General features: G+C 42.9%; 4 protein-coding genes and 1 pseudogene across 4 annotated transcripts; 4 read left to right on the top strand and 1 right to left on the bottom strand.

Moving 5' to 3' along the window:
- Window positions 1-473: 473 nt before the first annotated feature.
- Window positions 474-1,412, top strand: LOC142451452 (olfactory receptor 6C4-like). Its single transcript, XM_075553245.1, has one exon. It carries the CDS (start codon window positions 474-476, stop codon window positions 1,410-1,412), a length of 939 nt encoding a protein of 312 aa, XP_075409360.1.
- Window positions 1,413-36,207: 34,795 nt separating this feature from the next.
- Window positions 36,208-36,588, top strand: LOC142450889 (adenosine 5'-monophosphoramidase HINT1 pseudogene; annotated as a pseudogene).
- A 7,394-nt stretch (window positions 36,589-43,982) lies between these two features.
- On the top strand, window positions 43,983-44,927 carry OR10P1 (olfactory receptor family 10 subfamily P member 1). The gene has a single exon (XM_075553244.1). It carries the CDS (start codon window positions 43,983-43,985, stop codon window positions 44,925-44,927), a length of 945 nt encoding a protein of 314 aa, XP_075409359.1.
- Window positions 44,928-53,257: 8,330 nt separating this feature from the next.
- LOC142451450 (ubiquitin-conjugating enzyme E2 variant 2-like) lies at window positions 53,258-56,109 on the bottom strand. The gene is made up of 2 exons (XM_075553243.1): window positions 56,077-56,109; window positions 53,258-53,681 (listed from the first exon to the last, which is right to left on the bottom strand). Exons 1-2 carry the CDS (start codon window positions 56,107-56,109, stop codon window positions 53,409-53,411), a joined length of 306 nt encoding a protein of 101 aa, XP_075409358.1. The 3' UTR covers window positions 53,258-53,408.
- Window positions 56,110-58,937: 2,828 nt separating this feature from the next.
- Window positions 58,938-59,876, top strand: LOC142451449 (olfactory receptor 10P22-like). Its single transcript, XM_075553242.1, has one exon. The coding sequence runs from the start codon at window positions 58,938-58,940 to the stop codon at window positions 59,874-59,876; it is 939 nt and encodes a 312-aa protein (XP_075409357.1).
- The last annotated feature ends 12,213 nt before the right edge of the window (window positions 59,877-72,089 follow it).

Below are 72,089 nucleotides of genomic sequence, written 5' to 3'. Positions count from 1 at the left end.
AACAGTTATACTTACCATTCCAACGCAGGGAAATTGTCAGCTGGGACGTTTATGATCTTACCTAGAAAGTGACCTCAAAAAGGTCTCCCAATACCTCAGCATGCACACCCCTAACCCAGGGGGAGCTCACTTGACTGTGGAAAGCAGTGAGCTGGTACAAGAAAGTAAGCAGCACCCAAAAGCCATTATTGCCTGAATCGCTTTATGTTTTTTCCTGGATGGACTATAAATACTCCTTGCATGGAAGGATCTGTGAAAACTGTATGAAGCTGTGAAACACAGAGCCTCTGTACCAAAGAATTGCTGTCTCCAAAAACTGAACTTGAGTGCAATATGTCAGAGATAGGAACAGGAGCTGATTTCATGTACCAACCCCACCTCTGGCGTCCTGATTTCTTATTCCATGGTCATCTTTTTTCCTTTCTTTTTTTTTTTTTTTTGGTTCCTTCACAAGATTCCAACAAGTGCTAATTATGAGAAATCAAACTTCTTTGACTGAGTTTATCCTGTTGGGATTTACAGACAACCCAGAGATTCAGGTCGTGATGTTCATCTTCCTGTTTCTCGCCTACATATGCAGTGTCATGGGTAACCTGATCATCATCACCCTCACCCTGCTGGACTCTCGTCTCCAGACACCTATGTATTTTTTCCTCCGGAATTTCTCCTTCTTGGAAATTTCATTCACTACTATTTTCATTCCAAGATTCTTAAGCAGCGTGCTAACGGGGAATAATACCATCAGCTTTGCTGGCTGCTTCACTCAGTATTTCTTTGCCATATTTCTTGGGTCCGCGGAGTTTTACTTGCTGGCCGCCATGTCCTATGACCGCTACGTGGCCATCTGCAAACCCCTGCATTACATGACCATCATGAACAGCAGAGTCTGCACCCAGCTGGTTCTCTGCTCTTGGCTAAGTGGTTTCCTAATCATCTTAACCCCAATCATCCTGACTAGCCGGCTGGATTTCTGTGCCTCCAACGTGCTGGATCATTTTTTCTGTGACTACGGGCCCCTCCTGGAGCTCTCCTGCTCAGACACCAGCCTCTTAGACCTGATTGACTTTATGTTAGCCTTTGTGACCTTGGTGGTGACACTGGCACTGGTGATGCTTTCATACACTTACATCATCAAAACTATTCTCAAGATCCCATCAGCACAGCAAAGAAAAAAGGCCTTTTCCACGTGCTCTTCCCACATGATTGTCATCTCCATCTCTTATGGCAGCTGCATCTTCATTTACATTAAGCCTTCAGCAAAAGAGGGCGTGGCCTTCAACAAGGGAGTAATGGTGCTCATCACTTCCGTGGCTCCCATGTTGAATCCTTTCATTTATACCCTAAGGAACCAGCAAGTCAAACAAGCCTTCAAAGAGATGGTCAGGAAAGCTGGGGGTTTGAACGCCACATAGAGTTCTTTCCATGAGAGAAAATTTGTTGATAAGTTAAGAAGTATTTGTCACTGCTTTTACATACCATTCATTATTTTAATATCTGGGCAAATAATGATGCATTAGAGTTATCTTTTCTCTAAGCACTAACTTTCAATGGTGAGATGAAAACTTGGCGGGGAGGAATATTACTACAGGCTGTTAAGGGAAAATTCAAGACAAAAATAAAGAGATTCACTGAGCTACTGGAGAAGGTTACAGCAAGTCCAATAAAAAGTTTTAAAAACCCTGTATGGTTGAGTAACACTGAGAAGTTCAATGCTTCATGTGAATAATACCTATATTTGAATGATAGGAAAAGGCTAGAAAAATAAGGCCAAATTATCCAATGCTTTCTATATTAATCCAATGTAAAGAAATACTTTAAAGTATTTCTTTAATAAACTTAAGTTGACTCAGGCTGAACAGGTAAACTAATGATAAATTAGGCACATTGTGAAGCAGGCTTTTAAAACAGCTCTAATAAAACCATCCTAGTAAAGATCAGAAGAAAAACCGGGTTATATGTACTTTACAAAAGTGATATCAAATTTTTGGGTGAACAAAAATCATGATTTCAAATTGAGAGTACTTATTACTGAGAGAGGAGGGGGGAAAGGAAGCTGAAACAAAAAAGAGAAACTATTGACTACAGGAAACCCTATTATCCTCAGGACTGGAGAAATAAAAGGGAGAGCGATATTTCAGGAACCCAGCAGCACACTAAATATCGACCCTCTTGGAAATCACTCACAGAAGAATGACTGAGCTTTCTACTCCCATAAACATTACAGTCTCAGAAACCCACAGGGGGTGGCTCTGAGTCAGCACTGACTCACTGGCAATGAATTTGGTTTTAGAAATCAATGCTGGTGTTCAAGTCCCTAAATTAATTATGCATACTGCCAAAATATCTTGGAATTCATAGCTGCCTCCTCTTGATGCTATCAAAACTGCCAATACCAAGGCTATGGGAGCCTTCACAGATAATCCCGTATTGTGTTACCCTTGAGGATTATTGCTGATGTCAATGGAGCCCCTACCTGCCTCTTGCTGCAGAGACTTCACAAAGCAGAGAGAAGAGAGACAATGTCTTTTACCCCTCTCTGTGCCTACCAATATTCTGCCAGTACAATTCATTAGCCAATAGAATATGAACAATATACTTCAGACCATCCACCCTTTCTTATATACAACAGAACAAACACAAATAGTAGAGCTGGAAATGGTGGCAAGAGGAGGGGCTGTATTTCAGAGGCACAGAGACTGATAAACTGATGGGATTTAGTAGACCGGAGAGAAGGGATATTTCACAAACTGAGCAGTGTCTAGCTTTGTAGATGGGTAGATGGGTGTATAACATTGGCTCAGATAAATAATACAGAAGTGGGTGGCAAATGTGATAAAGTAAGTCATCAAGGTATGACCCAGAAATATTCAGTTGAAAGTAAGAATGCAAGAGTAGAGTGTGGATGATATACCTAAACTGTAATATAAAATACAAAATCTACATTACAGAGATGACTAATAAAATTGATGAGGGGGAAAGGAACCCTTAAGGTAATCTCTGCATATGTCCACCAAGGTTAGAGTGTCTAAAAAGGGAAATGAGTGGACTAGCCTTAGACTGCAAATAGATTTCTCTTGTAGGAATAAGGCTAAGTTATGCTATTATATCCAAACACCCAGCGTGATTTGTGTTAACGTACATTTTTAATTAAAGATGACATTTTTTATCAGCACAATCCAGAATAAGTAAATTTTGGACAACTATCTTCCTGAGATGAAGATATTGATTAGGCATGCCATAACCTTTTCCTCAGCTACACTCTCAGAACTCCCTGTTCCTCCCTCAGCTTTCAATTTGTTTGCATGTGTCTGCATTGTGGAGTAAGACCAGAAAGAAACTTGCCATGATCTACAATACAGAATTTTCTATCCAAATAATAGCCCTCTGAGATAAAGATCTTGAGTAGGTATGCTCTAACCTTTCCTTGAGTCATAAAAGAAATAAGCTTGATGCCTCCATGCCTCAGAACTTCCTATGTCCCCACCTCCAGCTCCAGCTTCTTCTTTGCATGGGTCAACATTGTAAAGTAAGGACCAAGAGAAAATGTACTCTGCTCTGATGGTCAGAAGCTGGTTGAAGGAGAAAGATCTCAAGAATTCTCATCATCAGATATGAATTACAGAACTTATTGCTGTTCTTATTTTCCTACATTAGGATGCATTCTAAGGCCTTTCCCATGACAGGTAAGATGAAGGCCTGCACACCTCAGCCATAATCCAGGAAAGGCCATTGGCACAAGATAGCTTATTGAGGAAGCTTTCCTCCGACAGGGAGCAATTTCTTTACTAAAATGAGAAGTGAGGAAACGAAGGGCTTGTTAATGGAGTCATTAATGTGTGTTGCTTTATCTGTGGTACATGATAAATAGAGTAGCTATTGCAAATTCAATTGTTTTTCAATTCTTTTAACAAATCTATGTCAACAAGTGTAAATACTTAATGGGATAGTCAATTCCTAGAAAACTGACTTTTTCTACTGGGATGAATATTTATTTTCCACTCCTCATGTTTTATTCACAAGGTTTTATAATCGCACTTGGCTTTTCCCTAGGAGGTGGATTAACTAACTGTGCTTCAGATTTGGGAGCACAAAGTCTACATGTCTGGCTCATCCCTTCTTTCCTTTTTTTACACTGAAATCACGCACCTACATGTATGCTGCTGTGCTGTCTCTGACCTATATGGGTGCAGCCTGTGACTACCAGAATAGCTGATAACTACATGGACACATTTGGCTCATTCAGGGTTATAATATCAGGAATCCTTTGTTTCTACTGACAATCTATCAGTAATAAAACTGCTAATGTTATCTCTATCTGCCTGATTTCTATTTTAGATGGGGTATTATTTATTGGGCTTATAAGACCCCAACATTGCCAAAATTGACTGAAAACAACACTATAGATAGCCACTTCAGGTACTGTATCATTAGTAGTTTAGTAGTTTAAAATCTCCCCCAAAGAAAGAAAGAAGGTAAGAGGAAAGATCTAAGAAGCAAAGTTATGGATAGGGGTATAAACATAGGTGTGCTTTTATGTAAATATATTGATTCATAAAAATAGAGGTATTGGCATAGGCACATATAATTATATTGCAAAACATTGAGGAAGTAGACAGACTTTGGGTCTCTGCTCAAGCCCTACCCCAATACAAAAATAAATTGTTCTAACAACCTGGCATTCTGTGATGCTCACTCTCCCTGGCAAATCACTGAAGACAAAATGGGTGCACAAGCAAATGTGGTGAAGAAAGCTGATGGCTCCTGGCTATCAAAAGCTATAGCGTCTGGGATCTTAAAGGCTTGAAGTTAAACAAGAAGCCATCTAGCAGAAAATAAACAAAAGACACAGCCTTCACATGGAAGAAGCACACCAGCCTGTTTGATCAAGAGGTGTCAATGGGATCATGTAACAGGCATCAGAATACTCAAAACAAATGAAAAAAACATATTTTTGAGAATGAGGGGTGTCTGAGCAGAGACCCAAAACCCATCTGTGGACAGTGGGACAACCCCTCACAGAAGGGTCACAAGGAAGGGATGAGTCAAACAGGATACAGTATAGCACTGGTGAAACACACAATAATCCTTTGGTTCCTTGAGGCATCCTCACCCCCCACTATCATAAACCCAGTACTGCCTTTCACTGCTGACTATACCAGGGCATGTGCACAGGTACAGTTAAGAGATAAGAGCATACAACACATGGAATCCAGAAGCAGGAATGGGAGTAGCAGGAATTGGATACCAGGAGGGTAGGAGGAAGGTGGGGAGAAGAGGGACGGAAGAAAGAACCAATCATAATGATGGATACATAACCACCCCCCAACCCCAACTGAACAATAGAAACCATGGAGGAAGAGAGACAGTGGTCAGTTTAAGATATGAAAATAATTATAAATTATACAGGGGCTACAGGGGAAGAGGGAAGAGGAGCTGATACTAAGGGCTCAATAGAAAGTAAATGTTTAAAAAATAATGATGACAACATATGTACAAATATGCTTGATACAATTGATGTATCATCTGTAAACAATGTGACATCCCTCACAGACAGGTCGCAAGGAAGAGACAGGTCAACCAGGTCGAAGTATAGCACCAATGAAACACGCAATATTTATCTGGTTTCTTGAAGCTTCCTTAACCCCCACTATCATGACCCAAATCCTACCTTTCACTGCAGGCTAGGCCAGAACATGTACACAAGTACAGATAAGAGCTCAGGACACACAGAATCCAAGTCAAATAAACCCCTCAGGAGTAGAAATGGGAGTACCAATGGAAGAAGGGCAAGGGGAAGGTGGGGAAAGAGGGGTGAAGAAACCAGTGGGGGAGGGAGACAGCGATCAGTGTAAGATATGAAAATAACAATAATTTATAATTTATCAAGAAGACACGAGGGAAGGAGGGGGTCAGGGGAAGGAAGGGTAAAAAAAGAAGCTGAGAGCCTGGAGAGTGAGGGAGACAATTTAATTTGATTCTATTCTAGCTGGCCAGGGGGATAAAAAATAAAAATAAAATCAACCAGTAGTCTAGATAGGACAATAAGCTCAGCTTCCCTCTCAGTGATTCTACGCACAGCTAGGAAGGTCCTGACTGTCCTGGGGTCCTTGACGGGGATGTGGGAACACCACACACAAACACACCCTTACTGCAGTGCTACATACAGCACAAGGCAGGTATACCAGTGAACTCCAGCACACAGTACAGTGTTGGCAAATGATGCCTGTTACTGCTGTGATCTTGCCTTTGAGAGTTATCCCACCCTGCATCTGTGTAACCCTACATCAAGTGGGTACACCACCCCAATACCATAAGGAAGAATTGGAACTCCTCCAGCCTCAAGGACAGGTGATCAAGTCTCAGTTATCTCCTTATTTAACACTATATTTCTTCTTTTGTTATTCGCTCACCCTTCTATCTTTCCCACCACAGTCAGTCTCAAAGAGCTCAGGTTTATTTGGGGGTTTTTTTCTCACTTTCTTCTTTTTCCCTCTTTTTTTCTTTCTTTTTCCATCTTTCTTCTCTTCTCTCCCACTCTTTCTTTCATATGCCACTACTGGCTTCCAGATCACTACCTTCCACCTAGGGCAAATCAACCCAAATAGCAGGAGGAACTCCAGTCTGCCCTCCGTGGGAATGCTATACACCACACAAGGTGGTTGTGAAGGCCATCTACACCGTGCTGTGCTGCTGAGAAAACCTCTGTCAGACCTCTAAGGTGATCTCGTCAACTAGGGCAATTCTGCCCAGCACCACTGGGGCCCTTCATTAAAAGGGTACACCAACCTGCCATTGTGGGGCAGGGTCTAAACCCTTGTGGCCCCACTTTCAAGCAATCAGGGACCAGCTATCACTTTATTCGTTATTTCCTCCTTCTCTCTCTCTTCCCTCTTTAACATCAGTCAATCTTAGTGAACATAGTGGAGTTTTTTCCCTCTCTCTTTCTTTATTCTCTTTTCTCTCTGCTTGCATGATTCTCTCTTCTCCCTCTCTTTCCTTTCACATGCCACTGCTGGTTCCCAGATCCCTACCCTCTGCCTAGGGCAACTCTGCCCACCTAGTGGGCAGCCTCCCCCCTAAGAAAGCCCTGCACACAGCACGAGTCAGTGCTACACACAGCACAGGATCAGCTATCTCTTTATCTGTTTTTTATACTTTTCTCCTTCGCTTTCTTTTTTCTTCTATTTCTTTCTTTGTGTTCTTCTTTCACTTTTTCTTCTTTTATCCTCTTCTCCTAGCTCTTCTCTGTTTTCTGCCACAGCCTCGGCAAATTCAGTTCTCCTTTTCTGTTGTTTTCTTTCTCTTTTTTATTACTGTTCTCACTTTTGTTCACTGTATGCATTTTAGTTGCGTGTGTGTGAGTAGGTGTTAGTTTGCTTGGCACTGATGCTCCAGTCTTTGTTTTCTTCTTTCTCTCTTTTTCCTCTCCTTTAACTCTCTTTCCTGTATCAAGCCACTAGTGACCTCCAGGCCACTCCCCTCCGCCAAGGGCAACTCTGAAGGCCCAACTGGGGGAGGTCGCACCCGCATTTATTGGCTTTGCAAGCAGCTGAGGAAATCATGCTGGTCGTCTTCCATACACCAAGCAACAAGACGTTCTCCCCTGCAAACAGTGGGGGCATCTCCAGCCTAAAACCTGAGGCCCTACAAGTGATTGGGGGAAAGGTCTGACCACCACTGGTGGGGCTCCATGGTACTGCGGGAGCATCCACCCAATCTCCAAGGTGATTTCTCTGTCAATGGCAATTCCCCTGCCAGTTACAGAGCCATCTCGTAACTCCAGTTTCAGAGTAAACCACCACAGGCCATCTGAGGTGATCTAAGAACTGTGAAACCTACTTAGAGATTGGCCAGGGAAACGACACCCTCGTGGGCCCACAACAACCCATCCAGCGGCACATGAGAGGAATATCCAACTCACATTCCAAATAACGGAATACTGGATGACTAGGATAAGAATGAAACCACAGGAAGATGTAGTGATAGCCTGACCTCTCAGTACAGCTACCGGCAGGTAGTTCGTAGAAGCACTCATATGAATTCTCCAAGAGCGAGCCCAGCGCTCTTCAACTCAGGAAGATGGCTCCAGGCTCCTCGAAAACAACATGTAAACAGCACCAGTTCTAATAGCTTCAACTAAAAAAGGGAGAAACAGAAGACAATGCCAGAAAAAGTCATAAACATAACGATGGACATAGAAGAAGATATTAGCCTGCCAGAGAAAGTTTCAGAATGCAGCTTAGAGTCATAAAGGATATGAGGAAAGCAATGCATAAAAAAAATGATGAAATGATAGAAGAGCTAAAGGCAAATACAAGAGTTAAGGGATGAGATAACAAAATCAAGTGACAATTTGACAGACCTTGACAACAGACTTGAGGAGGCAGTGAATCGCACGAATGTCCTAGAAGATAACCAAGCAGACCAGGGCAAACGGGAAAAGCACTGAACTAAGACAATCAAATTAACTAAAGAAAATTTGAAAGCCATGTCTGGTGCTATGAAAAGAAACAATATTAGAATAATTTGACTAATGTAACAAGACACAACAAAAAAGTCAAAAGCAAAAATAGCAAGAGAAGACTTAGAGGAAAACTTTCCAAGCTTAATAAATAAAAATCAGGCAACCATTCATGAGGCTGAAAGGACACCAGCCAGACATAATCCCTAGAAGAAGTCACCAAGATACATAATTGTCAAATGATCCAATTATGAGGAAAAGGAGAAAATCATAAAAGCAGCTAAGGAAAAGCAAACAGTCACATATAAAGGTACCCCAATAAGAGTATGTTCAGACCTACCAACGGAAACAATGAAGAAGAAGAGGGAATAGAGGAACATATCCCAAAAATTGAAGGAAAACAATGCAAACCCAAGAATATCCCAAATTATTTAATAAGATAGATGGAGAAGTAAGAGTCTTCACAGACAAGGGCAATCTCAAAGAATACACAAAAAGAAACCCAGCCCTACAAAAAGATCCTGACGAATCCAGTATGGGCAGAAGATCAACACTCACTAAGGTCAAATAAAAGACCATCACATAGAACAACTCCACCAATAGGGTGACAAAGAGGAAACAGACCCCAGGATAGCATCAGCTCAATAGTGAAAAGAAGGGAAACATAAACCACACACAATAAAATCAGATAAGATAGGTAGATAGGAAAATATCCAACACAAAAGGTACAAGATGACATCACAAACTCCACAGATGGCTGTAATAACACTGAATATCAATGGCCTGATCTCAGGCATTAAAAGGCAGAGGCTAACAGAATGGCTCCGAATACATAACCCATTGATCTGCTTCCTCCAGGAGATTCATCTCAAGCCTTCAGACAAAAACAGGTTGAGAACTAAAGGGTGGAGAAAAATATACCAAGCAAATGGCAATGCAAAATAAATCAGAGTTAGAGATCTTACTCTGACCAAATTGACCTCAAGATACAGGCCATAACCAGAGACAAGGAGGACCACTATATAATGCTCAAGGGAACAGTAGACCAAGAACTAGTGAGCATAATAAACATACATGCACCTAACAAGAGACCTGCAAAATTTGTAAATCAAACACTCCTAAAGATGAAAAAACAGATCACAGGCTCAACAATTATAGCTGGTGACTTTAATACACCACTCTCTGAAAAAGACAGATCAAGGAGGCTACATATCTAAATAGCACAATTGGATGACTTAACTTGATAGATAACTTCAGAGCATTCCACCCACCGGCAAACAAATTCACATTCTTTTCAAGCCCTTATGGAACATATTTGAAAATAGACCAGATGCTGGAACATAAGTTGAACTTGAATAAATTCCAGCACATAGAGGTTATACAGAAATCTCTCTCTGATCACGGTGTCATAAAGCTGGAAATTAACAGAAGTACAGTTAAGAAAACAAGGGTAAACAATTGGAGGATGAAATTTTTCCTATTGCAAAAGGAGTGGTTATTGACCCAGATCAAAGATGAAATCAGGAAGTTTTTAGAAACCAATGAGAATGAAAACATGACATACCAAGACCTGTGGGATACAGCAAAGGCATTTATCAGAGGAAGGCTGATAGCAGTAAAGGCACACATTAAAAAATAAGAGAGACTAGTGGAAGATATGCTGGCACAAAATTTACACCAATTAGAGCACAGTCAACAAAACAACCCTACCAATAGCAAGAGGATAGATATAATAAAATCAGACTTGAGATACAGGAGAGGAAGAACATGAAAACTATGGGGAAAATTAAGCCTGCTAAAAGTTGTTTTTTTGAAATAATTAACTGAACTGATAGACTGCTGGCAAACCTATCCAAAGAAAGGAAAGAACAAAGGATATTTGCAAGGATGAAGGATGGAACAGGGGACATTACAACAGACTGTAATGAAATCAAAAGAATAATTACACAGTACTATGAAGGTCTATACTCTAAAGAATTCAACAATTTGGAAGACATGGACAAATATCTGGAAACACAATTCTCCCCCTAGACTATCCCAGACGGATGTCAAGAACCTCAACAGATCCATAGCAATGGAAGAAATAGACAAGGTAATCAAAGGATTGCCAAAAAAAATATATCCCCCAGGCCAGATGGCTTTACAGGAGAATTCTACCAAGCATTCAGGGAAGAACTGACACCAATCCTATACAAACTCTTTCAGAACAGAGAAAAAGACGGAATACTCCCAAACTCTTTCTATGAAGCTAGTATAACTCTGATACCTAAGGCGGGCAAACATACCACAAGAATTAAGAACTACAGATCAATATCTCTAATGAACATTGATGCAAAAATCCTTAACAAAATACAGGTCAATAGAATACAAAAGCATATTAAAAACTAATTCACCATAGCCAAGTGGGAGTCATACCAGGGTGCAGGGATGGTTGAACATACGAAAGACCATCAGCACTATTTGCCACATTAGCAGGAAAATTTATAAGAACCACATGATATTATTGATAGATGTGGAAAAAGCATGCAACAACATCCAACACACATTCCTGTTTAAGACACTTAAGAAGATAGGACTACAAGGAAAATTCCTCAATATCATACAAGCCATATATGAAAAACCAACAACCAATGTGGTAGTTAATGGAGAAAAGATGAAAAAATTTCACTGAAAAGGGGAACCAGACAAGGATGCCCCTTCCCCCATGGCTATTTAACATCGTACTGGAGGTCCTAGCTAACAACATAAGACAAAGTAAAGATATTAAAGGTACTCATCTGGGGAAGGAAGAGGCAAAAATATCATTATTCACAGACAATATGATTCTATATATCGAAGATCCCTTAAACTCCACAAGCGGAATGTTGGAAGCAATAGAGGAATATGGCTGAGTGGCAGGATACAAAATCAACAAACAGAAGTCTATCAGCCTACTATATGCATCAGACAAGATCACAGAAGAGATTATTAAAAAGATAGTACCCCAGATGGGAACTGGAAACACAGGGGATCTAGTTCAGATGAACCCCTCAGGAGCACCAGTGAGAGTGGCGATACTGGGAGGGAAAGGTGAGTAGAAAGGGGGACCCGATCACAAGGATCTACATATAACCTCCTCTCTGGGAGATGGGCAACATAAAAGTGGGTGAAAGGAGATGTCAGACAATGTAAGATATGGAAAAATAATAATAATTTATAAATTATCAAGGGATCATGAGGAAGGGGAGCATGGGGAGGGAGGGGGGAAATGAGGAGCTGATACCAAGAGCTCAAGTAGAAAGCAAATATTTTGAGAATGATGAGGGCAACAAATGTACAAATGTGCTTGACACATGGATGGATGGATGGATGGATGGTGATATTCAGACCAATGGAAAAGAGCGAGGACCCAGAAACAAAAACATCTGCATACAGCCAAATGATATTTGATAAGGGCCAAAAAATATTTAAAGGGAAGCAGATGCCATCTTCAATAAATGTTGCTGGAAAAAAAATGGATATCTACCTGCAGAAAAATGAAGCAAGAATCTTACCTCACTCCATGCACAAGAATAAACTCAAGGTGGATCGCAGACCTTGAGATAAAACCTCAAACAAGTAGGGCCATTAATGAGGTAATTGGGACAAACCTGAGAACCTAGGCACAGGGAATACATAGGCCATCAGAAATAGGGAAGTATACAAATTCAGAGTAGTCACAAATAAGCAAGTGGGATATAATTAAGATAAGACACCTGTGTACATCAAAAGAATTCACCAAGAGAGTAATAAGAGAGCCCACCAACTGGGAAAACATCTTTAGCAATAACACATCAGACAAAGGCCTTATTACTAACATCTATAATACCTTGCAAGCTTGCAATAAGAGATAAACCAATTGGCCACTGTGGAGGTGGACAAAGGACCTGAACAAACGTTTCACAGAGTCTGAAATCGAATGGCCAATAAACATATGAGAATATGTTCCCAATCATTAGCCATAAGAGAAATGCAAATCAAAACAACTATGAGATACCACCTAACACCCGCAGAGATAGCCCAATTCAAAAAATCAGAAATCAACAAGTGTTGGAAGGGCTGTGGTGAGATAGGAACTCTCTTCCACTGCTGGTGGACCTGTAGGTATGTACAGCCACTATGGAAATCAATTTGGCGATTTCTAAAACAGATGGAAATTGAGCTACCATATGACCCAGCAATCCCCCTACTGGGCATATACCCAGAAGAGGCAAGAAACAAACCACAGCCAGACATCTATGCTCCACTCTTCATTGCAGCACAGTTCACAATTGCAAGGAGTTGGAAGCAATCCAAATTTCCATCAACAAATGAATGGATTAAAAAACTGTGGTACATACAGACAATGGAGTACTATGCATCTCTAAAAAGCAGTGATGAACGCGTGAAGCATATCACCACATGGGAAGAACTGGAGGAAATCATGCTAAGTGAAGTAAGCCAAGCACAAAAGGATAAGTATAACATGAGTCTGCTGATGTAAGTTTATTTTTTTTATAAGTAAGAACAGAAAGGTAAATGCAAAAGGGACACAAGGAAAAAGCTACTGATTACAAACACTCCAGGGGTGAGGTTTGGGTAGTATGGCAGGGTCCGGACCAAATCCAGGGACACATACCCAACTAAAAAGGGTCAGGGGAAGGAGAAAAGGGGGCGGGGAATGTGTGGCGAGATAATACGGCACTAACAAACCAAAGGGGGAGATATTGTTTGTGTCTCCACAGGGAAAGAGGGCCCAGACTTAAAGCCAAAGTTCAGGGAAGTGAATGCAGCATGCCGGCAAGGAGTGGGGAGCCAGTGGAGGGCCCTCAGGGCTCGGCCCCCATACCAGCTATGTGGACAATTACCCCTCACCCCAGAAGAGTTTACTTTAGAGGATGGCACTGAAGCTTCAGCTAGGGGAGAGGGGCATGTCTGATAAGAGCACATGGGAGCAAATGAAGGGGGAGGAAGAGAGAGTGGAGCACATCCTGGCCCACCAGGCCTGGAGGACGATGTCCCCGCTCAGAACAGCCAATGGACACAGAGGACCATAGAGCTGGTCCCACTATGAGACACACAGTCTCTTGCTATCCCAGGGCCATAAGAGGAACAACACTGGAGATTCAGTGCCAGGACTGACCCAGACTGACCCTGCAATACCGAGGCAAACCACTAAAGGCATGTGGCAGAGCAACCATGGGAGCAGAGAAGGGAGTTCCCGAGGGAATACAAAGGATAGACTCTGGGACCAGAGCATGGCACCTCATCAGACCTGACTGAAGAACACGCCTAGAGATCAAAAATCAGACCTTCGCCTATTTACAGGTTTTTCTTTCTTTTTAAAAAATTTTCTTTTAATGCGTTTATTCTTTTATGGGTCATTGGTTTTCTTTTTTGTTGTCATCGTTGTGTTCTCATTCATCACCAATCTTGCTATGCCTTGGTTTTTGGTGCATATTATTATCTCTACAGCTCTATCTAGATAAGATAGTCTGGATGAATAGTCTGGAGAAGAAAACAACAGGACCAATAGTTCTGTAGGGACATGGGAGAAGAGGAGGCGGAGGTAAGAAGGTGGTGCTGACCAACCAAGGGACAGAGGAGCAACAAGTGATCCAAAATTAGTGGCAAGGAAAGTGTGAGAGGCCTGGTAGTGATTCAGCAAGGGCAATGTAACCAAAAGAAATTACTGAAACCTAAACGAAAACTGAGAATGATAGTGGGACAAGCGGAAAATAGAGGAAAGAACTAGGTGAAAAAGGGTACTTATAGAAGTCTAAATACTGACATGTACATATGTAAATATTTACATAAGAGGGTGGGTGAATAGATCTATGTGCATATATTTATATGTTTAGTATTAAGGCAGCAAATGGACTTTGGGCCTCCACTCAAGCACTTATTCAATGCAAGAATACGTTGTTCTATAAAATTGGCATTCCAGGATACATACCTTCACAACATGATTGCTGAAGAAAAATATGTGCTTATGCAAATGTGGTAAAGAAAGCTGATGGTGCCCGGCTATCAAAAGAGATAGTGTCTGGGGTCTTAAAGGCTTGAAGGTAAACAAGCAGCCATCTAGTTCAGAAGCAACAAAGCCCACATGGAAGAAGCACACCAGCCTGTGCAACCAAGAGATATCGAAGGGATCAGGTATCAAGCATCAAAGAATAAAAAATCATATCATTGTAAATGAGGGTGCGTGCAGAGTGGAGACTCAAAGCCCAGCGGTAGGCAACTGGACACGCGCTTACTGAAGGGTTTTGGGGAGATGAGCCAGTCAGGGTACAGGGTAGCAACGATGAAACATATAACTTTCCTCTAGTTATTAAATGCTTCCTCCCCACACGCCCCACCCCCCCACACCCCCACTATCATGATCCCAATTCTACCTTACATCATTGGCTAGGCCAGAGGATGTGCATTAGTACAGATAGCAACCAGTAAAATAGGGAATCTAGGACAGATAACCCCTTCAGGACCAGTGGTGAGAGTGGCAATGCCTGGAGGGTGGAGGGAATGTGGGGTGAAAAGGGGGAACTTATTACAAGAATCTACGCATGGCCTCTTCCCTGGGAGATGGACAGCAGAGAAGAGGGGAGGGAGAGATGTCAGACAGTGTAACGTACTACAAAATAATCATTTATGAATTATGAAGTGTTCATGAGGGAGGGAGGAAAGGAAGGGAGTGGGAAAAATGAGGACCCGATATTAAGGGCTCAAGTACAAGGTAAATATTTTGAGAATGATGATGGCAACAAATATACATATGTGCTTAACACAATGGATGAATGGATGGATTGTGATAAGAATTGTACGAGCCCCCAATAAAATGATCAAAATAAAAGAGAGAGAAGCTGATACCAAGGGTTCAAATAGAATGTAAAGATTTAGAAAATAATGAAGGGCTCAAATAAACATGATATAATTGATGAATGGGTTGTTATAAGAGCCGTAAGAGGCCCCAATAAAATGATCTTTTCATAACAACAGCAAAGAAGGCAATGGGGTGAAACACTGAGGGCATTCAGCAGAGCAGCAGGGGGCACAAAGCAATGAAGATCCCGAGGAATACCACAAATAAACTTTGGGGTCAGGGCATGGCACCCCATCAGACTCAGTGGGAATACACTCCTCAAGGTCAACAAACAGAAATGGAAGTATTTATAGGCCTCTCTTTTTTGTTGCTTTGTTGTGTTGTTTTGCTTTGTTTTGTTTTGTGCTTATTGTTGTTTTGTATATCTATCTAGATAAGCTAGGCAGGATAAACAATTCAGAGGAGAAAGAACTCCCTCAATGCAACAATACTTTGTTCTATTAAATTGTCATTCTATGATGCAAATGTGGTGAAGAAACCTGATGGTGCCCAGCTATCAAAAGATATAGTGTCTGGGGTCTTAAAAGCTAGAAAGTAAACAAGCGGCCATCTAGCTCAGAAGCAACAAAGCCCACATGGAAGAAACACACCAGCCTGAGTGATCACAAGGTGCCAAAGGGATCAATTATCAGGCATCAAAGAACAAAAAATCTTATCATTGTATACCCACTTCCCTGATAGGATCGCTGAAGACAAATGGGTGCATAAGCAAAAGCGGCAAAGAAAACTGATGGTGCCGGGCTATCAAAAGATATAGCATCTGCAGTCTTAAAGACTTGCAGATAAACGAGCAGCCATGTAGCTCAGAAACAACAAAGCCCACGTGGAAGAAGGACACCAGTCTGTGAGGTCACGAGGTGTCAAAGGGATCAGGCAGCGGGCATCATCAGAACAAAAAATAATATCATTGTGAATGAGGTGGGAAGTGTGGAGTGGGGACACAAAGCCCATTTGTAGGTCACTGGACATCCCTTACAGAAGGGTGTTGGGGAAGAGACAAGCTAGTCAGGGTGTGATGTAGTAACGATGAAACATACAACTTTCCTCTAGTTCCTACATGTTTCTTCCCCTCCCCCTCCCACCAACCCCACCCCCCACTAACATGATCCCAATTCTACCTTACAAATCTGGCTAGAGCAGAGGATTTACACAGGTACAGATAGGAACTGGAAACACAGGGAATCCAGGACAGATGATCCCTTCAAGACCAGTGGTGTGAGTGGGAATACTGGGAGGGTGGAGAGAGGGTGGTTTAGAAAGAGGGAACTGATTACGAGAATACACATATAACCGCCTCACTGGGGGATAGACAACAGAAAAGTGGGTGAAGGGAGATGGACAGTGCAAGATAATACAAGATTTGTAAATTATCAAGAGTTCATGAGGGAAGTGGGAGTGGGCAGGGAGGAGAAAAATGAGGAGGTGATGCCAGGGGCTTGGGTGGAAAGCAAATATTTTGATAATGATGTTGACAATGAATGTACAAATGTGCTTTACACAATTGATGTGTGTATGGATTGTAATAAGAGTTGTATGAGGCCCTAATAAAACAATAAAAAAATTCAGAGGAGAAAACAATGGGACTGATGGTTCTGGGGGGACACAGGACAGGAGGAGGTTGGGGAAAAGAACGGGGGTGCCAAAAAAACAGAAATAAGTGATCTAAAATCAATGGTGAGGAGGGCATAGAACGCCTAGTGGGATTAGATCAAGTGTAATGTGACCATGAAGAATTACTAAAACCCAAATGTAGGCTGAACATGATAGTGGGACAAGAGGAAAGTAAAAGGAAATAGAGGAGAGAACTAGGAGGCAAAGGGCATTTATAAAGGTCTAAATACAGGCCTGTACATATGTAAATATATTTTTATATAATGATAGGGAAATAGATCTATGTACTTATATTTATAGGTTTAGTACTAAGGTAGAAGATGGACATTGGGCCTCAACTCAATTACCCCCTCAATGCAAGAACACTTTGTTCTAATACTCTGACATTTCCTGATGTTCACCTTCCTGACACAATCACTAAGCACAAAATGGGTGCATAAGCAAATAGGGTGAAGAAAGCTGATGGTGGGGAATTCCAGCAAGATGGCGACGGAGTAACACATGCCAGAAGGACTCTGCAGAATTCAGCCCAGGAGAGTTGTTTAGAGGGAAATTCAACAGTGCTGGAACTCAGGAAGAGCATCATAAAGGTATGTAGGCACTGACCCACGGGGTTTTGAGGGGCTATGGACTTTTGGTTTACCTCAGTGGAGGCTGGCTGGGGCTAGACCTTGGCCCTGCCACTGTCTCTGCTGGCGCCAGGACCATTTGGAGCCTGTAGGGCAGCTTGGTCTCAACACAGCCAGTTTGCCACCACCCGCCTCGGGGCAGGGTCCTAATAACATGCATAGAAGAAGCAGACATTGAGCTGCCACAGAAAGAAATTTTCAGTATGCTACTAGGAGTCACATAGGGTATGAGGGAAACACTACAGAAAAAGGATGAAATGATAGAAGAGGTAAATGCCATAAACCAAAGGGAAATACAGGAGCTTAGGGAGGAGATAACAAAAACCAGTAGCAGACTCACGGAACTCGAGAATTGACTGGAGGAATCAGAGAACCGCATCAGCGACTTGGAGGACAGCTAAGCAGACTTTAACAAATGTGAACAAAAATCTAAAAAGATCATCAGGGACGCTGAAGAAAACTTAAGAGTTATGTCTGATCTATGAAGCAAAACTATATTAAAAATATTGGCTCACTGGAGGAAGACATGACAAAGAAGTCATCTGCAACAATAGTGAGAGAATTCTTGAAGGAAAACTTCCCCAGCTTAATGAATGAAAACCAGGCAACCATTCAGGAGGCTGAAAGAACACTAGCTAGACTGAATCCCAAGAAGAAATGACCAAGGCACATTAATGGTTAAATTATCCAACTTTGAGGAAAAGGAGAAAATCATGAGAGCAGCTAGGGAAAAGCAATCACATATAAAGATTCCCAAACAAGAATATGCTCAGACCCATCAGCAGAAACTATGAAGAAGAGGAGAAAGTGGAGTAACATATCACAAAAAATTGAAGGAAAACAATGCAAACCCAAGAATCCTCTACCCAGCCAAATTATCGATCAAGATAGATGGAGAAGTAAGAGTCTTCCCAGAAAAGGAAAACCTTAAAGAAGAAGTTAGAAGAAACTCAGCCCTACAAAAGATCTTGCCAACCCAGTATGGGCTGAAGAACAACACTCACCAAGCATAAATAAGAGACCACCACATAGAACAACCTCACCCAGAGGGCAAAAAAGAGAAAACAGACCTCAGGATAGCATTGACTTAACGATGGAAAGACTTCAAAGGCTGCTGAGTTAAGCTTTTTTTAAAAAGGCAAAAGGGACACAGGGGAAAAGCTACTGTATACAAACATTCCTGGGGTGAGGACCAGGTAATATGGCAGAAATCAGACCAAATACAGGGATACACATGGTAAACCACTAAAAAGGAGGTAGGGAAAGGAAAAAATCATAATAAAGAAAAGGGTAGCAGGGGCACAGGGCAATAACCCACCCAAGGGGAGGGTATTGTTTGTGTCTCCATAGGGAAAAAGGGACCAGACTTCAACCGGTGCTACAAGATGTGAATGCAACAAGCCGGTGTGGAGTAGGGAACCAGTGGAGAGGTCTGGGGGGCCGGGCCCAACACCAACTACTAAGTGGACACCTGCCCTTTCCCCAAGAAGAATTTATTTCAAAGGATGACATTGAATCTGCAGCTTTGGAAGAGGGACATAACTCATCAGAGCACATGAGAGCAGATGAAAGGGGAGAAGGAGAGAGAGGAGCATATCCTGGCCCACTAGGCCTTGAGGACAATGTTTCCAATTAGAGCAGCCAGTCCATAGAGAGGACCACATGGCCAGCCCCACTATGAGACATGACTCCCCTCACTGACCCATAGCCCTACAGGTGACATCACCAGAGACAGTGTGGGAATTGAGCCCGATCTGATCCCATGACACCAAGGCAAAACATTAAGGGGGTGCAACAGAACAGCAAGGGAATGGAGCAGTGAGGTCCCCAGGGAATGCTGAAGGTGTACTTTGGGGTCAGGGCAAGGTGCCCCAACAGACTGAACTGGAAAACACTCCTAAAGGCCAACAAACAATCCTTGAACTAACTACAAGCTTTCCTTTCTTGTGTTTTTTTGGGGGGGGGTTGGTCATTGGTTTATTGTTGTTGTTGTTTTGTTGTATATTGTTGCTTGATTTTTCTCTGTCCTGTTTTTGTGCATGTTATTATCTCTGCAGGTCTGTCTAAATAAGATAAGCTGGATGAATAATTGGAGGAGAAAGCAATGGAACCGATAGTTCCGCAGGGACATGGGAGAGGGGGAGGTGGGGGGAAAGGTGGTGGTGTTAATAAACCCAGGGACAAAGGAACAACAAGCGATCCAAATAGGAGGATCCAATGAGGAGGGTGTGGGAAGCCTGGTAGGGCATACTCAAGGGTAATGTAACCAAGAGGAATCACTGAAACGCTGGTGGGGATTGAGCATGATAGTGGGACAGGAGGGAAGTCAAAGGAAATAGAGGAAAGAGCTGGGAGGCAAAGGACGTTTATAAAGGTCTAGATAAGGACATGTACATATGCAAATATATTTATACATGAGGAGGGGGAAGTAGATCTATGTGCATGTATTTATAGGTTTAGTATTTAGGTAGCAGGACATTGGGCCTCAATTCAAGTACTGCCTCAGTGGAAGAATGCTTTCTTTTATTAAATTGGCATTCTATGATGCTCACCTTCCCAACACAACCGCTGAAGACAAAGCAGGTGAATAAGTAAACGTGGTGAAGAAAGCTGATTATGCACCAGCTATCAAAAGACACAGTGTCTGGGGTCTTAAAAGCTTGAGGTAAGCAAGCAGCCATCTAGCCCAGAAGCAACAAAGGCCACATGGAACAAGCACACCAGCCTGTGTGATCACGAGGTGTCGAAGGGATCGGGTAGCAGGCATCATCAGAACAAAAAATCATATCATAATGAAAGAGAGGGGGAATACGGAGTGGAGACCCAAAGCCCATTTGTAGGCCACTGAACATCCCCTTACAGAGGAGTCGCAGGGAGGAGACGAGCCAGTCGGGGTGCAGTGTAGCAACGAGGAAACATACAATTTTCCTCTAGTTCCTAAATGCTTCCTCCTCCCCCACTATCATGTTCCCTATTCTACCTTACAAATCTGGCTAGACCAGAGGAGGTACACTGGTACAAATAGGAACTGGAAACACAGGGAATTCAGAGTGGATGATCCCTTCAGGACCAGTGATGTGAATGGCAATACTAGGAGGGTGGAAGGAGGGTGGGTTTGAAAGGGGGGACTGATTACAAGGATCTACATGTGACCTCCTCCCTGGGGGGACAGACAACAGAAGAGTGGGTGAAGGGAGACATCAGACAGGGCAAGATATGACAAAATAATAACTTATAAATTATCAAGGGTTCATGAGGGAGGCGCAGCGGGGAGGGAGGGAAAAATGAGGAGCTGATGCCAGGTGCTTAGGTGGAGAGCAAATGTTTTGAGAATGATGAGGGCAATGAATGTACAAATGTGCTTCACACAATTGATGCATGTGTGGATTGTGTAAGACCCTAATAAAACTATTAAAAAACAAAAAGAAAAAATCAATTTGGTTTCTACACACCAGCAATGAGAAACCTGAGAGTAAATTAGGGAAGCAGCTCCATTTACAACAAACCAACGTATGTAAGATGAAACGTCATCATCCTTGTCTCGAACAAGCACTTGAGGCGTATTTTTTTAAATCATTTTATTGGGGGCTCATACAACTCATCACAATCCCTACCAGGCCTTGATCAATCCCTACCAAGCCGCCTACACCCTTCTTGCAACTAATTTTGAATCACTTGTTGTTCCCCTGTCCCTGGGTTGGTTAACACCACTTCCTTTCCCCCCACCTACCCCTCTCCCATGTCCCCCCAAAACCATCAGTTCCATTGTTTTCTCCTCCAGATTGTTTATCCAGCCTATCTTATCTAGATAGACCTGTGGAGATAATAGTATGCACACAAAAAAAGAGCAAATCAAAGAGACAAAAGAACACAAAACACCAACATAGCCAAAAAAAATTACAAAAAGAAAAGCCTGTAAATAGTTCAAGGTCTGTTTGTTGACCTTTAGGAGTGTTTTCTGGTCGAGTCTGATGAGGTGTCATGCCCTGGCCCCAAAGTCTATTTTTGGTATTCCCTGGGAACTTCCATGCTTTGATCCTCTTGCTGTTCTGTTGCACGCCCTCAGTGTTTTACTTGGTGTGGTGGGATCAGATCAGGCACAATTCCCACACTGTCAAGCTGTACTTTTGCCAAGACAGATTTGTTTGTCCTTTTAGCAGTCTATGGTACTTTAAATATTTTTCACCAGTAATCAAAGAGTCTTGACCCTCCCAGATTGTTTCCTGAGGGAAGCCTTTTCTGTCCATAAAGGATCAGACCCTTCTCTGATTTTCGCTAACAAAATAAAACATATGTTGTGGAGGCTTATTACAGGCTTGCTGTGTCCTCCCAAAATTTGGCTTGGAAATCAAATCCCTGTGTTCTCTCAAATTAACTCTCTAGGTTCTCATATCCACTTCAATGGCTACACACTACTCACAGACAATATTCATGATTCAAGAGTTTATTAAATAAGTTGATGGGCAAGGATGATGATATTTCATCTTACATACTCTGGACATGTTGTCAGGAGAGACCTGTCTCTGGAAAAGGACATCTTGCTTGGTAAGGTGGAGAAAGACTAAGCTTTCTACTCCTTTACATTGTGAAAAAAATGAGCTGATGATATCAAGGGCTCAAGTAGAAAGAAAATGCTTTGAAAATGATGATGGCAGCATATGTACAAATGAGCTTGCACAATGGATGAATGTATGGATTGTGATAAGAGATGTAAGAGTCCCCAATAAAAGTAATTTTTAAACACAATGATATTGGATACAGAGACCATCGGTTCATTGAGCACTTCTATCATTAGAGTTTCATATCTAAATTACAGACATGAAGTCTCTGTAAACAGTCACAGAGCAAGACTCCCGGTCACAGCATAGTTACTAGCTACATGAACAACTATGGTGTAAATCAATTCCCCTTTGACTCATTTCTCAATGTTACTTACATTAAATTCCATAAAACTAGAAAAAGGGGGAGGTTAAATTTTGGTAAAACAGAATGCTGAAGACACGTTTAATTGTAATCCACACATACATTTTATCGCATTTTATCAGGGGGGGAAATTAAATTGTTTGGGGCCCTCTGATCATTGCAAAACTTGCTAATTATTTCCTGGAATCATTGCAAAACCTTTTTTTTTTTTGTCACAAAGCTTAAGGTATGTGTGTTGCTTTATTTTGACTGAATCTAGCAAACTCTATTGTTTCCTTCTGTCTAGTACTTACAGAAATAAACTTAGAGTCTCTTAAATCACCTGAGACAGTAATAAGCAACCCTGGGAATAATATAACACTAAGGGGATTACAACGAATCTGATGAAACAGTTATGAATCATTGAATGCAACACTGATGATCTGCTCTCTAAACCTTCACCCAGTTCACAATAAAAAGTTTTTAAAACCCTCAAATTTACTCTATCTTTCTATTTCAACAACTCTTCCCTAGTCCATGCAAGATCCTTAACACTTGTCGAAGGTTGCAAGAAATGGCTATCCATTCTTCCCCCTCCCTCCTCTAGTTGTTAGTCAGCTCTGCCTCATGACTCTTGGATTCCAAAGTAGAACTACACAACATAGGACTGTCAATGGCTGTGGTCTTTCTGAAGCAGCTAACCAGGCCTTCTTCTGAGACATCTCTGAGTAAGTTCAAACCACTCACCTTTCAGTTACCACTCAGAACGTCCTTCCTTTCTCCCCTTTCTATAGCAACGCCATCCCACATTGACTCTGGCTTCAGCCATAGTTTTGCTTTCGATGATGGACACTAGCAAATACGTGCAAGCAGAAACTTGAAAAGCTCGTTGCCCTTGAAAAGCTCTGATTGCTCTGTGAACACGCCTGCACTCCACTGCCGGATGACAAAAGACACATGACCCACTGCTCATGATCTCAACTGACAATAAGCTCCTCTCACAGACCGAGCTGCCCAGCTGCCCAGCAACCAACTCAGGGAGCCTATCCAAGATGGATAGAGGGGTGGGAGGGACATTGAAATAAGCCCAGACCCAACCATCAACCCTATCATTTTAAGTCACTAAGGATGGAGATGATTTATTATGCAATGAAAAAATTAACTGATATGCCAACAAATAGCAAAGGGTCTTTGAGAAATATATGTTGTGTCCTGGCTAAGGATTCAAGATTAAGAAGTGAAGGGTTGAAGAGTGTTTTCCCATATGTGTCTAAATGGGTGTGGAGGGATCAGAAGCAAGAACCTGATCGCTTCTTATAATGGTCATAGAACTCAGGAAGGTGCAAAGGAATGGACTCTGAAAAGGAGGCAAATTCAGGCAGAATTATTTCATTTTCTTCTGGAGGCTCCCAGGCTCTTCTTTAGCCTCTGAAGTCAGACTCAAATGAGGAGGGTGGCATGGGGTGTCTTAAAAGTCTTGTCCCAAGGAACCTCATCTGGCTATGAAATACGGTTTCAAAGGTCTCCCACACAGCTCAGATGTTGTTTATGGTCCAAGGCAAAGGTTACACACTGTTGTCAGAAGCTTGCTTGTGTCACCCTTTCCCAGGGACACGGTCCTTCGAGACCAGACTTCTCAGATGACGTGATGGTCTATGAGAGACGTGTCCAGAGCTGCCCAGTCTGAGTGAGCATTTCTCTGTGTAAAACAAATGTATGAAGCACTGACTTCCCTGCCTGAATCCGTCTTTGACTGCATGTATTTCTTTTCCCCAAACACAATTTATGAGTCAGGTATAAACGCAAACAACTGTGCTAGCAAATCTTGAGCACTAGTTTACTGCATTGGTAGCTATCTCTATTCTAAAGTTATTGTGCTATAAAGGTAATCTCTATGTGGACACCCTTCACATAGAGGAAAGTTGAGGAATGAGACTAGGGTGGGACTAGGGATTGAGGACCCAGGATATCATTTACAGTACACACAGCGAAGAAAGCATATTCTCAAGATACTGAATCATTATTCTAAAAATAACCTCGGTAAATCGCTCCCTCTGGTGGGATAGTTGCACACCCAGTTACTACATCACATATTGAGAAACCCTAGAAAGAATTTAAATTCTCAAGCAATGGAATAACTATTTAAGGAATAGTCTAAGTGAATTGCTCCCTCTAGTGGGAATTTTTTGTTTGCTTATTTTATTTTGAGGGTGTGTGTGTGTGTGTGTGTGTGTGTGTGTGTGTGTGTTGCAACGAGGAGTTTTCTTTACCTCCCTTTACCTTCTGTCAAGACCATGTATGTCTGTGAGGGTAAACATGATAGTAACTTAGAACTACTATAACTTGTAACTGTTTTATTATGAGTAATGAAATATTTGGTTTTATGCCTTGAATATTTCCTTATAAGTATACATTTTATAAGAACTTTATTTGTAAAGGTAAAAAATTTTTGAAGGTTATGTTAAAAGATGAATGTGTGTATTAATTGGCCAGATAGATATTTTTCACAAATGTGTTGAGAAAAACATGTATGGATTTTATCATTTTCATAAATGTGATGAGAAAAATATCTAAAGGTTTTATAATTTAATCCCAGCCTTGATTTCTGCATATACTGGATTTAAGTGCCCTTGGAACTGTTCAGTTAACAAACAAAATAAAAATTATTAGATCATTGTAATCATTATACTGGATTAAACTTGATACTTGGTCAGTTGACCTCCCTCTTCACCCAACCTGAAATTGCTCTAGGTGCAAGTATTTCTTGCATGTTCCATGACAAAAGTTTCTTCCCTGACCTTTTAAATATTGATGGTGGTCTTTTCTTTCTTACTCATTAGTTGTATTTTTATTTTCATATTACTATGTTATCCTTACCACATTATTTTGTTTCTGTTTTTTATTGTCTCTCTTGTGTTTCCCAGTTTGTGAAGCACAGAAGGAACAGATGCATTGAGATAAGACTGATGTGAGGGTTTACAAGGGCGAAAATGTTCTAAAATTGATTGGGGTAGTGGTTGTAAAATTCTTAATATGATTGAACTATTGAATTGTATGATATGTGGATTAGGTGCCAATAAAACTGTAATAAATAAAAAACTGCAATAAATAAATAAAGTCTACTGCCATGGAGTTTATGCTCTTTTTTTATTTTAAATCAATTTATTGAGAGCTCTTACAATGTTTATTACAATCCATACATCAATTGTATTGGGCATATTTGTACATATGTTTCTATCATTCTTTTCTAGACAGTTACTTTCTATTGAGCCTTTGTTATCAGCTTCCCTTTTTCCCCGCTCCTCCCCTCCAGCCTCGTAACCCCGTGATACATTATTATTTCCATGTCTCACACTGACCGCTGTCTCCCTTCCCCCATGATTTCCGTTGTTCTTTCCCCTGGAGGGCTGTGTGTGGTTGTGTGTCGATTAGTTCCCGCTTCTTCCCTTCCTCTGCCCCTTCACCCTTCCCATGCCACAGTTTGTTCTGAGTCATAGTGTCGCTATTGGATGTAGAAGAACTGCCCCATAAGCTTCCCGATGCTGTGATCTTTATATATGTGCACTGCTGCTATGCCTTTCCCCAATTAGCACTTTCACAATCTTGAAGTTGAAGAATCTGAGTAATCGATATACAGGTTCACTATAAACCATTTTATCTATTTATCAAAATAAAAAGCCTTTAAATGTGTAAATATCAAATGGGTTGTGTTTAAATCATTAGCTTTTTTGTCCTAAAAAATAAAAGAGAGAGAGAGAGTATTGTTTGTAGCAGGAGTCCTTGAATGACACAAATGGGTTAGCACTCAGCTCTTAACTAAAATTTTGGCAGGTCAAACCCACCCAAGGACACCTTGAAAGATAGGCCTGGTGATCTACTTCCCCTAGATAACCTCAATAGTTCTACTCTGCACACAGGGGGCTACTATGAGCCAGAATCAACAAGTCACAACTGACGATAGCATTCCTTGTGTCAGAATGTCTTTGTTCCCTAGGACTGCTATAGCAGAAACACATCACTAAGGACCACTTTAACAAACACGGATTTATTCTCTTACAATTTAGGAGACTAGAAATCTAACTCCAGGGGAAGGGTTTCTCACTCTGCTGGTGCACAGTTTAGGAGAGAGGACTTTGTCTTTCTTCAGGACCTATGAGTTGAACATTCCTTGGATATCTCCACGTACCCTGGCATCGATCTTCTGTGAGGTCTAGGAGAGCCTCAGCACAGGGATCCCCCACTTTTCAGTCTTCTTCTCAGCGGTACTGAGGTCCCACTCTTCTCTGAAGTGATCTGGGTAATGGTCCTGCTATCCAGAGTCTGGGGGGTTGACCAGGCTCTTTGGATTCTGGTGGGAGGTCCCTCAACCCTGAGCTTCACTTTCAAGCCACTGGGGAAGCAACTCTGCTTCTTCAGCCTTGGGCAGCCCTATTTCCTAATTCAACTGAGTGAAACCCCCACCCTGTTGGCCTCGGCTCCTGCCTGAAGTCACTCAGGTCTCTTGCTCTATGGATTGGCTTCCGCAAAATGTCATACCAGTCTCTGATTCTGCTGCTGTTTCTCCGCCACTGCTTCTCACCATCTGCTCATGTCCGGGGCCACAGCTCTCCTCCCTGCCTTTTGAGGCCGCACCAGAATCCCCTTTGACATTCACAATTCCACAGTCTCTTCGGCTCAATCTAGGCTTTAACTATTCCTCACTGTAAAACCCTTCCAGCCTACTCATTAACCGATTCCACAAGTCTCCACATTTCAAATATCTGTTACAGCAGCATCACATTCTTGGTATCAAACTCTGTCTTGTAAGATGTACATCCAGTAGAGCAGAGGTGCAGATAGGAGCTGGAGGCACAGGGAATCCAGGGTGGATGATCCCTTCAGGACCAGGGGTGTGAGGGGAAATACTGGGAGGGTAGAGGGTGAGTGGGTTGGAAAGAGGGAACCGATTACAAGGATCTACATGTGACCTCCTCCCTGGGGGACAGACAACAGAAAAGGGGGTGAAGGGAAATGTCGGACAAGGCAAGGTATGACAAAATAATAATTTATAAATTATCAAGGGCTCATGAGGGAGGGGGACGTCGGGAGGGAGGGGGAAAAAAGAGGACCTAATGCAAAGGGCTTAAGTGGAGAGCAAATGCTTTGAAAATGATTAGGGCAAAGCATGTGCAGATGTGCTTTATACAATTGATGTATGTATATGTATGGATGGTGATAAGAGTTGTATGAGCCCCTAATAAAATGGTTTTTTTTTTAAAAAGATGTACATCCAGAATGCTCTGAGAAGCCAGGGTGATAAGGCCTTTTCCTCACATACTTTAGATATTATCTTAGGCTGAGGGCCTAGAAATGAAGGCCAGGAAAGTGTGTAGAAAGAGTGTGTGTTGTCGATGCGGCATGTCCTGGGTTTGAGTCAGAGTCTGTCATAGGGCTGCACACTTCTCCTGACTCACATAGCCACAGGGGGCCTACATCCAGGATCGGCACATCAGTTGGCAGGCTTCTAGCTCTCAGGCTGCATAGGCTAATCAATCAGATAGGCAGGTAAGATGCATCCCAAGATCCAGAAGTGAGATGATGACAAGTGGAATACAAGATCCACAGCAAGTAAGCAAGTGTTGTCAGGCATCCCTATCTACTGGAGGCCTGGCACAACTGAGGACATGATTGCCAGATCATACCAGATCACACCCTAGGGGATGATTACATCATTACATAACTTCCAACCCACTAAGAATCATGATCTAGTCAAGTTAAGGCACAACCTCAACCATCATATTGAGACAGCTTATAATGGCCCTGCCAGGTTAGAGCAATCACAGATGAGGCACAAAGACATTTAAATAACCACAGTCAGAGACCAGTGGCCATGTTTCAAAGGATTCAAGACATTAGAGCAAAGGGCTTGAAACTTTGGCTTCTGACGTTTCTGAGCCGAGAGGGGGCAAGATCTATCTTCTTTTTGTGTCTAAAAAGAGGTGCTTTGAAGGAATTTTCACTGTAAGAGGTCCCAGTAAAACGATTTTTAAAATAAAGGAATTTGCAATAACAAAAATGTTTTCATCCCTACACTACCCAATTGTAAACCTGTTATTAAAGGTAAAATGATACTAACACATAGAGAAACATGGCACTAGAAAGTTGAGAGTTTCATTTTTTCTTTAATTAATCCTTAGCCACTTTTATAAAATTAGATTATTTTAGTGAGATTTGGTCTTAACTTTTTCTCTATTAACTATGCTTGTTTATGCAGAATGTAAGTAATTTTAATTTGGGCTTTGCATTAAAGCTGAAATGGCTAAAATTTTCTGAGTTTCCTATATTTTATTTGATGTAAAAATGATCATTATCATGAACCTGAGTTGATAGTTAGGAATTTTTTAAAGTGCTAAGAGAATATGGATTTACAGCTATGTGAGCCATTTCTTTGAGACATATACATATATTTCACTGGTTTTACTTCTCTAGAGATCCCAGCCTCAGACAGCTCCTGGAGGATGTACTCTACCAAAACAAGAATCAGCTGAGAATGGGGAAGATACTGTTTCTAAGAAACAAGAGCCCTAATTCAAGAGAGAGTTGGAAGACATTCCCAGGTATCCTCAAATGGAAGCCATACACGAGACTGGAGGCAATCAGCCTATAGCCCCTGCATAAACACTCAAGCATTGCATACACGACAGGCTCAGCTCTTGAAGTCAGTGACTCATGGGATCTTGACATTCTTTCTCGGGCTCTAAGTTTAAGAAAAGATTTTTTTTTCTTTTTTCTAAATTCCAAATAGTCCTTTTCTTCCCCGACACCGTCCCCGCAAGGGAGGTGGACAACAGATGTGTGGGTGCAGGGAGACAGTGGTCAGTGTAAGATGTGAAAGCAATAATAATTTGTAATTTATCAAGGAGTCAAGAGGGAGGGAAGGAGGGGAGAAAGAGGAGCTGACACCAAGGGCTCAAATAGAAATTAAATGGTTTTTTTAAGATGATTACAACATATGTACAAATGTGCTTGATAGTTTATGTATGGAATGTTGTAAGAGCTGTAAGAGCCCCCAATAGAATGATTTGTAAATAGATGATAGATAGATAGATAGATAGATAGATAGATAGATAGATAGATAGATAGATTCCAAATGGGTTCGTGATAGCATTTCCAGCCAGAAGACCACCTACTTCGATAGGACCAAGCCCACTTTGGGAGACTCTCCACATACCCTCTCAGGATGTCTCCGGCTTTCACAGATGACAGGCTGTCTCATCATCCAGACCTCTCCCTGTCCACCATCTGCCCATCCAAACAGGCACCAGTCCAGTCATGTGCCTCCCTACTTACCAATCAACCTGTTTGTCCTGCCTGTGTCTCATGGACTAGTTGCAAATAGGGTTACAAGGCAACCAAGTCACCTAGATTACAACGTGTGACAAACTGCCCCAAAGTGACAGGAAATGGTCTCACCTGAGGCAGAGTAATGGAAAAAGACCTCAAATGAAGAGGTAAAAAGAAATCAGTTAAAATATTAATAAATTACTAAAGTCGACGTATGGACTAATATGTCAGAAAAGAATTGCTCAGAGTCTAGACACAAAAGGAATTTACCTTCTGTAGCAGCTCTTTCCACTATACTCAAAGAAAGATTAAAGATAGGTAAGAAGACTAAAAAACCTCCCAACAGTGCTAGCATACAGGTGGCTGACTGCCACTGATGAATAAACATGAAAAATTGCATATTTTTCCAGGCCCTTGTGTTCTATTAAGCAAGATCACAAGCCTCTGAGTTAGAGATGGCAAAACCTCTCATTCTCAAAGCCTCTTTCCTCAGAACACAGGGAAAAAACCATTGTGTCTGGAGAAAGGTAGACCACACACCTTATATCCCTAAGGGAATGAGTAGGCCCTAAACTTTACCTGCATCCTATACCTATAGTAAGCAGAGAGTTACTAGTGCCAAAGAGGGACAGGAGATTCTAGTCAACACCAATCATAGATGAAAGGTCATTTGTCTACATTGGATGAGGACCAAGAATGCTGATCCAAAATCAACTTGCGTGGAAGCAGCAGTCATGAAATCAAATGTTATAATGCATCAGGCAAGCCTACTGCAACAGGACCTCTTTAAAGTGTTGAAGAGTAAGGATGTCAGTCTGAGGACTAAGGTGTGCCTGACCCACAGCATGGTACTTTCAATCACCTCATGTGCATGTTGTGTTAGGAAGGGTTCTTTAGAGAAATAAAACTAGGACACTCGTGATTTAGAAGATAGATAGATAGATAGATAGATAGATAGATAGATAGATAGATAGATAGATAGATAGATAGATGATAGATAGATAGATGATAAATAGATAGATAGATTTATACAGTGAGAAGGAATACAACAGCTAATTTAGTCCACACAGCAGTACAGAGAGTTCATTTCAACTCGCTTCTGTGGAACAGTTAACATACTGGAAGTCCTTCAATTCATGTGGGTTTCTGGGTCCCAAGGTTGAGGAAGCAGACAGCAGAGTCCTCCCTGCGGCAATGCAAGCAGAGTCTGCCCACAGGCAACAAGCAGCAGGGTGGGTAACCAACAGTAACTAGCTCAGGAGCTTAGCAAAGCAGGTCCTGATGGGATATCAAACACAAGCAATGCAAGGTGACAGGATCCACCAGCCTCAAGCTCAAGTGATGTATGCAGCAGCAGTGTGACAAAACATATCTCAAAGGAGCTGCAAGCTCTAACCACATGATCCACGAGTTGGCCTGGCCCACAGGTAGTGTAATGCACAGGTTGAGGCAGAGAACTAGCTACAGCAGCAGCAGCACGCACTCTCCAGCACACCCTAATCACCAGAGAGCAAGAGAGAGGGGGACAGACCTTGCAGAGCCATTTATCTCTTTGCCCGCCAATCAAACTATGACCTGATTAATCCCACATGCTCCTATTGGCCAAGTTGTAATAAACCTAACTATCACACATGTGAAAGTTGGATATTGAATAAGGAAGTTCAAAGAAGATTCGATGCATTTGAATTTTGGTGCTGGCAAAGAATATTGCAGGTATAATGTACTACCAGAAGTTATCATCCATATTGAAGGCTGCAATCCTTGACCTTCCTCAGCAAGTGCTTCAAGTCCTCTTGGTTTTCAGCAAGCAAGGTTGTGTCATCTGCATATTGTGGGTTGTCAATAAGCCTTCCTCCAATCTTGATGCTGAGTTCTTCTTCATGTAGTCTATCTTCTGGGATTGCTCAACATATAGGTTGAATAAAGATGGTGAGAAGATACAACACAGACACATGCCTTTCCTGATTTTAAACCACGCAGTATTCCCTGGGTCTGTTGGAATGACTGCCTCTTGATCTATGTACAGGTTCCACAAGAGTACAATGAAGTACTCTGGAATTCCTGTTCTTCTCAATGCTGTCCGTATTTATTATGATTCACAAAGTGGAAGCCTTCACAAAGCATATAATACACAAATAAACCTCTTTCTGGTATTCTCTGCTTTCAGCCAAGATCCATTTGGCACTAGCAATGATATCCCTTGTTCCATGTCCTCTTCTGAATCTGGCTTGAATTTCTGTCAGTGTAATCCTTGTCAATGCACTGTTGAAACCATTGTTGAATAATCTTCTGCAGAACTTTATGTGACGGTGATATTAATATTATTCAATAATTTCCCCATTGTGTCAGGTCACCTTTCTTAGGAATTGGTACAAATATGTATCTCTTCCAGTCAGCTGGCCAGGTACCTGCCACCAGATTTCTTGGCATAGGCCAGTGAGTATTTCCAGTGCTTCATCAACTCGTTGAAATATTTCATTTTGTATCTATCAATTCCTTGATCCTTGATTTTCACTAAGGCTTTCAATGCAGCTTGGACTTCTTCCTTCAATACCATTGGTTCTTGGTCATATGTTTCCTATTTAAATGACTGAACGTAAACCAATTGCTCTGGTAAGGTGACTCAGTATAGTCTTTCTATTTTCTTTTGATGCTTCCTGCATCATTCACTATTCTGCCCATAGAATCTCTTGATACTGCAACTCAAGACTTGAATTTTTCTTCATTTCTTTCTGCTTGAAATATGCTGAGTGTGTTCTTTATTTTTGGTGGTCTAACTCCAGGTCTTGGCACATTTTATTATAATACTTTACTTTGTGTTCTTGGGTTGCCCTTTGAAATTTTCTGTTCAGCTCTTTACATAGTCATTTCCTCCATGTATGTGAGCTACTCTATGAACAAGATCAAGTTGCAGAGTCTCTTCCAATATTCGACTTGATCTTTTCTCTCGTTTCTGCATTTTTAATGATCTTTTGATTTTTTTCATGTATGATGTTTTTATTATCATTCCACAGAACATCAGGTCCTTGGTCATGACTGTGCAATGACTCAAATCTACTCTTGAGATGTTCTCAAGATTCAGGTGGGATCTGCTTGCAATGATTAGTGATTATGTCAATTAGTGGAGCTCAAACTATCAATGGGCTTTCAACCTGATGACACCTCCTTGGGCATATGACCTATTGTATGAAAATGAGACTTAAGACAAATGGGTACATAAGTAAATGTGGTGGAGAAAGCTGATGGTGCCCAGCTGTCAAAAGATATAGCATCTGGGGTCTTAAAGACTTGAAGGTAAATAAGTGGCCATCTAGCTCAAAAGCAACAAAGCCCACGTGGAAGAAGCACACCAGTCTGTGTGATAATGAGGTGTCAAAGGGATCAGGTATCAGGCATCAAGGAACAAAAGATCATGTCATTGTGAATGAGGAGGAGTGAAGATTGTGGACCCAAAGCCCATCTGTAGGAAGTGGACATCCCCTTACAGACATGTCGCGGGGAGGAGATGAGCCAGTCAGGGTGCAGTGTAGCAACGATGAAACATACAACTTTCCTCTAGTTCTTAAATGCTTCCTCCCCCCAACTATCATGATCCCAATTCTACCTTACAAATCTGTCTAGACCAGAGGATGTAAACTGGTACAGATAGGAACTGAAAACACAGGGAACCCAGGACGGATGATCCCTTCAGGACCAGTGGTGAGAGTGGTGATACCGGGAGGGTAGAGGTAAGGTATGGTAGAAAGGGGGACCAATTACAAGGATCTACCTATAACCTCCTCTCTGGGAGATGGACAACAGAAAAGTGGGTGAAGGGAGACACTGGACAGTGTAAGGTATGACAAAATAACAATAATTTATAAATTATCAAGGGTTCATGAGGGAGGAGGGAGCAGGGAGGGAGGGGAGAAATGAGGAGCTGATACCAAGGGCTGAAGTATAAAGCAAATGTTTTGAGAATGAGGATGGCAACAAATGTACAAATGTCCTTGACACATGGGTGTATTTATGCATTGTGATAAGAGTTGTACGAACTCCCGATAAAATTATTTTTTTTAATGAGACTGAGCAAAGCTGACTTCTCTTTGGCCCTTCTTCTGCTGGAGCTGAATCTTATGTTGGTTTCCTCAGTCTCCTGTTTTATCACCTGGCAAAACCATGATCCAGCAGACTACTGACAGTGAATTCATTCGGCTGACTTCAGATTAATTTACCTCTGCAGCCACTAACCTGTGCCCTCTGTCTCCTCTGCTTCATCATCCTACCTCCTGGTCATCAGCATGAATCAAGGAAACTTGACTTGAGCCCAAATGGAATTACGTACTTCTACAACTGTGTAAGCTATTTCTCAATAAAAATCTCTTTGCTTACATAAACATATACAAGCATCACTGGTTTTCTTCTCTAGAAAGTCAAACCTAACACAAAACTCAAGGTCACATTTTGGCTCTCACAGACTTGTTTTAATTTTCTTCAACTTCAACCTGAGCTTACATATGAGCAATTAATGGTCTGTTCCATGGTCAGCCGTTGGCCTGGTTTTGTCTGCTGATATTGAGCTTCTCCAAAGCTATTCCCACAGATGTAGCCAATTTGATTCCTGTGTATTTCATCTGCCAAAGTTCACATTTATAATCATCATTTGTGTTATTGCTGAAAAAGTATTTGTGAAGTTATTGAACTTGCAAAATTCTATCATGAGATCTTCAACTTTATTTCTATCAACAAGGCTATATGTTCTATCTATGCTTTCTTCCTCTTTGTTTCCAACTTTTGCATTCCAATCACCAATCATAAATACATCTTGATTGCTTGTTTGATCAATATCAGATTGAAGAAGTTGGCGGAATTCGTCCATTTCTTCATCACTAGCTTTAGTGGTTGGTGTGTAAATATGAATAATAGTTGTATCAACTGGATTTTCTTGTATGCATATAGATATTATCCTATCACAGGAAGTATAGATCTTGAAATGTTCTTTTTGATGAACCCATTCTTTTGTGACAACATTCTCTTGAATTTGTCATTGTCAGCACAGTAAAATTTGAATATAGGTCAATATAAATTATTCAAATTGAAACACAAAGATAAAAACTAGGATTAAAAAATTAAAACAGAAATCCAAGAGCTATTAGTCTGACATATATGAAACTGGAGTCCAAGCTGGAGGAGGTAGGGGAGGGCAGAGAAAAGGATCCTTTGAAGAAATAGTAGCCAAAAGAACTGAAATTACAGGTCCAGGAAGGTGAGAAAATCTCAATCAGATAAAATCCAAACACACACCAAACACATTATAATCAATCTATTTATTTAAAGGGGGGAAAGGGAACTATCAAGTACCATTGAAGAAGACAAATAGGTATCCAACAAATTTAAAGTGCTATGTGAAAGATATAGCAACATCCTACCTGAAATTTTTCTAAATTAAATGAAAGTGTAATGGGGTTAAGACATAATCTAATCTCCCAAAAGTTAATAAGAATTAATATAGAATCAAGACAAATGTGTGCATAAGCAAATGTGGTGAAGAAAGCTGATGGTGCCCGGCTATCAAAAGATATAGCATCTGGGGTCTTAAAGGCTGAAGGTAAACAAGCGGCCATCTAGCTCAGAAGCAACAAAGCCCACATGGAAGAAACACAACAGCCTGTGTGATCCCGAGGTGTCAAAGGGATCAGGTATCGGGCATCATGAGAACAAAAATTCATGTCATTGTGAATGAAGGGGAGTGTGGAGTGGAGACCCAAAGTCCATCTCTAGGTAATTAGACATCCCCTTACAGAAGGGTCGCGGGGAGGAGGGGAGCCAGTTAGGGTACAGTATAGCAACAATAAAACATACAACTTTCCTCTAGCTCTTAAATGCTTCATCCCCTCCCCACTATCATGATCCCAATTCTACTTTACAAATCCGGCTGGACCAGAGGATGTACATTGGCACAGATAAGAACTGGAAACACAGGGAATCCAGGACGGATGATCGCTTTAGGACTAGTGGTGAGAGCAGTGATACCAGGAGGGTGGAGGGAGGGTCGAGTGGAAAGGGGGAACTGATTTCAGGGATCTGCATATAACCTCCTCACTGGGGGATGGACAACAGAAAAGTGGGTGAAGGGAGCCATCGGACAGAGCAAGATATGAAAAAATAATAATTTATAAATTATCAAGGGTTCATGAGGGAGGGGGAGTGTGGAGGAAGGGGGTGCGGAATGAGGAGCTGATGCCAGGGGCTTAGGTGGAGAGCAAATGTTTTGAGAATGATGAGGGCAATGAATGTACAGATGTGCTTTACACAATTGATATATTATGGATTGTCATAAGTTGTATGAGCCCCTAATAAAATTATTAAAAAGAAAAAAAAGAGCCCGCCTCCTCCCTCCGCAGCCACACCCGGAGGTCGAGATGGCCGAGGAGATCGCCAAGGCTCAGGTGGCCCGGCCTGGCGGCGACACAATCTTCAGGAAGATCATCCGCAAAGAAATCCCAGCCAAGATCATTTTTGAGGATGACCGGTGCCTTACTTTTCATGACATTTCCCCACAAACACCAACACATTTTCTGATAATACCGAAGAAGTACATTTCCCAGATTTCTGTCGCAGAAGATGATGATGAAAGTCTCCTTGGACATTTAATGATTGTTGGCAAGAAAAGTGCAGCTGACCTGGGCCTGAACAAGGGATATCGAATGGTGGTGAATGAAGGTTAGGATGGGGGACAGTCTGTCTATCACGTCCATCTTCATGTTCTCAGTGGTCAGCAGATGAGTTGACCTCCAGGTTAAACATGCTTTCAGGGAAACATATCCCTTCTCTAGGCAATGATCAGGTCAGCAAGTTAAAATGTATTCAACAGTACCCTCAAATTTGCCTGTGTATGGAGAGATTAAGGGAATACTGGGGGGACCCCCATATGTAATAAAAGACATTATTGAATGGTTAAAAAAATACTTTCCTTCTTAAAATCAAACCAAGCATGGAGATCATTCTGGCTAAACCACCGCGCTTGATTTCTAGAACCTAGCAGGAGCCCTACCACCAAGGAGCCCTAGTGAGACAGCAGGTTACGAGTTGGGCTGCTAACTCTAAGAGTGGGGCCTCAAATTGAGGAGCCCTGGAGGTATAGTGGTTACACTTTGGGTTGTCAACTGCAAAATCAGCAGTTCGAAACCACGAGCCACACCCAGAGAGAACGATGAGGTTTTCTACTCTTGCAAAGAGTTACAGTCTCGGAAACTCCCAGGAGCTGTTCCATGCTGTCCTATATACGGAGTTGCCGTGAGTGGGCACTGACTCAGTGGCAGTGAGTTTAGTTTGGGTTTTACCAGGAACATCTATATTAGCAGGGACTCACTATTGCATGCAGAACAATGACTCACCTGGGGTGAAATTCTAGACATGAGAAAGGAAGACACTCAAATCTCATGCCATCTGTGCTTAAGGTGATCGTGCGAGTTATATCCCTGGCAAGGTGTAGCTTTGTCAGGGAGAGAGGCAACAATTAGCCAAGGAAAGAACAAGGTGTGAGGAAAGCCTAAAGGAAAAGGTTGGCTAAGGTAAATTGGACCAAGGAGAAGAGGCACAGAAGAGGTGATAAGAGGCACAGGGGAGCACCGGCAGACTCGCTGGCCCATGATACTCAGCATTATCTAGGGAGATTCCAGAAGTCAGAGCCTTCAGGTCCATAGGGGATGAAGGCAAAGCACCAGCTGGAGAAAACCTGTGGGCATCACAGATACTGATCCTTCCAGGGAGGAGGGAGGAGAGGGGCAAAGCCCAAGCCTGGACCTGAAGCACCCTGGAAAGGTTGTCATTTCCATCTCCCCCAAGTAAGTGCCCTCACACAGTCTCGGACAGCCTGGGGCCTTTCTCTGATCAAGCTATACCCTGCCAGGGACGTGAGAGCAAGAGGAACAGTGGGCAGACCACGGCCCTGTCTGAGTCTTAGAACTCCTCCTATGGATAAGAGCAAATGCCTGTCTCTGAGCATGGGAGAAAAGAGGCCAGGAGAGGGTTCCAGATCTCTACTCTTGTATTTTACTGAGGTGTAACTCAGAGTTCCTAGCTTGGCTAAACAGAACAATGGGCTGGAAAAGAGACAAGGAACCCTTGACAATGTCTCTCAGCTAAAACTGCATATAATCCAGCAAGGCGAGTATGTATACCTGCAGATATGAAAATCTTTGGATGTGCGGAGTGAGGAGGTATACTGTGGAGGGGTCAGTCGTGTGCTATGCATGTATTTAGTAGATATAAAAATAGACGGGCCGTGTGGTGAAGAGGTAGGGGGAGGCGCCAGGTAGTGAAAGCTGAAGCTCAAAGTTACAATTCTGGCTGCGCTGACTCCCTAGCTGTGTGATCTCAGGTACTCGTGGCTGTTAGCCCACTGTTATCAGAGCACAACTCACTCTGCAGGAGTTGCAGGAGTGTGTGGTATGTAAATAAGGTGAGCATCCGCCTGTGGTCTGTGTCTCATGAAAACTTAGGACATTTTTGCTCAGGTCTGTGCTAATGATCCCCATCCCAGAGCCCAAGACAAACTTGCCTCCATCTCCACGTAGTCCCCAGCACACACACACACACGCACGCGCACCCTATCTCATGCCCAGCCTCCATTAATACTGAAGATTTGGCGGGGGACCAAATCTGAAGAACAAAGATGGCTTGTTTGAGTGCATCCTCAAATGTTTCCAGACTCAATCAAGGCTGACACACTCCCACATCTCCCACCAGGCTTCAGAATCCCTGCTCCTTTGCCCACAAGATGTTACACCCATCCCCTCAAGGGTTGCTTTTTATTCCATTCACATACCAAAGACCTCACCTCTTGCCTTTAGGAATCACTGGGCTGACCAGTCACTTAGCCAACCAGCAATACATCCATTCATCCTCTGCCCGCCCACCTGGTTACCCACAGCTTATCTGCCATTCCATTTATCTGTCCATTAGTAAATCTATCTGCCTATCTCATTAGGACTTGTTGAATAGCTGGGTAGGTTGGTTGGTTGGTCTGTTTTTCTTCCTTAAAAACAGTTTCAACCCCCCTGTGACAGTTACTCTCTTTTTCTTTGTTTCTCTATGAAAGACTTTGAAAATAACAGTGTCCTCAGAGCCAGTGTCTCTCTGAAGATTGTCTCCAATATGCCAGAAAGCAGGGGAGATGAGGGAAGCAGGAGAGGGAATCAACATAGGCAGGGGGAAACTGAGACAATGAGAGCTGAGGAGCAGGAAAGGGGAGAACAGGAGGCTCAGGAGAAACCTGCCTCTTCACTATCACAGACATTACCAGGGAGCAGAATTAACGTGAAGGGTTGAGGGAAGTGTTGCTCATAGTGGAATAAAGAGGAGGCGGGCATGGAAGGAAAAGACCTGATGAGGATAGAAAGAATCAAGAAGAAGCACAGCGTAAAGAAAGCTGGGCTTGCCACTCATGTATCCAATGAAGACATTTCAAAACCCACCTGGAGGTCAAAAGAAAGGCCTAGCGATCTATTTCCAAAATTGTCTCTACCCTAAAGGCCCTACTGGACACAATTCTACTGATATACATGCATGAGGTTACCATGGGTCTAGAATGAACTAGAGGCAGTGAGTCCCTGTAGTAACCCTCTAGTGACTCCTGGCATCCAGTGTGCACCACACTCCCTGACACTGTCAGAAGGGGTGACACCAAAATGGCCCCAGGACCCATAGTGGCAGTAGTAGGGGACAGGACAGTGCCACAAGAGGAGGTAAAGTCAAAGTAGAGCTGATGTCCACTGTCCCCTGGTGTGCTTACTCATCACTGCCACCATACTACTCCGCCATGCCATGCCCCTTCATCTGCCAGTCACAGGCCGGTGAACCTCCAGTACTCATCAGTGGGTGGAGAGGAGGCTCTCCTCCTTGGCCAACGGGAGAGGGAAGGAGTTGCAGAGAGTCAGCAAGGCTGAGTCTGAGAGGGACAGGGCCCTACAGGGCTGTTCTTAGCCTTGCTCACAAGTAGGAACAGGCTAGGCCTCCCTCTCCACAGAGATACTATGAACTATGTGACACTCACCCTAGGGATGCCATGGACTCAATAGCAACTTATGTTTGGGTTTTAGGTATTTTACAGAAGTAATTACCAGACTATTTTTCCTGTAGCCTCTGGGTGGACTCAAAGCATCACTTTTTCAATTAGTGGCCAAGGGCAAACATTTTGTGTTATCGAGGGACCTATGATCTTGGGTGAGTAATATAAATTCTCCAAGCTCTGGTTCTTTATCTACAATGAGAAAAAAATATTATCACTCACGTTTCTAGAATGTGGTTTGAGGTCAGGGTGAGGGCAGAATGAAGGTTAGGTCCAAGGGCAATAAGCAGAACGTTTGAGGCTCCCCTGTTTACAGATGCAAGTGGCTGAGCTCATCTCACATGTGCTAAACGTCAGGGATCAAAGCTCTGCAAACCCCAAGAGCCAGGCTTCCCAGAGGCTTGGGCGCAGATCCCCATCTTTTTCTAACTAGCTGCCTGGCTTTAGGCAAACCACTCATCTTTCTGTTCATCAGTGTCTCTCTCTCTCTTTTTATAATGGGATTCATTCACTCATTTAATAAATGTTTAACTCTGGTAGCACTGCTGAGTAAGCATTGGATTGCTAACTACAAGGTCAGCAGTTCAAAGCTACCAGCCATCCTCATGAGAAAGAGAAGGTTGTCTGCTCCCATAAAGGTTACAAGCCTCATAAACCCTCTATAGGCCCACTATGAGTCAGAATTGGTTTGATGGCAATGGTGGAAACATTGGTGAATGAATGAGCCCCTGTTATAAAGACAATGTTTTGTTTCAGTTGTTATAGTCACTACAATAACTCCCATGACAGTTTAAGCACACAGCCTCTGGGCTTCGACAAGCCTGGCTTTGAGCTCAAACTCCATCACTTAATAGATATAAATCTGGGCTTCCTGTTTCTCATCTGTAAGATGGAGAAAATAACAATCTGTATGTCATAGTGTGGTTCTGATGATTCAATGATTTAATGAATGTTAAGCCCTAAGTAGAGTGCCCAGCAGGGACTAGCTACCCAGGAAACATTAGCAGCTGTCAGGACAGCTGATCTCCCACTGCCCACGATCTTGCAGATATCACAGTGGCGACTTTTGACTAATCATAAGTGCAAGGACCCACATTGAAGCAATGTCTCATGACACTACGAATTCTGTAGATGGTGCTTTCTTTAAGTACTTAAAGGACTGTCTAGTGAAAGAAGGGTTACATGTTCTAAAAATATTAATCATTTAACCTTGACCAATACGATAGAAGAACAGGCCACCTCCGTGGGTGGGGATATCCCCATGGCTGCATGTGTTCAGATGCTGTGCATCGCCCTTCGAGGATGCAGTAGGTGAAAGCTGAGCATGATCACCTTGAAATGCATCACCCTACAGGTCACTTTGAACTTAAAGATGCCAATCATGAGTAATGATTTCGACCAGGGGGATTAGAGAAAGTTGTCATAGAGTAAGTGAAATCTGAGCTGAAGTTTGAAGGATGAGTGGGATTTTAATAGCATGACTGGAGACATCCCTGCAGGAGAGACCTTTCTGTGGAAATGCATGGAGCCTTGAGCGGCAGGCAGAGGTGAGATGGAACAGAGCTGTGGTGAGCTGACCTCAGAGAGATGTTCCTTATCCAACCCTCTCACAGTGCAGATTACAGAATCAAATAACCTGGGAAAAAGAGGTCTACAGAATCCCAATTCATGATACAATTGGACAGTATTATCATAAGTGATCACACACTGAATGACCTTCTGCATGCACACCCTACCACAGCGGTCATAAGACACCAGTTTGGGACAACCCCGACTGAGGCAACAGTGGGGGTGCTCCTGGATTCTGTCATACTGGTGTTTAAGTCCAAGGGGTACCAAGGTCAGTCACCACAACCTCCCTTGAAGAAAGGTTCAAATTACAGGGCTGCATTCTCTGCACATGAACATCAAACCCTGGACCCAGACTACAAGGAAGAGTGGGAAATGCGTGTGACTGAGAGATCTGGACTCAATTCTCAGGCATGCCACTTCATAGATACATTTTTAATAATTTTTACAAAACCAAACCCATTGCCACTGAATCCATTCCAGCTTATGACAGAATAGAACTGCCTCCATGGCCTTTCTAAGGCTGTAATCGTCCTTCTCAGAGCAGCTGATAGAATCAACCCCCAACCTTCCGGCTAACTGCTCAGTGCTTAACCACCGTGCAACCAGTAGTCCTCAAAATATTGCCTCAGGGGCAGCACTAGGCACCTCATCTGACCAGGTTGTGGGATATTCACAAGGAGGCCACACTGAAAGCCTAAAGGTGCAATGGAGTGGGGAGTGGGGCACCAGACAGCTCCATCCTTGACTGCAGGAAGATCAAAGGGGTCTTGTAGAAGGCACGCCCCGGACTAAAATGGTATAAGCACTCAGGTAAGTTAGTCCTGGGACCCGGATCCCTGAAAGAAAAGGGGATTGGACCGATGGATTATAACAGGGCCTGTTTAACAGAGGGATCCTCATCTACTCTGAGTCAGGAAAACTGACCTGGAACTATTTGTATGGTCTTTCTTAGTGTTTATCTATTTATGATAGGCAAGATAAGCAATCCCAAGGAGACAGCAACAGGATTGACAGATCATGGGGAGGGTGGCCATAGGAAAGGAAGAGGTAAGGGATGGTGAGCAAATAATGATGGGACACGGGAACAGCAAGGGATCTAAAATAGACAGTGAGAAGGGTGTAGCATTTGTGTTTGATCACTTAAAATATATCTGAGAGGAATTACTGAGAGGTGAATAATAGTTAAGCATGATAATGGGGCAGAAGGAAAGCAAAAGAGGAAAAAATAAGAAAGTAAAATCTATATGCATAGATATGTATATATGTAAATATATAAAGATAGGTGTATTGTATATATACACATATATAATATAGTGTGTGTGTGTATTCACACACACAATAAGGAAGCAGATGGACTTGGGGCTTCTACTTCAGTTTAAGAATGGTTTGTTCTAATAACCTGGAATTCTGTGATACCCACCTTCCCAACATGATCACTGAAGCAAAGGGGTGCATAAGCAAGTTTTATGAAGAAAACTGACGGTGTTTAACCAATATATGATATAGCATCTGGGGTCTTAAAGGCTTGAAGTTAAACAAGCGGCCGTGTAGCAGGGAAGCCACACAGTCCATGTGAAAGAAGCACACCAGCCTGTGCGATCATGAGGTGTTGATGAGGATAGGTATCAAAAATTCAAAAACAAGCCATCAAATTGACATGAAAGAGTGTAAACAAAGGGGAGACCCAAAACCCACCTGTAAGCTAATTGGACAGTCCCTCACAGAAGGGCCACACAGAAGGGATGATACATCCATGGTGCAGTATAGCTCTGATGAAACATATAACTATCCTCCTTCTACTTCTTTAATATTTCCTCCCCTTGCTTCTATGGTCTTTAACCTTGTGAGACCTGCGTATGTTCATTTGTACAATTAAGTTTGCTCAATGCATGAAATCCAAGACAGATAAACCCTTCAGAAATATAAAGGGGAGGAATGGTTCCCTGCGGGGCAGGAAGAGGGGCGGGGGAGACCAATCGCAATGATGACTTTATAACCTCAATCGAGGGGAACAAATAACAGAATGTAAGTAAAGGGGTACATTGAAGGTGTAAGACACGGCAAAAATTAATAATAATATATAATATCATAGTAAGGGTTCCTGACGGGTAGGGTAGGGGAGCAGAGTATCAAGGGGAGCTGATATAACAAAGTTCAAAAAGAAAGTGTTTTGAACATGATGATGGCAGCAATTGTATAATTATGCTTGAGTTAAATTTACAAGTAAGAGCTCCCCAAAAATGGAAAAAATTTAAAAGAGTAAAATGATACATGAGGAAAATAATAATAAGGCTCCAAGAAAATCATGTAATCCCTCTGATATCCCCTGGTCTTGGCCACTGAGCTATGATCTCTCTCCCTTAGCGCTGAGAGAAACCAGAGGAAAAGCATGCTACTACATTACCGAAATGCCGGTCGTTTCTATATAAACTCTCTCTCTCTCTCTCTCTCTCTCTCTCTCTCTCTCTCTCTCTCTCTCTCTCTCTCTCTCTCTCTCTCTCTCTCTCTCTCTCTCTCTCTCTCTCTCTCGGCCACAGATTCTGTCCGGAAGTGATGGATAAGACAAACCAGACTACCTTACTGCCGGAATTTCTCCTTCTGGGATTTTCTGACCTCCGGGTACTGCAGGGCCCTCTCTTCTGGGTGGTGCTTCTGATTTACCTGGTCACCTTGCTGGGCAACGCCGTGATCATCCTCCTCACGTGGACCAGCCCTGCTCTGCACTCCCCCATGTACTTTTTCCTGCGCCACCTCTCAGTGGTCGAAATCCTCTACACCACCGACATCGTGCCCAGGACCCTGACTGACCTCACCTCCTTGCATCCCCGGGGAATCTCCTTTCAGAGTTGTGCAACCCAAATGTACGTCTTCATTGTCCTGGGCATCTCAGAGTGCTGCCTGCTCACAGCCATGGCCTACGACCGCTATGCCGCCATCTGCAGACCCCTGCACTACGCCACCCTCATGAGCCAGCGGACCTGCACGGCCATGGTCGGCTCTTCTTGGCTCATGGGCATCATCACAGCCAGCACCCACTCCTCCCTCATCTTCACTCTGCCTTTCCCCCGCCGCCCCCTCATCCCGCACTTCCTCTGCGACATCCTGCCCGTTCTGAGGCTAGCCAGTGCAGGGAGGCACAGGAGTGAAGTCTCGGTGGTGACCGCCACGGTGGTCTTCATCATGATCCCTTTCTCTCTGATTGTCACCTCTTACGCCCGCATCCTGAGTGCCATCTTGGCAATGGCCTCCACCCAGAGTCGCCGCAAGGTCTTCTCTACCTGTTCCTCTCACCTGCTGGTGGTCACCCTCTTCTTTGGAACGGCCAGCATCACCTACATCCGGCCTCGGGCAGGCTCCTCGGTGACCGTGGACCGAATCCTCAGCCTCTTCTACACAGTCATCACTCCCATGCTCAACCCCATCATCTACACCCTTCGGAACAAAGAGGTGACAGGGGCCCTGCTGCACATGATGAAGAGGCATGCCCCCTCATCCTAAAGGGATTCAGGGATGTCGGCTGCCTGACTGCTCCCCCCACCCACCTTCAGGACCTGAACTTCAACCTCAGTCTAACAGAATCTATGCAACACCTCAAAGAAATAAGAAAGGCTACCTGGCCAAAGTATTGGGATGAAAACAAAGGTTAATCTACACCTCTTATCCACACCCAAGGAGTCCTGGTGATACAAAAGTTAAATATTTGACTACTGGCCAAAAGGTTGGTTGTTCAAGTCCTCTTAGTGGTTCTATGGGAGACAGACTTGTTGATCTGCTTCGGACAGGCTGGTCAATCCTACTCATAGTCACATGGATCCCCATGATCAGAATTTACTTGATGGCGCCAAACAACATCTCATAGCCCACAATCAAAACATGAATTATTAGGATAAGGTAGAATGTAACAGAGCGAAGCCTTTGGAGAAGTACACTTAGCATCATATAGACAATTCTGGAGTCCTGAGCAATGTGATAGCAGTATCAGAGGTCTATGTCTGTCATGAACGATGATATCTAAGTATTTGGCATCCAGCTAACACGCCCACCTAGAGACCATAGAAGAGCTTGCCTGTTCCTTTCTATGACTGTGATCCACCCTGTGTAGTGGTGCATTTGTCCCTCTCTCAGCCTCCAGCAGAAATGTCTGAGGGATCTAGTGGTAAGACAGTCGCTCTCTGTTTCTAACATAACAGCACAAAGGTGAGCATAGTCAGACTGCATCAAGAACTGAGTTGAAATAACAAGGAGAGCATTTTCTCAGGAAGTTCTATGGCATGTCTCCAAGAGCACACAGGAACCTTATGCATTGGCTGTAAGAAGAGAGAAGATCCCTGGATGGTACGGGTGTGCTTGTTTACTGCTCTGAAGGATGCTAGTTCAAACCCAACCAACAGTACCACAGAAGAAAGGCCTGGGATTCTACTACATTAAAAAGGACCTATTCTCACTGCCATCCAGTCAGTTCTGACTCATGGTGACCTTATATAGCAGTGGTTCTCAACCTTCCTAATGCAGCGACCCTTCCATACAGGTCCCCATGTTGTGGTGCCCCCCAACCATAAAATTATTTCATTGCTACTTCATCACTGTCATTTTTCTACTGTTATGAATTAGGCCACCCCTGTGAAAAGGTCCTTCGACCCCCACAAGGGTCTCAAGCTGCAGGTTGAGAACTGCTGTTACATCGGGTTTCCAGAGTACAGATCCTTGCTGGAGCAGATGGCCCATCCATTCGGATTTTAACCAAGGAAACCCTATGGGGCCCTTCTACTCTGCAGCACATGGGGGTGTTTGAGTCTGAATCAACTCAGTGACAGTGGATTTTCTTGTTTAAGAAGAGAAGAAGCGTATCAGGGGTTCTAAGAGAGTCATCAGACTGAGGCTAGGGGCCACAGCTGATACTAACCAAGGCCCTATGGCAGGAAGATGTGAAGGCAGTGCACTCCCAACACGCTGATGCCACAAGCTACACCCCTCCCTTCAGGGTGGCTGTTGTTTTGTTAAGATCATTTTCTTGGGGATTCTTACAGCTCTTATAACAATCCATACATCAAGTGTATCGAGCATATTTGTACATCTGTTGCCATCATTATTTTCTAAACATTTACATTCTATTTGAGCCCTTGGTATCCGCTCCTCTTTTTATCCTCCCTCCCCCTTCCACCCTCGTGATCCCTTGATAAATTATAGATTATTATTAATTAATTCCACAGCTTACACCAAACGAAGCGTCCCTTCCCCCAAAGCTTCTTCCCACCTCCCCTTGCCACCTTTCCCCTACTCCCACATTTGCTGCTCTCATTTCTGTTCCTGAGGGTTTATCTGACCTGGATTCTGTGTGTCTAGAGCTCTTATCTGTACCTGGCCTAGCTCGCAGTGAAAGGCAGGATGGGGTCATGATAGTGGGGGGGTGAGGAAGACTCAAGGAGCCAGGGGATCCTATGTGTTTCATTGGTGCAGTACTTCACCCTGCTTTACCCTGATTGAGCCATCCATTCCTTGTGACCCTTCTGAGTGCCCTCAGGTGTTTGTTTGTTTGTTTTTTGCCCTCAGGTTTTATACAATGTTTTTTTCTATTAGTTTGCAAAGATAAATCAAAAAATATTGCTACAGAATTATAGAAACTTTTACTAGACAGGAATATCAAACTATGAAATTAATGTTTCCCACAACATTTCTCCTTCTAGATTTATACACATTTTTGCTGTTCTAATTTGCATCGTTTTTAACAGTTTTATTGGCATATAATTCACATACTGTACAATTCAATGTTTTAAATATATTTTAAAGAGTGGTGCAGTCATCACCCCAATCAATTGTAGAACATTTTCTTCATTCTTAAACCTTTTGTTATTATCTCCCCATTGCCCTCCAACCTTCCCTGCCATAACCCAAAAAACTATACATTTCATTACTCTATACATTTCATTTACCAATGTTGGATTTCTTACAAATAAAATCATACCTAAAAAAAAACTAAACAAGACACCAGAAAAGATTAATTCAGAAGAAAACAGAATATAATAAAACTAGAACAAGTCAAAAATAAATCAAAAGGGAAGGCAAAGAGTAATCTTTTAAATTTTAACCTAACTGTATCTGCTTTAATCCACTTTCCAATGTGCTCTGTCTGAGGGCAGGAGTATTCATATGCCTGATCAGTGGTCTGAGAGGCTTCGATGAAGGATTAATCCACATGAGCCAAGGCCAATGCATTGGGGGCTTTCTCTGTCCTCCTTAACCATCTGCGAACTGCGGGTACAGAATGTAAATCCTAATGCAACTCCTTCCATTGATCTTGGACTTGATTATTTATAACCCTAGAATCACATGGTGTGCCCTGTCCATGTAGTCTTAGCTACTTTTTTTTAATCATTTTATTAGGGGATCGTACAACTCTTATCACAATTCATCCATACATCAATTGTGTAAAGCACATTTGTACATTCATTGCCCTCATTATTCTTGACAAATTTGCACTCCACCTAAGCCCCTGGCATCAGCTCCTCATTTTTCCCCTTCCTCCCTGCTCCCCCTCACTCATGAACCCTTGATAATTTATATATTAGTATTTTGTCATATATTTACCTGTCTGACATCTCCGCTCACCCACTCCTCCACTGTTGGTCCCCAAAAGAGGAGGCCACATGTAGATCCTTGCAATCGGCTCGCCCTTTCCATTCCACCCTCCCTCTACCCTCTCAGTATCGTCACTCCCACCACTGAACCTGAAGGGATCATCCGCCCTAGATTCCCTGTGTTTCCATTTTATATCTTTACAGTGTACATCCTGTGATATAGCCAGATTTGTAAGGTAGAATTGGGATCATGATAGTGGGGGAAGAGAAAGCATTTAAGAACTAAAAGAACCAGACTTCAACCCAGTGTCGCAAGGTGTGAATGCAACAACCCGGCGTGGAGTAGGGAACCAGTGGAGAGGTCTGGGAGGCTGGCCCCAGCACCATAAATTAAGTGGATTCCTGCCCCTCCCCCAAAAAGAATTTGTTCCAAAGGATGACATTGACTCTGCAGCTCCGGGAGATGGACATATCTGATCAGAGCACACGGGAGCAGACGAGGGGGCAGGAGGAGAGAGTGGAGCACAGCCTGGCCCACCAGGCCGTGATGATGATGTTCCTGAGTAGAGCAGCCAGTCCACAGAGAGAACAACATGGCTGGCCCTACTATGAGACATGATGCCCCTCAGTGACTAAGGGCGATACAGGGGACAGCACCGGAGACACAGTGTGGGAATTGCACCTGACCTGATCCCACCACACCGAGGCAAATCACTGGGGGAGTGCAGCGAAACAGCAAGGGAATGGAGTGGCAAGGTCCCCAGGGAATGCTGAAAGTGGACTTTGGGGCCAGGGCATGGTGCCCCAACACACTGGACTGGAAAACGCTCCTAAGGGCCAGCAAACGATCCCTGAACTAACTACAAGCTTTTCTCTTGTGAACTGTTTTGTTCTGTTCTTTGTCAGTGGCTTGTTTTTGTTGTTTTGTTGTCTGGTTGTATACTGTTGCTTTGTTTTCCTCTGTCTTGTTTTCGTGCATGTTAATGTCTCCACAGGTCTGTCTGAATAGGACAGGCTGGATGAACTATCTGGAGGAAAAACAACGGGACCGACAGTTCCGGGGGGACTTGGGGTGGGGGGGTAGGGGGGGTAAGGAAGTGGTGCTAACAAACACAGGGACAAAGGGAAAACATGGGACCCCAAATGGTATAGAGGGGGGAGTGGCAGGCCTGGTGGGAAATGATCAAGGGTAAGGTTGCTTAGAGAAGAGGTATACTCTAGCCCAGGTGGCGACGAAGCCTGGTAGTAGGGCAGGAGGAAAGTCAAGGGAGATGGAGGAAAGAGCTAGGAGTCAAAGGGCACTTATGGAGGTCTAGACAAAGACATGTACATGCAAATATATATAGGAGGATGGGGAAATAGATCTATGTGTCTATATTTATAGGTTAAGTATTAAGGTGGTGGAAGGACCTTGGGCCTCTACTCAAACACTCCCTCAATGCATGAATACCTTCTTTTATTAAATTGGAACTCTATGATGCTCACTCTCCCGACACAACGGCTGGAGCCAAAGTGGGTGAACAAGTAAATGTGGTGAAGAAAGCTGATGGTGCCCGGCTATCAAAAGAGATAGTGACTGGGGTCTTAAAGGCTTGAAGATAAACAAGCGGCCATCTAGCTCAGAGACAACAAAGTCCACATGGAAGAACACACCAGCCTGTGATCAGTTACCAGGCATCAAAGAACAAAAAATCATATCATTGACTGCACACCTCCATGATAGGATCGCTGAAGACAAATGGGTGCATAAGCAAATGTGGTGAAGAAAGCTGATGGTACCCGGCTATCAAAAGAGAAAGTGTCTGGGGTCTTAAAGGCTTGAAGGTGAACAAGCGGTCATCTAGCTCAGAAGCAAAAAAGCCCACATGGAAGAAGCACATCAGCCAGTGTGATCACGAGGTGCCAAGGGACCAGGTATAAGGCATCATGCAAAAAAAAAAAAAAAAGATATAAGTGTGTGTATGTATGTGTATATGTGTGTATATGTATATATGTATATATATACCATATTAAATGAAGGAGGAAGTGCAGAGTGGAGACCCAAGGCCCAAGTGTCGGCCAATGGAGATCCCCTCATAGAGGGGCTTAGGAGAGGAGATGGGTTAATTAGGGTGCGAGGTAGTACCGATGAAGAACACAGCTTTCCCCCAGATCCTGGATGCTTCCTCCCCCCAACTACCATGATCCGAATTCTACCTTGCAGGGCTGGATAGGGCAGAGGTTGTACACTGGTACATATGAGGGCTGGAGGTACAGGGAATCCAGGGTGGATGATACCTTCAGGACCAAGGGTGTGAGGGACGATGCTGGGAGAGTGGAGGGTGAGTGGGTTGGAAAGGGGGAACTGATTACAAGGATCCACATGTGACCTCTTCCCTGGGAGAGGGACAGCAGAGAAGGGGGGGAAGGGAGACTCCGGATAGGGCAAGATATGAGAAAATAACGATGTATAAATTACCAAGGGCGCATGAGGGAGGGGGGAAAGGGGAGGCAGGGGGAAAAAAAGAGGACCTGATGCAAGGGGCTTAAGTGGAGAGCAAATGCCTTGAGAATGATTGGGGCAGGGAATGTATGGATGTGCTTTATACAATTGATGTATGTATATGTATGGATTGTGATAAGAGTTGTATGAGCCCCTAATAAAATGTAAAAAAAAGGGGGAAAAAAAGAACTAAAAGAAAGTTGTATGTTTCATCATTGCTACTACACACCCTGACTGGCTAGTCTCCTCCCAGAGACCCTCCTGAAAGGAGATGTCCAGTGACCTACAAATGGGCATTGGGTCTCCACTCTGCACTCCCCCACTCATTCACTATGATATGATTTTTTGTTCTGATAATACCTGATACCTGATCCCTTCAATATCTCACGATCACACAGGCTGGTGTGCTTGTTCAATGTGGGCTTTGTTGCTTCTGAGCTAGATGGCCGCTCGTTTACCTGCAAGCCTTTAAGACCCCAGATGCTATATCTTTTGATAGACGGACACCATCAGCTTTCTTCGTCACATTTGCTTATGCACCCATTTGTCTTCAGTGAACATATCAGGGAGGTGAGCACACAATATTATGATTTTTTGTTCTTTGATGCCTGATAATGGATCCCTTCAGCACCTTGTGATCACACAGGCTGGTGTGCTTCTTCCATGTGGTCTTTGTTGCTTCTGAACTAGATGGCCACTTGTTTACCTTCAAGCTTTTAAGACTCCAGAGGCTATATCTTTTGATAGCCTGGAAAAATCAGCTTTCTTCACATTTACTTATTTACCTGCTTTGTCGTCAGCGGTTGTGTCAGGAAGGTGAGCATCATACAATGCCAATTTAATAGAAGGCATTCTTGCAGTGAGGGAGTAAATGAGTGAAGGCCCATTGGCCATCTGCTACCTTAATACTAAACCTATAAATATATGCACATAGATCTATTTACCCATCCTCATATATAAATATATTTGCATATGTACATTCCTTTATTTAGACCTCTATAAATGCCCTTTGCCTCCTAGCTCTTTACTCTATTTCCTTTGACTTTCCTCTCGTCCCATTAACATGTTCGGTCTTCATTTGGATTTCAGTAATTCCTCTTGGTTACATTGCCCTTGATCATGCCTTACTAGGCCTCCTACACCCTCCTCACCACCATTTGGGATCACTTGTTGTTCCCTTGTCCCTGGGTTTGTTAACACCACTATCTTTCCCCCTACCTCCTCCTCTCCCATGTCCCCCCGGAACTGTTGGTCCCGTTGTTTTCTCCTCCAGACTGTTCATCCAGCCTATCTTATTTAGACAGACCTGCAGAGATAATAACATGCACAGAAACATGACAGAGAAAAACCAAGCAACAATACACAACAAAAAAGCAACAAACCAATGACCAAAAAAGGGGCGTGAGAGCTTGTAGTTAGTTCATGGACTGTTTGTTGGCCTTTAAGAGGGTTTTGTGGTCCAGTCTGTTGGGGCACCACACCCTGGCCCCAAAGTCCAATTTCGGCATTCTCTAGGGACCTCGCCGCTCTGTTCACTTGCTGTTCTGTTGCACTCCCTTAGTGTTTTGCCTCAGTGTCCCAGGATCAGATTGGGCACAATACCCACACTGTATTTCCGGTGTTGTCCCCTGTAGAGCTATGGGTCAATGAGGGGCATCATGTCTCCTAGTGGGGCCGGCCATGTGACCCTCTCTGTGGACTGGCTGCTCTAATTGGGAACATCATCCTCAAGGCCTGGTGGGCCTTGTGCTCCACTCTCTCCTCCCCCTTAATCTGCTCCCATGTACTCCAATCAGATATGTCCCTCTCCCTGAGCTGCACATTCAATGCCGTCCTTTGAAATAAATTCTTCTGGGTGAAGGGGCAGGTGTCCAAGTAGTAGTTGGGTTTGGGGCCGGCCTCTCAGGCCTCTCCACTGATTCCCTACTCCACGCCAGCATGTGGCATTCACATCCTGGAGCACTGGGTTGAAGTCTGGTCCCTCTTTCCCTGTGGAGATATCAACAATACCCTCCCCTTGGGTGGGTTAGTGCCCTGTGACCCTGCAACCTATTTCTTCTTTTTCCTTTCCCCACTTCCTTTTTAGTTGCTACCATATGTATCCTTGTATTTGGTCTCGTCCCTGCCATACTACCTGGGCCTAAGCTCAGGAATGTTTGTATACAGTAGCTTTTTCCCTATACACCGTTTGCATTTTTTTTCTGAGACACTTTCCACATTTTATTTACATTTTTTAAGACTTTCATCTCAAAACCACATATCCATACACCGTTTTCTTTTTGTGTTGGTTTCACTTAAATGCATAGTTAAACGAAGACTGTAAACAAATATTTACCACATGGTACATGTAATATACAGAAACGACTCTTAACAAAAGGTCTACGCGCCCCACTTTTAAAATTTATAAATACAGATATCAAAACAATCCTGAACATATTTTTGAAACTAATAGTAGTCAGCACCCACACCGCTTCAAAATTTAACACAACTGCACAATACTCATTGTACCCACTACTTTAAACAATTTTTACTGCAGCTCTTTCATAAAGCAAGGTGGAAAAAGCATGCCCTTGATGGTTTCCTCCTGGAGACTGGTTTTCACAAACACGAGTATATCCTTGCATAGAAACAGGACACTTCTCCAGCAAGCTTTCATCGGTACACCTGAATTGTTTCAGTACTCCAGGTTTATGCTTACGTGACAGTACTTTGATAAGGTAGAAGTGCTGCATTTTTCCTCGTGTGGCTTGAAAACATAATGGGTGTACATATATTAGGTATATTCTTACAAATGTCCAGGTCATGTTTACCAGCTGGAATTCTTTCACTTAATGTGTGGGTATTTTGCATTGTGATACTTAATCAAGACATTAACATAAATAGAAGGTTGTTGATTTAAGACAAGTTTGAGATCTACTAAAATCAATTGTTGTATGTTTGTCCTTCTGGTGGCTGTGGAAGTTTCATATTTTCTTTGGACATCTTTAGTCGTCTTAGCTCTTGAAGTACAACTTTAATACTATAGGAATTTTGCCATTTTGCTAATACTGGAATACAGCGTGCATCCACCATTCCACTGGAATTATTTATTCCATGCATATTAATTTTTGTTACAAATGTAACTGATGGAGGTGCTTCTGGATATTCAGGTCCACATTCTACTTTCAAGCTATAGATTGTGTTTTCATCATTTGTCTGTGGAGACCGCCATCTTCTCCTGCAGCCCGACGCAGCCGCCCTTTTTGCATTTTTTTAAGCTTACATCAGAGGACTCATGTTGTACTTGTCCTTTTGTGCTTGGCTTACTTTGCTTAGCATGATTTCCTCCAGTTCTTCCCATGCCGCTATGTGCCTCATACGTTCATCACTGCTTTTGAGTGATGTGTAGTACTCCATTGTATGTATATACCACAGTTTTTTCAATCCACTCATCGGTTTATGGAAATGTGGGTTGTTTCCAACTCCTTGCAATTGTGAACTGTGCCTCAATGAACATTGGAGCACAGATGTCTGGCCTTGGTTTGTTTCTTGCCTCTTCTTGGTATATGTCCAGTAGGGGGATTGCTGGGTCATATGGTAACTCTATTTCCATCTGTTTTAGAGATCGCCAGATCAATTTCCATAGTGGCTGTACATACTTACAGGTCCACCAGCAGTGGATGAGAGTTCATATCTCCCTACAACCCCAACAACACTTCCTACTTTCTGATTTTTTGAATTGGGCTACCTTTGAGGGTGTTAGGTTGTACCTCACTATTGTTTTAATTTGCATTTCTCTTATGGCTAAAGATCAGAAACATTTCCTCATATGTTTGTTGGCCATTCTGATTTCTGCCCCTGTGAAACTTCTGTTCAGGTCCTTTGCCCACCTCCTCAGTGGGCAATTAGGTTTTTTTTTCTTTTTGGAAGCTAGCAGAGTATTGTAGATTTTAGTAATTAGGCCTTTGTCTGATGTGCTAAAGATGTTTTCCCAGTTGATGGACTCCTTTATTACCCACTTGGTGGATTCTTTTAATATACACATGTGTTTTATCTTCAGTATGTTCCATTTGACACACTCTGTGTGTGTGTCCTTCCCTATTTCTGATAGCCTAGGTATTCCCTGTGACAAAGTTCTCAAGTTGGTCCCAATTCCCTCATTGATGGCCCTAATAGTTTGGGGTTTAACTTCAAGGTCTGTGATCCACCTTGAGTATATTCTTGTGCATGGAGTGAGATCAGAATTTTCCTTTATTTTTCTGCAGGTAAATATCCATTTTTTCCAGCACCACTTGTTAAAGAGGTAAACTGCCTGAGTATCTGTCATTGTATCAATGCCATGTGGTTTTGACAACTGTGGCTGTATAGTATGTGCTAAAGTCGAGGAGTTCTCTGCTCCTCTGGGCTTCTTCCCTCTCCATATGAAGTTGTTAATCAGTTTTTCCATTTCTTTGAATAAAGATGAGGGTAATTGTATCAGGATTGCATTAAATTTATATAGTCCCATAGGAAGAACTGACATTAGACTATATTGAGTCTTCCAATCCACGAGCATGGGATATTCTTCCATTTGTTCTAGTCTTCCATGAGCAAGAGTTATTCTTCCATTTCTCTTGGTTTCTTGTAATAGTGTTCTGTAGTTTCCCTCATGTAGATCTTTTGTTCTTTTAGTCAGGTGTATCCCTAGATATTTCAACTTGCATTAGGCTATCGTGAAGCATACAACCTTTTTTATCTCTTCTTCTGTGCTCTTATCCAATGCATGTAGCAGTCTGATGGACTTCTGTTTGTTGATCCTGTATCCTGCCACTCTGACAAACTCCTTTAGTGTTTCCAGCACTCCCCTTGTGGAGTTTTCAGGATTTATCATATATAAAATCATATCATGTTCAAATAATGATAGCTTCACCTCTTCCCTCCCCAGATAAATACCTTTGATGTCTTTTCTTTGCCTTATGCTATTAGCTAAAACCTACAGCACGATATTAAATAAGAGTGGGGACAAGGATCATCCTTGTCTGGTCCCCTTTTTCAGTGGGATTGTGTTAGTCTTTTTTCCATTGACTACCACGTTGGCTGTTGGTTTTTCATATGTAGCTTGTATTGTCCTGAGGAATTTTCCTTACATTTCTGTCTTCTCAAGTGTCTTAAACAGGAATTGGTGTTGGATGTTGTTGAATGCTTTTTCTGCATCTATCTATATTATCATGTGGTTCTTATACTTTTTCATGTCAATGTGACGAATAATACTAATGGTCTTTCATATGTTGAACCAATCCCTGCATCCCTGGTATGAATCCCACTTGGTCATAGTGAATTATTTGTTTTATATACTTTTGTATTCTGTTGGCTAGTATTTTGTTAAGGATTTTTGCATTGATGTTCATTAGGAAGATTGATCTGTAGTTCTCAATTCTTTGGGGATCCTTGCCTGGTTTTGGTATCAGAGTTATACTAGCTTCATAGAAGGAGTTTGGGAGTTTGTCATTGAGATAGTTAGTTTATTGTGCCAGCCTGACCAATAAACACATGTGGGATTAATTGAAGGGCAGAGAGATAAATGGCTTGGTGTGCCTCGCCTTTCTTGTCTCTCGTTCTTTAATCATCAGACCAGTGTGCGGCTGCCATGCTTGTTCTGTACCATGATTTACAGAGTACACTACCTGGGAGATGCCTAGCCTGTGGACTGTGTTGCTGTAAGTTGAGATACCTTTAAGACCACAGAATTGGAATGTACATCTCAGGAGCTGGGGACTGACTGCTGGTGACCTGGCTAATGGTTGGTGACCTGCCTTGCTGTTTGCTGCCTGGATATATATAGCCTAGGTCTCTCTACAGAGGATGAACTGGTGGCCCTCAAGACTTAAAGGACTGGCAGTGTCTCACAACTCTCTCACGGGAGTGAGTTGCACTGAGCCATTTGTACTGCCTTGTAATTTAACTGCTCATTTCTTGTATTATCTATCTATCTGTATATAATTTAACAGTTCATTTCTTGCATTATATATCTATCTATCTTTATAAATATATGTATAAAATTACTAGCAATCTGGTTTTGTCTCTCTGGAGAACCCTATCTAACACAGCCGTCTTTTTCTATGTACTGGAAGAGTTTGTGTAGGATCAGTGTTGGTTCTTCCCTAAATGCTTGATACAATCCTCCAGTGTAGCCAACTAGTCCAGGGGGGGTTTTGTTGTAATCCCTTGAAAGCTTTGTCTATTTCTTTTTTGCTAAGGGTCTGTTGAGATTCTTGACGTCCATCAAGGATAGTCTAGGGAGGGATTGTTTTTCCAAGAATGTGTCATGTCTTCCAAGTTGTTGAATACATTGGAATACAATCCTTCCTAGTACTGTGTAATCATCCTTTTGATTTCATTAGGGTCTGTTGTAATGTCGCTTATTTCATCCCTTATTCTTGCTATGGACTGGAATTACATATGTAAACATATTTATATAAGAGTGTGCGGAAACACATCTATGTGCATATATGTATAGGTGTAGTATTAAGGCAGCAGATGGGGGACTTCCAGCAAGATGGCTACGGAGTAACACATACCAGAGGGACTCCGCAGAATTCAGCAAAGGAGAGTTGGCTACACGGAAATTCAACACAGTTGGAACGAAGGAGGAGCATCATAAAGACAAGTAGGCACAGACCCACAGGGTTTTGAGGGACTGTGGGCAGTGTAAGATATGATAGAATAATAATAATTTATAAATTATCAAGGGTTGATAAGGAAGGGGGAAGGGAGAGGGAGGGGGGAAATGAGGAGCTGGTATCAAGGGCTCAAGTAGAAAGCAAATGTTTTGAGAATGATGATGGCAACAAATGTACAAATGTGCTTGACACAATGGATGGATCTATGAATTGTGATAACAGTTGTATGAGCATCCAATAAAATGATTTTTTTAAAGAAAGAAAGTCAGACTGAAGAAAGATGGAAAATAAAATATATCAAAATAAATATTCCTTGATTTATTTATTTCCTTGATGAATTATTCAATTTCCTTATATGGAGACATGTAAATATTCTGATAAAATATAATTATACTTATCTGATCAGTGCCTGTTGTTGTATTCTTGGAAGACAGATTTAGAAACTCACTTATTTTGCACAATAAGTAAGCGTTGAATTTTGTACCCTTTTAAAAATAAATAAATAAAGCATTGAAGCCTCATTCAGAAACTGGGAATGGGTTGAATCCTCAGGGGCTGCTGGAAAACCCTCTCAGAATACAAATTGTGGCTACCTCAATCAATTTTTTCCTTTGAGAACTGTTTAATAATGAAAGAATTCTTTACAAGAACTTCCTTTAAGTGACCATCTGGATGAGACTAAATGGTCAGCAGTTACCGCCAAGCAAAAGCTGAAGGAAGGTAAGGGGGGAGGGGGGATCTAGATGACTAGAAATAGGACAGCCAGGAAGGAAATCATGAGAATGTAGGCACATTGTAAAAAAAAAAAAAAAATGATGCTAAGGTCACTGAACAATTTGTGTAGAAATAATCGATTGAAAACCTAATAGACATTCACCTAAAACATCTTTTTTTTTATAGGCCTTCTATGCCTTTTAGGTGTTGTTAAAAAGGAAACAAGGAACTAATTTTTGGAACTATGCTTAGGTAAAAGGTAGCTTTGGGGACAGTGGGCTGAGCAGAGAAGCTGATGGAAACTGGCCAGGGATCAGAGCATATGGTTTTTGCGTCCCTTGCTGAGGGACCCTAGTTCCTTGGCATTTGGCCTCTCCTTGATTATCCGGGTTGGGCCAGGGAAGTCAGAGAGGCTTGGGCACCATGAACGGTCAGGGAGAAGCTGTTTACTTCTCCCTGGTCTCTTAGGCAAAGCTTTCTTCCTTTCCCTTCTCTTGTCTCAGTCCCCTGCACCCCTATGGTGCTGGGAATAGGGCTCTTGGGGGGACTGAGCTGTTGTGAGGGCCGTGGGGAGGCAATTTGTAGGTAAAACATTTCACCTGCCTTCTCTCGGTAGTCTCTGATCCTGCAGCTCTTTGTGTCTCTCGCTTGCTCGTGTCCTCACTCCTCCCTCGCTCTGCCTTGTGGTGACATTTTCCCACTCCCCGTGTCCTCTGTCAGCTGTACTTATTCCGTTTGCTCAGCTGTCTTTGTGTCCATATTCTCGCTCACTTTCTCTGAAGGAGCTCTCCTACTAGTCCCAGCTCTGTTGTCCCATGAAAACTCAGTGTGAGGAGAATAAACTCCCCCTTGTCCATCAAGTTTCCAGCCTCGAGAAAAGGCCATTCCTCACCAAGCTGCCCACCTCCTGTTGAGCCTCTTTCCATTGCGAAGGGTTTTCTGGGAGAGAGTGACTGGCAGCCCCTCAGCCTGAGCGCTGGCAGACCCTCGCGGAGTCTTCCTCATCTCTTCTTGCTGTAGCTGCCTTTGACTTCGCCTGATGGCTCTTGGTGGTACATGAGCTCTCCTAGTCCCCTTCCTCCAGTCTGGCTTTGGGGACATGGGGGATGGTAATGGCACAGCAGTGACTGCGTTTGTGTTGCTGGGATTCTCACGTTTTGGCTACCTCCAGGCCCCCCTCTTTTGTGGGGTGCTCTGCATCTACCTGGTTACCTTGCTGGGAAATGCTCTGATCATCCTGCTCACGCTGGTGGATCCCGCCCTGCACTTGCCCATGTACTTCTTCCTTCGTCACTTCTCCATCGTGGAGATCTTCTATACTACAACCATCGTGCCTCGGATGCTGGGGGATCTCCTTGCCTCCCACCCGACCATCCCAACAGCCAGCTGCTTCACTCAGCTATATTTCTTTGCCCTCTTTGGCATCACTGAATGCTGTTTGCTCACGGCCATGGCCTATGACCGCTATGCTGCCATCTGTCGGCCCCTGCATTATACCACTCTGATGCACCGGGAAGCCTGTTGGAGTATGGTGGGGGCCTCTTACCTCATGGGCATCATCACTGGCACTGCTCATTCCATCTGCATCTTCACTCTCACCTTCCAAGGGGACAACATGATCCACCACTTCATGTGTGACATTCTACCTGTGCTAAGACTGGCGAGTACAAGCACCTTCTGGGGTGAAGTGGAGAATCTTGCTCTCACCATTGCCTTTATTGTGATCCCTTTTTTATTGATCATGGCCTCCTATGCCTGCATTCTTACTACCATCCTTGGGGTCGCAACATCCCAAGGACGTCAAAAGATCTTCTCTACCTGTTCCTCCCACCTGTTTGTGGTCATACTTTTCTTTGGGACCGGCTCTGTTGCCTATATGAGGCCTTCGGCCAATGAAGCACAGGACACAGATCAGGTACTTTCCTTCTTCTACACAGTGGTCACCCCCATGTTCAACCCTTTCGTCTACACTCTGAGGAATAAGGAGGTGACAGGGGCCATGAGGCGGCTGGTGAAGAGACATCTGGGGAGTTCGTGATCCCCTTGAATTCTGGAGAGAAGCGGTTTCTTGGACATGCTGGCAGTGGGAAGTGCTGAAACTGTGGTCCTCAAATTTGACCTGCTCCTCCTGTCTGAACATGAGGTTCCCTACATTGCTTACTTAAGGGTCCAAAGCACCAACCTGCAACTGAGAACTCTTCCTCTAGAGCCCGTTGTTATAACCTTGACCTGACTTGATGTCGAACAGTCCTGAAAGGGGGAGTGAGGATGAAGGGGAAAAAGAGAAACAGAAAGTATTGGGAGGTCAACAGTCTGATGGACTGAAGCAGGCAAGTTTATTCCACACACTCCTTATATCCATGCAGAAAAAACCCGGGGTTAATTATCTAATGGTTAAGCAAGCACATTTGAGACACATAGCAACTCTGTCTTCTGCCAAGCCAGACATCCTTGAGAAAATTTAACCTCCTGTTTTTCCTGTACCTTGCTTGCTTTCTTGTCCTTGACAGTCTGTTCAAAGCGTAAAGTGACAGAAGAAATCAGCAAACACATAGGCAGTGAGACTTCTCAGCCATTTCAAGGCTGAGTCTTAATGGCCTTCAACAACTGTGTCTGGGGATAGAGCCGAGAGGTATACACTTGAGAAGTAACTGCGATGGGAAGGTGGATGTGATGGTCTTGTGTGATGATTGAGCAATTACTGTTTTGTTTTTGTTTTCCCTGAGGCTCAACACACTTTCCCAGGGTTATGAGTCCCAGTGACGTTGCTTCTCAAGGAACCTGCTGATTACAAGCTTTTCTCTCTGAGACATCATGGGTGCAACCAGAGCTGTACTCCAGGTGCAAGTTCTCGCTTAGCCATCAGACAGCAGGGAAAGTGTGCGGGCAGGGGGCAATTTCTCTGCCATCAAATTCAGCCGGTGCTGCTTTGGGTTTGGAGGCACTTGTCCAGATGCTCTGCTCTTTCTGGTGTGTTTGGAGAGGTGGGGCAGGGTTAATAGACTTTAGTTTTCTTTTTAAGAGAACATTTGTTATAATCTTAAGCAGGACAAGGGGAAGATTAAGACAAAAATATTATCCAGGGATGGAGACCATTGGTAGGGGGTCATAATGATGCCCAAGTTTTTGCTGATATACAGAACTTCCGAAAGGATATGGGAGGTCAAGGAGAACTGGCACACAAGCGTGGCAATTAAAAACATCATAGTTATAGGTTGGGTTTCTGGAACAGGATTGGGACCATGATTGAGATACGTATATTGTGGGAGACAGAAGGGCTTACAAGACTGGTCCAGGAGACCCCCTAAGGCAGTCTGGTCATGACCCAAGTCTGTTAGACCCCATATGGTGATCTCCATCAAAGACACACTGAAGACAAGCCCTCAAGGGAAACTGCCTTCCCTGGGTTTACCAGGTGGGTGGGGTTAATGTCCCTTCCCTTGCACTCTGTCTGAGGACAAGGTCAATCTTATTTACATCTGGTTGATGTTCAGAGAAGATTCCATGGAGGGAGTATCCACACAGTTGTTCTGCTCTTGACTTACAAATCCCACCCTGGGCTTGCGAAGGTATTGGTATTATTTCTCCCTGGCTACATTGCTCTCCATTTCCTCTATGGCCCTAGGTGTTGTTCTCAGCTTCAGTAGACCTACACCGTCCAACTCTTTTTCTCGACTTTGATCTTGCCCCTAGAATTCCTGTAGAATCCTCTTGTTTCTTGCACATGTGCACCATTTCCTTGGAGTCCCCCTTTGTTGGTCAGAAAGATTTAACACCCTTTTTACTTTTGGGGGAAACAAGTTTTTGCTAGTTTGTGAGCTCTTCTTCCACCATAAACCACTTGGGGCAGCATCACAAACAGGGAAATAACTCGAGACACAGTAAGTAAAAGCCTTGGAAACAGCATTGCTTTCCTTTCGCTGTTTACAAACGTTGTACATACAAATTGCAAAGAGTTTTGCATACAAAATAGAAAAGAATGCTTCACATTGTGGTATTTTAATACCCTTGGGATGTTTTTTCTATGTGTATATAGATAAATATGAGTATTTTAATGGGATTATATTGTCAAACTGCTCTGTAATAATTACTTTCCACTTTAATAAATGATATATAACATTCTATCTTACAGCAGATTTCTGAAATATGATGTTATCATCCATGTAGTATTTTATTGTATGTATATACTATGATATCAAGCAATCTCCTATTCGTGGATTTTTTTTCATTTTTTGTTATATACTCTCCTGAACTGGATATTATTACACTTAAATCTTTAAAAACATCTCTTGGGCTTTTTCTTAGCACAAACTTCTACAAATAAAATTCCTGAGTCAAAAAGCATTCTGACCTTAGAGATTTTGAAACATGCTGCCAAATTGCCCTCGGTTCGACTTTTCACGGCTGTATAGTACAATTGAGAGTCCTTTCTCACCAGTTTCAGGTCAGGGAACTGGATTGAGAGTCGGGAATAGGTTGGGGTGAGATGGCCCAGGGATGACAAGGTATGGATTTTACTATTCCTAGCTTCCAGAAAAGATTTGAAGAGGACACAAGCTCACTGTCCCTCGGTTTACTAAGACCAGCCTAGCTCTGATGGTGCTGTGGATTAGGCACTATCAAAAGTTAGTAGTGCAAACCTACCACCTGCTCAGCAGGAGCAAGATGAAGTTGTGTGCTCTTATAAAGCTTGACAGTCTTGGAAACCCCATATTGAGCCACTGTGAGTTAGAAGTCACTGGGGGGTAGTGAGTTTGTTTGTTTTGGTTTGGTTTGGTTTGGTTTGGTTTGGTTTGGTTTGGTTTGGTTTGGTTTGGTTTGGTTTGGTTTGGTTTGGTTTGGTTTGGTTTGGTTTGGTTCGGTTCGGTTTGGTTCGGTTTGGTTTAGGTGAGACAAACTTTGGCAGAAAGTCCAAATAAGGTATTGGATATCAAAGTTAGATGCATGGAATCCCATTCTGAAAGGATCGGTGCATGAACAAGACAGGATACCCAGAGGAAGAGGACATGATAGTCTTGAGTTGGCTCCACCTTATGTGGCTTCGTGCTTTCTCGCTGCAGTAGGTGATCATCAGTTCTGGAAGTTAAGGCCTCTGCTTTCAGAGTCTCCAGGTGTTTAAAAAATGTGGATAATATTTAACAATGCCTTATAAAATATTTGGCCCAAGGGTTTTGGCACCGTTTTTTCTGGATAAAAAACCATCTGGCATATACTTTACTAAAAATTACTTGTTGTATATATGAAATTTAAATGTAGGGGTCCTGTATTTTCAGTTGCTGCATCTGGCGAGTGTATTCCGAGGTCCTGTTCAAGCAGGGTTGAAGTTGCAGGTGGAGGTGAGGATTTGGATGCAAGTAGATTCTTTTCAAGGACAAGGAAGCTGCCTTAGAAATAAAGTCATTCCTCCTGGTGTGAATTCTTTGTGTGGCCAGAGACTGACTCCTAGTACCTGTGTGAAGTTTGCCCCTCTGCTAAGTACAAGGATTTTTGTTTTCATTATGTTGTATTATGTGCAATTCATACTGAACTCTGTAATCTTTTATCTTCACCGGTAAGTACTTCGAATCCTCTTCATTTTGAACAAGCAAGGCCGTGTCGTCTGCATTACTAACCCTTTCATTCTAATGCTGAGCTCTACTTCACAGAGTCCAGTGTCTTGGATTATGTACGCAGCATAGAGACAAAATATAATGAAAAGATACAACCCTGACACACACCTTTCCTGATTTCAAAGCATGCAGTGTTCTGTTTGCGGTGTGTCTGACTGTCTCCAGTCTTATGTACAGGTTCCATGAACACTTTCATCAGTTCTGCAATTTGCATTCTTTTGCCGCCCTCTTCCTCTTTCTCCCTGGTCATCAGACTCAAATGCCTCAAATGCCTTGGCATGACCAGTAAAACACAAGTAAACATCTTTCTGCTGTTCTCTGCTTTCAGCCAAAAGCCATGCAGTATCAGCAGTGAAATCCTCTCATGTTATGACTTCTTGTGAATCCAGTTGAATTTCTGGCAGCTCCCCCTCTATGCATTGGTGTAAACAATTTTGAATTATCTTTGGCAAAAGTTTACTTGCATGTGATATTAATGATCTTGTTCAATGATTTCTGCACTCCGCTGCGCCATCCTTATTGGAAGGGGAACAAATATGGATCTATTCCATTTGGTTGACCAGGAGGCTGTCTTCCAAATTTCATGGTATACACAGATGGCTTTCAGTGTTGCATTAGCGTGTTAAAGCATTTCAACTGCTATTCCATCAATTCCTAGATCCTTCTTTTTCGCTAATGCCTTCAACGCAGCTTGGATTTTTTCCTCACTACTGTCAGTTCTCGATCATTCGGATCCTCTTGCATACGTTGGCAGTCATTTCTTTCTGTGCGGTGACTCTGTGGATTCCTGCTATCTTCTTTTGATGCTTCCAGCATCAGTCAATATTTTTGCCCATAACATTTTTCAGTATTGCTACTCTCGGCTAAAAGTTTTTCTCTGTTTTTCATTTTACTGGGGGGTCATAGAGCTCTTATCACAATCCATACATACATCCATTGTGTCAAGCACATTTGTACATTTTTTACCCTCATCATTTTCAAAAAAATTTTCTTTCTAGCTGAGCCCTTGGTATTGGCTCCTCTTTTTTCCCCTCCCATCCTCTCCCTCCCTCATGAACCCTTGATAGTTTATGAATTATCATTACTTTTTCATGTCTTACACTGACCGATGTCTCCCTCACCCACTTTTCTGTTGGCTGTTCCTCTAGAAGGGGTTGAGATGTCAGTTATTGTGATCAGTCCCAGCTTAAACTTTTTCCTCAGCTCCTTCACCTTCAGATATGCTGATCAGGCTCTTTGATTTTGGGGGGTATTTTTGTGTTTTTTATTACATTTTATTAGGGGCTCCAACAACTCTTGCCACAATCCATGCATATACATACATCAATTATATAAAGCACATCCATACATTCTTTGCCCTAATCATTTTCAAAACATTTGCTCTCCACTTAATCCCTTTGCATCGGATCGTCTTTTTTTTCCCTCCCTCCCCGCTCCCCCTTCCTCATGAGCCCTTGATAATGTATAGATTGTTATTTTGTCATATCTTGCCTTATCTGGAGTCCTCCCTCTGCCACCTTCACTGCCGTCCGTCTCCCAGGGAGCAGGCCACTTGTGGATCCTTATAATCAGTTCCCCCTTTCCAATCCACTCACACTCAACTCTCCCAGTATTGCCGCTCACACCCCTGGTACTGAAGGCATCATCAACCCCGGACTCCCCGTGCCTCCAGCTCCCACATGCACCAGTGCACAACCTCTGCCCCATCCAGTCCTGCAAGGTAGAATTCAGATCATGGTAGTTGGGGGGAGGAAGCATCTAGGATCTGGGGGAAAGCTGTGTTCTTCATCGGTACTACATTGCACCCTGACTGACCCATCTCCTCTCCTAAACCCCTCTATGAGTGGATCTCCAGTGGCCGACAAATGGGCTTTGGGTCTCCACTCTGCGCTTCCCCCTTTAGTTCACTATGGTATATATATATTGCATTATGCCTTATACCTGGTCCCTTTGGCACCTCGTGATCACACAGGCTGGTGGGCTCCTTCCATGTGGACTTTATTGCTTCTGAGCTAGATGGCCACTTGTTCACCTTCGAGCCTTTAAGACCCCAGATGCTATCTCTTTGGATAGACGGGCACCATCAGCTTTCTTCACCATATTTACTTGTTCACCCGCTTTGGCTTCAGCAGTTGTGTCGGGAGGGTGAGCATCGTAGAGTGCCAATTTAATAAAAGAAAGTATTCGTGCATTGAGGGAGTGCTTGAGTAGAAGCCCAAGGTCCTTCTGCCACCTTAATACTAAACCTATAAATATAGACACATAGATCTATTTCCCCATCCTCATATATATATTTGCACATACATGTCTTTGTCTAGACCTCTATAAATGCCCTTTGACTCCTAGCTTTTTCCTCCATCTCCCTTGACTTCCCTCTGCCCCACTACCATGCTACGTCCCCACCTGGGTTACAGCTAACCTCTTCTTCACGTAACCTTACCCTTCATCATTCCCTACCAGGCCTGCCACTCCCCCCTCACTATCATTTTGGGCCCCATGTTGTTCCCTTGTCCCGGTGTTTCTTAACACTACTTCCTTACCACCACCACCCCACCTGCCCCTATCCCAAGCCCCCCCAGAACTGTCAGTCCCGTTTTTTTGCCTCCAGATAGCTCATCCAGCCTGTCTTATTTAGACAGACCTGTGGAGACAATAACGTGCACGAAAACAAGACAGAGGAAAACAAAGCAACAGTATACAACCAGACAACAAAACAACAAACCACTGACAAAGAACAAAACAAAACCCATCAAGAAAGAAAATCTTGTAGTTCGTTCAAGGATCGTCTGTTGGCCCTTAGGAGTGTTTTCCAGTCCGGTCTGTTGGGGCACCACGGCCAACAGTTTACAGGAGTCGAGGCCCAGTCTTTTCCAGCAGAGCTGCTAGTGGTTTTGAACTGCCCACTATGTGGACCACAGCCCAACACATAACCACTAACTACTTGCACTCCTGCTTTTGGTTTTCTAATCCAGATCTTTGTTGTGAAAATTAAATATGTCCTTTCTCAAGTGGGATTACACCCATAATTACATGCAGGTTTGACAGAGAACATGTTGACTTGCGTATTTACATGGGCTGTACAGCACACGGCCGGGCACAGTTATAAAACTTTTCAGCCATTACTAAATACCTGGAGGAGATGAGTCACTGAGCCTGGAGGTTAAAGATCATACCAGGGGCTCAGAATCATAGACTCAGGGGATATCAATGTCAATAGGTGTAACATAGTCCACAAATTCAGTGTTCTATATCCTACTTTGATGAGTATTGACTGGGGTCTTAAAAACTTGTAAGAAGCCATCTAAGTTGCAGCTAATGGCCTCTCTCTTTCTTTAACACAGAAGAGTGAAGAAGATCAAAGACATATAAAAACATTTGCTCCAAAAGCCTAATATATCATTCAGACCCCCAGCATCCATGACCCTGAGAGCAGAAGAAATGGATGGTGCCTGGCTATCACTACAAATTTCTCTGGACGAGATCACATTAGAAGGTCTTGAACCAAGTAGGGGTGGGGGGAGTGAAATAGAACTCAAATCATAGAGAAGACTAAGTACACTGATCAGATACAGAGTGGTGAAGCCCCAATGCTATGGGCATTAGCCACGTTTCAAGTTTAGATTAGAACTCACCTAGGGGCACAACTTTCATATAAACAATAGATGGGCTTTTAACGTGAACAATAACACCAAGGAAGTATGCAATCCATAGAGTAAGCAACCATATAACATTGAATGGGCAATGTTTGCCTGGGGAGAAGAAAGCTCAGAAGGAAGGAAGAGATGGGAACGATATTGAAAGGAAGGTGTACACACAGGGACGTGGGAAGTGCTGGGACATTGTGGGGTAATTGATCAATGTCAAGGAACAAAATGTGTATAAGTTGTTGAATAGAAAATTAGTATGCTTTTCAAACTTTTCCCAAATCACAATAAAAATGTTTAAGTATATACAATTCGATACTTTAGAAAACAATATTGATTAAGTTAAAAGTCACTGAACAGGGAAAAAGTAGCCTTCGCATATCCTTTATCACCTCACTTAACACTGTCTTAAGCGTTCTCTCCCTTTTATTAAAATGAATGTCTCCTAAGGGCAGTGATCTCTCTTTCTGTCTCAATCTCTCTCTCTCTCTCTCTCTCTCTCTCTCTCTCTCTCTCTCTCTCTCTCTCTCTCTCTCTCTCTTTCTCTCTCTCTCCCTCTCTGTCTCCCTTGCTATCTTATTCGGCAGTGTATTTCTTATGACCAGAATAGTATCAGAAATGTGGTGTATGTTCAAGAACTATTTCTTAAATAGATAAATGATTATATATAAGATAACAGCACAGGACTTCCGGGAAGAGGGCGGCAGAGTGACACAGACCAGAGGGACTCGGCAGAATCCCACCCAGGAGAGTTGCTTAGAGGGAAATTCAACACAGGTGGAGCATCATAAAGATAAGTAGGCCCAGACCCATAGGGTTTTGAAGGGCTGGAGGCTTTTTGGCTTACCTAATAAAATGTTTTTTAAAAGAAGAAAACAATAAATAAATAAATAAATAAATGAATAAATAAATAGATAGATAAATAGATAGATAGATAGATATCTGACAATTACCAAAAAAAGATAATAGCACCAAAACCACACCCAGTGTCACTGAGGCACTTCCAACTCATAGCAACCCTATGCAGCGTTTCTGTGGCTGTAAATTTTTTTTGTCTTAAAATTTTAATCTGGAATTTTATACCAAATCTGAAGGATTTAGTTCAATGTGGCTCTTTTTTTCAATCATTTTATTAGGGGCTCATACAATTCTTATCACAATCCATACATACATCAATTGTGTAAAGCACATTTGTACATTCATTGCCTTCATCATTCTCAAAACATTTGCTCTCCACTTAAGTCCCTGGCATCAGGTGGTCATTTTCCCCTCCTTCCCCACTCCCCATTCTCTTATGAACCCTTAATAATTTATTAAGTACTATTTTGTCATATCCTGCCCTGTCCGACATCTCCCTTCACCTCCTTTTCTGTTGTCCGTTCCCCAGGGAGGAGGTCACATGTAAATCCTTGTAATTGGTTCCCTCTTTCCAACCTACCCTCCCTCTACCCTTCCAGCATCGCTGTGGCTGTAACTATTATGGGAGCAGATGGCCTCTATTTTCTTCTGTGGCGTAACTGGTGGATTTAAACTATCAACCTTGGGTTAGCGGTCCAGCACTTACTTGACATCATCAGAACTCCATACTACATGGTAAATAGTGAAGTCGTTGACTAATAAATAAAACAGTAAAATGTCAACTAAAATGATATTTTGAAATGAATGTTTAATTATGAATTAAATTATTAATTATGAATATAGACCATTATGAACTCTGTAGTCAACAGTTCAAACCACTGCTCAAACACCTCCTGCCCCTGTATTCTATCCCGCCTCAAACCAAACTCACTGCCATCGAGTCAATGCTGACTCGTGGTGACACCCTGGTGGGTGTCTGAGACTGTGACTGTTTATAGGCATAGTAACCCCGTCTTTCTCCATCAGAGCTGCTGGTGGTTTCAAACTGCCACCTATGCGGATCACAGGCCAATGCCTAAGCATATCACCAGGGCTCGGGAAGTGCCAATATTTTGGTCCTATTGACTTTTAGAAAGGTGGGTGGTGTCTTATTTCCCACAAAGACTCACAGTTTGGATTCCCGTGACATAGGAAAGGGGATAGGGTATGGGATTGAATTCATATGGCAGCCTGAAAGCTCCCTTAAACCAAATGAATTGTCATTGGCTGATTCTGACTCCTGGCAATCCCTTGTATTCCACAGCAGAATGGACTGCCATGAGGTTTCCAGCTCCTGGCTTGGGGCTCCACGTCTGTGTTCCTTCCCACATTTCCACCTCATGGAAATATCAGCTACATATCAGCTGCTCCTGCATTCCTCAAATCTGTCCTTTATACAAAGAGCTACACGGCCTTTTCTTCTTTGGTAGCAGCTTCTCCCTCGAGCACATGAAATTAAGAGACTTCTCTTGTTATCAAAGTGCACTGCATTACAAGAACAAGAAGGTTCCCACATGGTTAATATACCTAAATAGGAGAATCTGAGCAGTGTTTTCATAGTAAGCGAATGCATGAGGAACTTGACCGAGCATGCAAAGGAACAGCTGTATATTTCATGTAGTCCTTTGTGGGACTGTTCATCTCTAATTTTCAGAGACATAAACAAAGGAAACAAAATACCTCTTCAGATGGACCATTTGCATCATGCTGTTAAGTATCAGCAATAACCCAATGAACTCATTCCTGAGAGCTACCAGAACATTCTTTCCCATAACAGTGACACATTCAGCCTAGATGGCAAATTCAAAGTGAAGTAATCGATCTAAAAGATTAGGTGGAGAACCCAACACAGATCACTTTGTTTCATGGGAGGCCAGCATCTGTTTAGCCTGCGAGTTTGCTCTTCTTTCTTATTGGCCATGGGATTCCCCCTCTCTGGGGAGACTCGTTGTATCCAAATGTGTGCCGTGTGTATAATAAAGGCAGAAGATTCCTATTTTAGTTCACCCATGACAAGATATCTCCTAGAGTTGTGCCACTTAATGAGACCCACAAACTCACTTAAGAGATCAAGTGGAGTGCTTGGGGCATGGCAATCACTAAATTAATGTTAGCAATTAATCTTCCTTTGTTTCTTAAATTGATAACTGTAGCAGAGCATAGAAATCAATATTTTCACGACCGATGACACATACTGTAGAGCATCTTTTCCAATGATCTGAGGATCTAACTACTGCACGTGACCAACCAGCATAGAGCTTTCCGGTTACCTTCTGCTTTGATATATGATAGGGCCCCTCATTTCTGTTTTTGATCATATCACCTGTTTACCCTTTTCCTCGATGAATCCATTTTCTATCGTTACTTGCCACCGTAGAAAGTTCTCTCAAGCGCAGCCGAGAGGCATGTGGGCAGGCAGAGGATCCCGCCACGATCGTGGCTCATCCCCTCTACCAGGAAGCTAAGTCATCAGGTTCTCTTAGAAAATGATCTCTTAGACCTCCGCTGGGACAAATGACATCCCCGAGGCCGAAAGGAGCAGAAAGGACACCCTGATCCCTGATGGCTCAATGAATATAGGCCAGAGAGAAACTTCAAGCCCTTCAAATTGTGTGCTTCACTTAATCAAGATTAAAGGTTGCTTAGTTGCCACAGATTCACTCCTGTTTAGAGTCCTATGGGGATTCTTCTCATTCAAAGCATTCTTTTTTTAATCATTTTAGGGGCTAACACAACTCTTATCACAATCCATACAGACATCAATTGTGTAAAGCACATTTGTACATTCGTTGCCCTCATCATTCTCAAAACATTTGCCTTCCACTTAAGTCCCTGGCATCAGCTCCTCATTTTTCCCTTCCCTCCCCACTCCCCACTGCCTCACGAACCCTTGATAATTTATAAATTATTATTATTTTGTCATATCTTACACTGTCCGATGTCTCCCTTCACCCACTTTTCTATTGTCCGTCCCCCAGGGAGGAGGTTATATGTAGATCCCTATAATCGGTTCCCCCTTTTGATTGTTATTTTCAGTTTCAGTCTGCCACATTTTATTTGTTAGAATTCCAAGTAATCCATGCAGATTTCCAATGTTGAGGAGAAGCATGGAAGCTCCCCTAGGCCTAAAGTATGAACCCTGTGGTGGCTTTCTGCATAGAGTAAAGAAAAGAATTCACTTCACCGTGGAGTAACATAACAAACACCACCTCCGCTAGGTGATTAAGATCAACACTAATAGTAATGGATGGTGTTGACAGTATGTACTTGTGGAAATGGCCAAGCCTGACTTCCTCGGGCTACACAAAGGAGGAGAACAACGCAACTCTGCCCTCACCCAAACTACGTGACCACAGGCAGCAGGCAGCCAGTCCTCCACCCACCAACCTGCTTTACCCTAATCTCACTCCAAGCATCCTTCCCAGGGCATTCCACTTCTCTGATAGGCTGAGCATGTGTTGCAACGGTCACACGGAACTCACATGCAAGACTCATGATCATGGGGGTGATTAGGGAAGCTTACAAGGTAACGATACAAATGTTTTTGTCTGCAGTGCCTCTTCTCAGCCATGCCTGTCTGGTCCTCAGTCTCTCAAGCACAGGCCGGGAAGCCCACCAGTGGCACTTCCTCGTGGCTTTACTGTGGCTCCTCTGCTCTCATGGTCTCTGTTAGTCTGGGTTGACTAGAGAAACAAATCCAGAGACACTCATTTGTAAGAGAGTTTTCTTTGGTGCTTCCTTCCCCCAACTAGCATGACCTCAGTTCTGCCTTACAAATTAGATTAGACCAGAACATGCATACTGCTACAGATAAGAGACCGAAGCACAGGGAGTCCAGGATAGATAAACCCCTCAGGGTCAATGAGCAGAGTAGAGCTACCAGGAGGATTAGAGGAGGGTGGGGGGAGAAATGGGGAATTGATCAAAAGGATCAACCTATAACCCCCTCCGACGGGATGAATAACAGAAAAGTGGGTGAGGGGCGACGAAGGACAATGTAAGATATGGAAATAATAATCTATAACTTAGCAAGGATTCATGAGAGCGGGAGGGAGGGAAGGGGAAGAAATGCCACAACAGTGACTGAACCAAGAGTAGATG

This window comes from Tenrec ecaudatus, chromosome 6, assembly GCF_050624435.1.
Source record: "Tenrec ecaudatus isolate mTenEca1 chromosome 6, mTenEca1.hap1, whole genome shotgun sequence".
Lineage (NCBI taxonomy): Eukaryota > Metazoa > Chordata > Mammalia > Afrosoricida > Tenrecidae > Tenrec > Tenrec ecaudatus.
Note: the sequence above shows the minus strand (reverse complement) of the source record. Positions and strands in the feature narration are given on the sequence as shown.

What these genes read in the sequence shown, in the direction of transcription:
- LOC142451452 (XM_075553245.1), top strand. Translation starts at nt 474, where the DNA reads ATGAGAAATCAAACTTCTTTGACTGAGTTTATCCTGTTGGGATTTACA.
- LOC142451449 (XM_075553242.1), top strand. Translation starts at nt 58,938, where the DNA reads ATGGGGGATGGTAATGGCACAGCAGTGACTGCGTTTGTGTTGCTGGGA.
- LOC142451450 (XM_075553243.1), bottom strand. Translation starts at nt 56,109, where the DNA reads ATGGTACAGAACAAGCATGGCAGCCGCACACTG. An exon ending in AGCATGGCAGCCGCACACTG is followed by an intron (nt 53,682 to 56,076) that starts GTCTGATGATTA and finishes CGGTCTCCACAG; the next exon opens with ACAAATGATGAAAACACAAT.
- OR10P1 (XM_075553244.1), top strand. Translation starts at nt 43,983, where the DNA reads ATGGATAAGACAAACCAGACTACCTTACTGCCGGAATTTCTCCTTCTG.